The sequence below is a fragment of the Globicephala melas genome, chromosome 1 (assembly GCF_963455315.2).
Source record: "Globicephala melas chromosome 1, mGloMel1.2, whole genome shotgun sequence".
Lineage (NCBI taxonomy): Eukaryota > Metazoa > Chordata > Mammalia > Artiodactyla > Delphinidae > Globicephala > Globicephala melas.
In genome coordinates, this window is record NC_083314.1 from 167,286,342 (window position 1) to 167,356,774 (window position 70,433).

At 51.2% G+C, this 70,433-nt stretch overlaps 1 protein-coding gene across 3 annotated transcripts; it reads right to left on the reverse strand.

The window, feature by feature from the left end:
- Positions 1-6,122: 6,122 nt before the first annotated feature.
- On the reverse strand, positions 6,123-42,180 carry RPS6KA1 (ribosomal protein S6 kinase A1). Of its 3 annotated transcripts, XM_030873422.2 has the most exons (22): positions 42,022-42,180; positions 35,921-35,965; positions 27,581-27,697; positions 27,229-27,310; positions 25,264-25,344; positions 25,003-25,082; positions 23,521-23,627; positions 22,757-22,794; positions 22,268-22,410; positions 21,844-21,914; positions 21,441-21,529; positions 20,417-20,481; positions 20,059-20,161; positions 18,469-18,599; positions 17,005-17,130; positions 16,694-16,783; positions 16,182-16,340; positions 9,167-9,328; positions 8,850-8,926; positions 8,452-8,569; positions 7,403-7,540; positions 6,123-7,066 (listed from the first exon to the last, which is right to left on the reverse strand). In XM_030873422.2, exons 1-22 carry the CDS (start codon positions 42,082-42,084, stop codon positions 6,944-6,946), a joined length of 2,208 nt encoding a protein of 735 aa, XP_030729282.1. In that variant the 5' UTR covers positions 42,085-42,180; the 3' UTR covers positions 6,123-6,943. The 3 variants fall into 3 exon arrangements, with proteins under 3 accessions (XP_030729282.1, XP_030729292.1, XP_069901795.1); XM_030873432.3 differs by lacking the exons at positions 35,921-35,965; positions 42,022-42,180 and adding an exon at positions 30,465-30,594; XM_070045694.1 differs by lacking the exons at positions 35,921-35,965; positions 42,022-42,180 and adding an exon at positions 28,545-28,694.
- Positions 42,181-70,433: the final 28,253 nt, after the last annotated feature.

Genomic DNA, 70,433 nt, shown 5'->3' on the forward strand with positions numbered 1-70,433 from the left:
GAGGCAGAAAGTTTAAGTGACTTGCCCAAGGTCACACAGACAAGGGGTCCAAATTGGATTCTAACCCAGAAATGCTTATACTTCAAGAAAAAAGTTAAACAGCAAAACCAGGACAGCCCTGACCCCACAGTCTGTGCCTAACCACAGCTCTAGACTTCTTCCTATGTCCTGGTTGCCATTTGCTTATAAGCAAATGGCTCTGTAGACATACCCTCTCCTTTGATGCTCACAGCAGCCCCATTTGACAGTTGGGGAAACCTCAGGGCAGTGAAATGACTCTCCCAAGTTCACACAGCAGGTCAGCGCTGGGGCTGGGGAGTGATTGCAGGTCCGTCTGACTGCAGGTCCAGCACTGTTCCCACCACCACTCCTGCCTTCACAGAGAGCTGGGCGGGAGCGAGTAGGTGGGGTCCACTGCACAGCCCGAGGGACGGGGATGGCCCACAAAGCCCGCCTGCTCACCTCCACGTCTTTCTCTCTTGACAGCACAGCCTTAAAGGCAACCCTTGGCCTGTGGCTGCAGCTGCCTTCACTGGGGGTGGGGGTGGGAGTGTCATTTAGATTTCCCTCCTGCTACTGCTGAGTCATTTCTCCCTCGAGTCCTTGGAGTTAGCGGGAACCCCCCCCAAGAAATGGAAGCTACTCAGAAGACCTCAGTTCAAAGTGGAGGAACTTTCCAGCCGTACGGGGGACTGCCTTGTGATGTGGTGGGGTCTCTGTAGTGGTTGGCGGTATTTGAGCAGAAACCGGATAACCATCTATGGGAGATTCCTGTCATGGGCAGAGACTGGGTCTAGGCCTTTAGAACCCTTCTAACTGTGAGATTTTATGAGTCACTGTAAGGTGAAATTTAGCCCATGCAGCAAGGTGGCTTAGTATGAGCTTTGGGGCCAAATTAGACGTGGGCTCAAAACCTGGCTCAGCCACCTCGTGTGTTGCTGGAGACCCGTGGGCAAGCTTCCTCTCTTAGCTTCAGTTTCCTTGTTATAAGATGGAAATGATCATACCTACCTCATGAGATTGCTTTGAGTATTAGGGGTGATGTATATATTGTGCCCCGTAAAAAGTGGGAACTCAATCATGCCTACTATCATAGCCATTAAATGAATGGCCAAATCAAGGATTAAAGCCATGTGTTAACCAAAGTACCAAACGTTTGGATGCATAACATTTGGGGGAAACCAGATTTTTCTCTGACGGTGCCTGTCTCAGAAATAATCATCAAAAACACAAAATGTAAGTGGGTGAAAACAGGAAACAACTAGGGACTTCAATGCCTGTGCCAACAACTGAGAATTGGCGTCTCTGACTCCGACGGGGTGTGTAAAATCATCTAAAGAGTCCCCGACTGGGAACAGGAATATTCTCTAAGACCTTGACAAGTCCCATTAGTTCTCTGCATGTGCAGCCCATGTGATGGGGAACTCACTACCTTCTGAGACTGTCCATAGGAAACTCCTCAAATTCCCTAAGGTGTTTCCTGCTGTTTGCCAGCTGGTAAATGTAATTTTCTAACAACTACATCTTCTAATTGAGACCAGACCCCAATATTATAGGAACCTTTATGACCACATGGCTGGCTGAGGGGAAAAGTGATAACCAGACAGGTCTGTGGAACATGTAAGTAGATCTTGGGCATCTTGGAAGCAGAGAGGTGGGACAACACCCTGTTAAGAGTGAGTTTCAGGGACTTCCCTGGTAGTCTGTCCAGTGGTTAACACTCCGTGCTCCCAATGCAGGGGGCCCAGGTTTGATCCCTGGTCAGGGAACTATATCCTGCATGCATGCCGCAACTGAGTCTGCATGCCACAACTAAAGATCCCGCATTCTGCAACTAAGACCTGGCACAGCCAAAATAAATAGATTAAATAAACTTAAAAAAAAAAAAGGGTGAGTTTCAGAACCACACAAACCTCGATTTGAGTTCTGCTCTGCCACTTAGCTGTGTCCTTGGGCCAATCACTTAACCTCTTAGCCTCAACTTTCTCATGTGTGGAATGGAATTAATCATATCTCTGGGAATTCCTGGTGATCCAGTGGTTAGGACTCTGCTCTTCCACTGAAGGGGGCATGGGTTCGATCCCTGGTCGGGAAATTAAGATCCTGCAAGCCACGCGGTGAGCCAAAAAAAAAAAAAGCATATCTCCTTCACATGAGGATCAAATGAAATAAAGCCTGGAAAACACCTGGCATCCAGCATCTCCACATAGTATTTGTTTAATAGACTGGAACGGGGACTTCCTGGTGGCACAGTGGTTAAGAATCCGCCTGCCAATGCAGGGGACATGGGTTCGAGCCCTGGTCCAGGAAGATCCCACATGCCGCGGAGCAACTAAGCCCGTGTGCCACAATTACTGAGCCTGTGCTCTAGAGCCCGCGAGCCACAACTACTGAGCCCGTGTGCCAGAACTACTGAAGCCTGCACGCCTAGAGCCCGTGCTCTGCAACAAGAGGAGCCACCGCAATGAGAAGCCTGTGCACCTCAATGAAGAACCACCCCCGGTCCCCACAGCTAGAAAAAGCCCAGGCGCAGCAATGAAGACCCAACGCAGCCAAAAATAAATTAATTAAAAATATATATATTAAAAAAAATAGACTGGAGCGGATATTTCATGGGAAGGGGCATCCTACAGGGTGGGAGCTCAGGCATTCTTATTCAAGTGTTGAAGGGAAGAGTGACTCTGGAACTTGGGGACATCTGGACTGACAATTTGTTTCCCCAAGCCAGGTAATTTCTATTAGTGGGTTTTGCCCAAAGAGTCAGCACTCAGGAAAGTTCCTGGTTGAGATGTTGGTGGCTTGGAACTGTGTTTCTGGAGTCCACCGAGTTCCTGGGGGGCCGTCCCGACCTTATGAAAGTTAGAACAAGCTTAACTGTACAAGCCACACTTTTTACCTTCCAAAACATGTTCACACTCACTTGCTCATTTGATCTTCAGGTTATGCTGTGAGATGAGCACAGATTTTGATCCTCATTTAGCAAGTGAGAAAACTGAGGCTCAGAGAAGGGAAGTAATATTTGAGTTTTGGGGTTTAGCTGCTGAGAAAGCGGTTGTGGACTCCCACTCTACCCATCACCATTTCCTAGTTCTTGAATCTTCCCTCTGGTGCCTGGGGCAAGACACTGCTTGGTGTCTCAGAGCATCAGCTTCCTTTCCTCCTCCCTAGATGCCTTTCCAGGCTCCTGCAACTCTGTGGGTGAAGTTTCTATACTTCCTCCAGCACTACCAAGTCCACTGTTCCTGCATTCTCTCTTGCTCACCCTTTCAACAAACACTAGCTGAGGACCAATATACTGTGTGCCAGGCCTGGTGCTAGGTGCTTGGGATAGAAATGAACAAAACACAGCCCATACCTTCGAGTTCACAGACTGGGTAGGGAGAAAACACATCATCAGCTAACTCCAAAGCTGTGTGATATACAAAGAGATGGAGTGAGAGCGTCTGGGGATCCCAAAGGACGACTGCCAAACCCTGTCTGGGATGTCCTTTTTGGCTTCCTGGAGGTGTCATTTGAATTTTCCTAAAGGATGAGTAGAAGTTAGCCAGGCAGAATCCAGTGGAGGCAGGAACATGTTCAGGTCTTGTGAGCAGTATGGGGATAAGTTATGAGAGCTGATGCTGGGGCTCAGCGGGGACCAGATCAGACAGGACACTGGCTGTCAGGCTAGGATGTCTGGGCTCTCTCTGTGGGCAGAGAGGAGCCACTCTAGGATAGATGCTGGGTCAGATTTGTGATTATAATGGAGTATGCTGCGGACACAAAAGACTGAATGGGGGACTTCCCTGGTGGCGCAGTGGTTAAGAATCCACCTGCCAATGCAGGGGACATGGGTTCAATCCCTGGTCCAGGAAGATCCCACATGCCGCGGAGCAACTAAGCCCATGCGCCACAACTACTGAGCCTGCGCGCACAACTACTGAAGCCTGCGCACCTAGAGCCCGTACTCTGCAACAAGAGAAGCCACTGCAATGAGAAGCCCGCGCACCGCAACGAAGAGTAGCCCCCGCTCACCGCAACTAGAGAAAGCCTGCGCGCAGCAACAAAGACCCAACGCAGCCAAAACTAAATAATTAAAAAAAAAAAAAAAGACTGAAGGGAATTAGTAGCCTGTGGCAAAGAAAAAATGCGGTAAACAGGGAGAATGGAGAGGATGGGATGGATCCCACAAATATTTAGGGAACGATATTGATGGGACCAGGAGGAAGACTGGATGTAGGAAGTGGGGGAAGGGGTCAGGGATGGTGCTCAGGATTCCAGCTGTGATGATGGGGTCCAGGGTGGACAACCTAGGGTGGTGGGTGGGACAGAAAATGTTGGTTTCACTGCACAGAGAAGCGGAACACACCCAGGTCAGGGACTCAGTACTATGTGTGTCAGTGGTGTTCACCAGAGCTCCAGTGCAGCCTTCCCTGCTCCTGTGGGGAGGCTGCTAGCTCAGAACCTGCAAGCCGAGGCCAGCTCAGAAGCTGAGCTGCTAGTGTCACAATCTCCTTCCATCATAAGAAGACTTACCTCTTGGGCCCTTACTTTCTAATCTATAAAGTGAGGAGGTTGAGAAATACCAGAAGCAAAAGACCCTGGTTCATAAAGCTTTGAATCTTGCCGGACTGGCAGGTCCCCACTCACTGCTAAATGCTAGCAGGTGCTAGGGCTCAATCAGTCTCCTCCTCTGCTCAGTCCCTACAATAGCACTTCTCAACTCTAACGTGCACACAAATCACATGCAGATCTCACTGAAATTAGACTCTGACTGAGCAGGTCTGGGGATGGGCCCGAGATTCTGCACTTCTAACAAGCTCCCAGGTGATGCGGATGCTGCCGGTCCATGGACCACACTATGAAAGTCCAGCTTCCTGGCTCTACAAACTTTCTCCAAACTAATGACTCCCAAATTTATACTTCCAATCCAGACCTCTCTCCAGAACTCCGACTTCTAATTACAACTCTTGGTTGACACCTCCATTTGGATATCTTAAGGCATCTCCCAGAGTTCTCAAACCTGCTTCCCCCCAACTTCTCCTTCAGTACTCAACTGCTCGAGTCAAAAACCTACAAGATATCTGTGCGTCTCCTTTTTCTCTTAGCCTCTACATCCAAACTGACAGCAAGCAAGTGCGGTCTACTTTACCTCCGAAGCATATCCGGACCCTGTCTTCTCCCTCCCCATCTCCACTCCCACCACCCTAGTCCAGGCGACCTCCTCTCTCGTGTGAGCTACTGCAGAAGCCACCGACCTGGCCGCCCTGCTTCTTGCCTGCCCTCTCCCCGCATCATTTCTCTACATGTTAGAGTCGTCTTTTTAAAATATAAATCAAATCATGTCACTCTCCTGCTTAATTAAATTCTTTTAGGAGCTAGCATCTCATCTAGAATTAAATCCTAACTCCTTACTCTGGCCTACATAGCCCAGCATGCCTGGCCCTGGCCCTGACACCACAGCCCTGTCAGCTTCTCTCCAGTCCCTGAGCATGGCCAGCCTGTTTCCTCCTTGGAGCCTTTGTTCTGACTCTGCCCTCTGCTTCCTGGTCCTGGCTGGGCCCTTCTCATCATTCAGATCTCAGCTTGTGGGTCACCTCCCCTGAGAGGCCTTCCCTGATCACCTCATCTCTCATCCCAATTTAACTCCGCATGTCTCATCAGTAGCTGACCTTTGTTTACTTGTCTGCTTCCCCACTGGAAGTAAGACCCAGGAAAACAATGACCTTGTTTTCCACTTGGTTCACCAGCATCTGGAACAGGGCCAGCATAGGTACTCAGAAAAAAATTGTGTTAGGAAATGTCATTCCCCCTCTGGGCCTCAGTTTCCCCATCTATTAAACAGGGATAATAATATAATAGCATCTTCCTCACAGGGTTGTTAAGATTAAGTGAGAAATACGTGTAAGGCCCTGGCACTTGGTCACTAGTGGCTAGTAATTCCATTACTACGATCAATACCATATTGGAATCCCTGACAGGAATGTGTGGGCAGAGCCAGCGGGACTCCCACATGCTCCCCAACTGAGCTCCAAGCAGCTGGGCCAATTGGCCCTGGTCCACTACTTGTCACTGCCAAAGTCCTCAACACCCAATAGCAGAGGGAGGGCAAATCCAGGGATGACAAGCGGAGACAAGCGAGCTTCAACTCAACTGTAAGTTTATTAGAAAGGCCGTGGACAGATGAACCCTGAGTTACCAGCTGAGGAAGGAATGAAAAAAGCCCCTGCCCCTCTTGGCCTGCCCCACAGGCCTCCTGTGGACTCTGTCCTGTGGCAGACTCCAACAGAAGTCAGCCAAAAAGTGCTTTCCAGATGCTCCTTCAGGGGCTGCCCGACCTGACTGCAGAGGACCCAGTGGTACGGCCAATGTGGATGCTGGTGCCTGGAGCTGGGAGCCGCGGGGCCTTGGTCCTCTCCTCTAGCAGAAAGTGGTTCCAGAAGCCCCAGCAGAACAGAAGAGAAAAGGAGCCGATGGGGATAGAGCAAGTTCTGCCGAAGAGCCAAGGGCTCTGGAAGGCGGCGCTGGGCTGCCTTGGAGGTGGGTGCAGACGGCTACACATGGCCAGTTGTAGGGGTCCCCCCAGGGGGACCCCAAAGCTGCTCTAAGGAGTCTCAGCTACAGACAGCGCTAGTGCGACTCAGTGCCCCTCCTGGGGCTGCACCGGCTACTTCTGCTCCCAGAAAGGCAAATGGATCTTGTAAAAACCCATGGTGGTTGGTGCCATTTCTGTCTTAAAAGAAGACAAGAGTTTGTACAGTGAATCGATTTCAACCAGCAGAGCCTGAACCGAGAAGAGTGCGTCCTGGGGGAGGAGAAGGCACTTCTTACGTCCTCCCCGGGGTGATCTGGGCCCCCTCGGGGCTCCGCTCCCTCTGGCCCTGTGACTCGGGCCCGCTCCCTCTGGGAAGTACGCTGCCTCCGTCGAGCTAGCACTGCCCTGCGGCCCGGACGCTCTGGCCCCTCACAGGGTGGTCGATGGCAGCTTCCTCACCCGCCGCTGGGCCAGGATGGACGACTCGATGGGCTTCAGCTGAGGGGTGGGCTTGGAGCTGTTGAGCGCAGAGTATGTCGCTGCCATGGCTCCCTGGGGGAGGAGGTGGGAGTCAGTTCCCGGGTGGAAGGCGCATGTGCTCCAGGGCCAGGCCAGCCCCTCCCAGTGTTCCACAGCCCCCACAGGCCCCTGTTAATCCCGCCTTGGTGGTTCTTCATGGTCATCAGTCCTGCCTCATCCCTCAGACTGGAGGCTTCAGAGCTCAGGGGCTGGGCCCCCTAGAGGACCAGGGGGGCCACGAGTGCACTGTAGACACCCCTGCATGTCAGACTGGGGCTCCCTGGGAAGAGACACACATGGCATCTCCTGGCTCTGCCACCCCAAGTCCCTGCCCATGGAACCTTGACCTGGCAGCCTGGGTGTCTGTACCTTCACAGTCTGCAGGTCCTGGTGGGATAGCTGGCTCTGGGGGAGCTTGTCTTTCTGGGTGATCCACGGGTGCTGCAGGACCTGCTTAGCTGTGAGGCGCTGGTGCGGGTCCACATGCAGCATCTTGGATACCAGGTCCTGGGGGAACAGCAGGAAGGGGTTGGTGGGAAGGGCTAGCAGGGGCGCACACAGCTGTGTCTGTAAGGCAGCCATCTCCTGCCATCTCCTGCCTGGACCCTTGCAGTGGCCCCTTCGATCCACTCTCCACACCACGGCCTCCCCGAGCACATGCCCTTCTTCAGGACTTCTTCCTGGAAGGCCGTTTCCTTTCTCTTTCACCTTCTAGGAGCCATGCAGGAAGGTGGGAAGAACCTAAGGCTGGGGTTGGGCAGCTTCAAAACCTGACTCCCCTGCTCATCAACTGCATCTCCTGGGCAAGTTACTTTAACTCTCTGAGCCCCAGTTTCGCCTCTGAGAAACGGGATAACAAAAATACCTGACTCATAAGGTTAATGCAAGGTGGCACTGTTCATTAAGGGCTCAACCTCTGTCTGACACAGAGGTTCCCATGACTGGAACCCATTGCTAACAGTGAAAGCTCAAACGTCCCCTCCTCTGAGAAGGCCTCTCTGCCCGGTAGCCTGGGGCTCTCCTCGTGTCTCCACTGCCTGTACCCCTGACCAGGAGGACCTGCCTCTCCGCACCTGGCATCTCTGTTCCTTGTGCGCAAGCCTGTCTCTCACCTCACACTAAGTTTTCCCACGGCAGGGGCTGTGACGATGCAGCCCTCTGTTCCCCTACAGGGCCCAGAACACGGGAAGGGCCAGTAAATGATCACCAAGTTGTTTTCAAACAAGGTGTGGGGGGCAGTCTGCCTGGGAATCTTTCACTTGGAGAAATAGGGCAACAGAGATTTGTGGGACATTCCACTTGGAGAAATGAGGCTGCAGGTCACCTGTTCGTGAAATGCTGAAAAGCCCTGGGATGGGATCCTGCCTCCCGCCCCCCACCCCCCACAAATGAGCAGGGTCCAGGCTTTACAGCCTCACCTTGGCTGTGTCTGAAACCGTGTTCCAATTTCCCCCGCTGAGGGTGAACTTCCCACTGCCGATCCGGGTCAGGATTTCCTCTGGTGTGTCACTGGGTCCATTGGCAAATGGAGTGTATCTGGGGAAAAGTCCACCCAGTCTGGGTATAGCCTCTGGCCTCCATCCTGGGGCCAGGGGTGGGGAGGGGCGGGGGGCTGTGTCTCCCCCTTCAGATGGGGTGCTCCCAAGTGTGGGACTTCCTCCTGCAGGTGGAGCTCCCAAAGGCAGGGCCATGTCCCTGTCTTCAGCCTTCCTGAGGCAGGGCTGAGTCTCTCCCATCAGACAAGCACCACCCCAGCTACACTAGGGCTGGAGGAAGGGGCGGGGGGCTGAGGGGGGCAGGCCAGTGGGGTACTCACCCCGCCAGCATGGTGTACAGCAGAATGCCCAGGCTCCAGATGTCGCAGCCCTCGTCATAGCCCTGGCGCTTCAGTACCTGGCAGGAAGGGAGGCAGGGGAGGGTCTGTCTGAGGGGCAATGACAAGTAGCCCCATATGCTTGCCTGCTCCTCCCCAAAGGGTAGGACAAGGGTCCCAGGCCTGGGCTGATCCTCCCTTGGTCCCCGGGCCAAGGCCGCAGAGACGGGCTCTGGACAGCGTGGGGCCTCTGGAAGGGACACGAGGCTCCCCGTGCTAGGTCCCCTCACTCTTGCAGCTGAGGAGGCCAGGCCACTCACCTCCGGCGCCACGAAGTTGGCGGTGTAGCAAGGTGTCATGAGAAGCCCGTTCTCAGCCCGCAGCTGCTTGGCAAAGCCAAAGTCGCAGATGCGCAGGCACTCAGGGTTCCCAGACTCGTCCACATACAGGATGTTGCTGGGCTTGAGGTCCCTGTGCACAACCTGAGGGAAGAGGGCCCGGGTCAGTTCTCCATGTGGGCAGGCTGCCGGTGGCCCAGGTCCACTGCCAGGGATGGGAGAGTTAGAAGACGGGCCCAGAGAGGGGGCAGAAGGACCCAGAATCTGAGAGGGGAAGGGGCTACAAAGGGGCCTTAGTGCTGCTGGTATTGCCGACTTGAAACTTCTAGGTCAATGTCTGTGAGGCAGCTCTAACTTGTCCACACAGAACTCCTCAAATCCGCCATCACACAATCTTACCTAATGGCAACTCCATCCTTCCCATTGCTTGGATTGAAATCTTAAGAGCCATTCTCAATTCCTCTTTTTTTCTCGTATTCCTCAATCAATCCATTAGCAAACTCTGCTGGCTTTACCATTAAAACACACCCAGAGCCCAAGCACTTCTCAGCCCCTCTCCTGGCAGCACGCTGATCCCAGCCACTATCATCCCTCCCCCGGGGTTACTGCAGCAACCTCCTAACTGGTCTTCCTGCTTCTGACCTCACCCCCTACAGCCTGTTCTAAACAGAGCAGCCAGAGCGATCCTATTAAATGTAAGCCAGATCGTGTCCTCTCCAAGGGTTCTGCTCTCAAGAGGAAATGTCTTTACGATGGCCTGATGGCCCCACCTCATCTCTCCCCTGCCCCCTACCCACGTCGCTTGCGCTCTCTGGTCCTCTAGCACTCTCCTCCTTGCTCAGTTGGCTTTGGCCACACCAGCCTCTTTGCTCTTCCTTCAACATGCCAAGCACACTCCTGCCTCAGAGCCTTCGCACTTGCTGTTCCCTCTTTCTGGAATACTCTTCCCTTAAGCATCGGCCTGGCTCATTCTCATTTCTTTCAGGTTTCAGCTCAAATGTCACCTTATCAGTGAGGCCTTCCCTAGACCATTCCATATAAAATAGCAATCACGGACCTGCACTCCTTAGTCTCCTCACCCTGCTTTATCTTTATCCACAGCATTTACCACCATTGGATATTTACTTAATTGTCTTCTGAACCCACCCACTGGAATGTAAGCTCCACGGGTGTTTCGCTCACTGCTGCATCCCAGCATTTAGAATAGTTCCCAGCACAAGGTAGGTGTTCAATAAATAACTGCTGAATGAATGGATGAATGACACTTAACTAGTGAGGCCTTAAGCAAATGACTTTCCTCTGGCCCCATTTGCTCATCTGTAACCTGAGGGGGCTGAACCACTCCACTTACTTTTCAACCACCCCCTCTCCCTTGGCATGGTTCTATTCATAGTCATTCCTCTAACTATTACCTAATTATCGACAACTCTCAGATCTCTGACACTAACCCAGAGCTTTCCTGAGTCCAGGCTCATACAGCTGCTTACCAGACGGCAACCACTGAATGTCCCATAGGCCCTCAAACCCAACACATCCCAGACTAAACTCATTCTCACCCTCCTTCTCCTCCTCCCATGAGCTCATGGTACGCCTTGAGCACCGTCAAAGACCTTCAATGGCTCCCTACTACTTGCAAGATAAAGCCTGAAGTCCCCATCCTGGTGTGGAAGGTTCAGCTGTCCGTTCCAGCCTTTGTCCACCACATCCCTCAAGCGCCCTGAGCTCAGGCCAGTGGGGGTTCCTTCAGCCATAAATAGCCGTATCTCTCTGTGGAACACCGGCTCACCCCCAGCACCGAGCACAGGGACTCGCACAGAGCAAGTGCTACGTGAACGCTGTGCAATGAATGAATGACTCACCCCTCTGAAACACACAGAGACCTTGCAGGTTAGATCAGCTGAGTCTCGCAGGTTAGTTGGCTTCACGAGATGGTCCTTGCATATTCCCCGTAGAGCCAGGCCAACAGGCTCAAGGGGCAGCCGCTGCGCACTCCAGCTGACAGGCACCATACAGCAACTCGGGCCCCGGTTTCAAAAGCGGCCAAATTACCAAACCAAACCAAATCCCAAACAAGAAAACACCCGCCCTGTGGAGGCCAAATGCAGCCACTGAGTCAACAGGCTGTGGCTCGGGCGGAGTTGTGATTTCAGTAAGGAGGCAGATGGGCCAGAGTGTGAATCCTGGCTTTACCAGCAGTAGCTGTGTGGTCTTGATGTGTCACTTAACCTCTTTAGTCCTTGGTTTTCTCACCTGTAAAATGGGGCTGATGAGAGTGCTCGGCCCCCAGGGTTACGGGAAGGAGCATATGAGTTATGTACCAGGAATACTTAGCACAGGGCTTGGAAAGTGGCAGCTGTTGCCATAGTAACGCCAGCACTCCCTGGGGCTGAGCCCCACCATCATGCTGGACATTAAGATACAGTGAGTGCTTGTTAAGAAGCCCTTAAGAATTAGAAGACAAGAAGGGGAGGAAAATGAAGGGACAGATGCTGTCCAAAGCAGCATCCGATCACACACAAGTTAGGGGCACAGACTCTGGGGACAGCTTAGCGATGAGGCCTTTACTTAAGCTCCCAGAGCCTCAGCTCCCTCACTTATAAAATGGGCAGAATAATACTAATACTTTCTTCATAGGTTCGTTGGAACAGTTAAATGAGTTGATGTGCAAAGTGCTTAGAACCTGTCTGGCCTGTGGAAAGTGCTATGTGAAGCGGCGGCACCTCTGTCATCACCAGCACCGTCGGAGGATGTGCGTTAGGGCGCCTGTGACCAGCCACACACACACAAAAGGGTGAAGTTCTTCTACATGAATCATCTGCCTAAACAGAGAAGCCAAAGTGTGAAGCCCTGCTGAGTTCTCAGACAAGCTGTCCCCGGCATGCTGGGGCCCTTACAGAAACAATATGAGGGAAGCAAGAGACCTGAAAGGGCCCACGTATTAAACAAAGGACTCTTGCAAAATAGATGAAAAAGGCAGACAACCCAATTTCTTCAAACGGACAAAAGACTTGAACAGACATTCCATAAAAGAGGCTGTCCAAATGGCAATAACCCCACGAAGAGGTGCTCAACTTCCTCAGTCGTCAGGAAAATGCAAGTTAAAACCACTATGAGATACCATTCCTCATCTCCTAGGATGGCTGTGATTAAAAAGATGGAAAATACCAAGTGTTGGAGAGTACCAGAACTCTCACACACTTCTGGGAGGAGTGTAAGTAGGTAAAACAACTTTGAAAAACTGGCAACATCTACTAATGATGAATATACACTGCACTATGACCCAGCAATTCCACAGTTAGGTTTACACCCAGCGTTAAAATGGGCAAGTGTTCACGAAAGACAAGGGTAAGAATGTCACGGCAGCATTATTTGTCACAGTCAAAAAACTGGTAACAACTCCATGTCCATTAACGGTAGAAAGAACAGTTAAATTGTGGTCTATTCATACAGTAGAAACCACACGGCAACGAGAAGGAGTGAACTGCAGTCACACAACATCGCAGATGAATCTGAGAGTGCTGAGTGACAGAAGTGAGATATGAAAGAGTACGTTTATATAAAATTAGAAGTTCACAGGCTTCCCTGGTGGCGCAGTGGTTGAGGGTCCGCCTGCCGATGCAGGGGACACGGGTTCGTGCCCCGGTCCGGGAGGATCCCACGTGCCACGGAGCGGCTGAGCCTGCGCGTCCCGAGCCTGCGCTCCACAACGGGAGAGGCCATGACAGTGAGAGGCCCGCGTACCACACACACACACACACACAAATTAGAAGTTCACTTAGAATGGTTATCCTTGGGGAGGGTGCAGGGACTGGAAGGGGCTCGAGGGGGTTGGGGGGGAACTGGAAATCCTTCAGTTCTTGATCTGGGGGCTCAGTTACATGGGTGTATTCACTTTTTGAAGATTTATTGAATTATACATGATGATTTGTTTATGTGATATTTCAATAGGAAGGTAACGTTAAAACAAACAGGAGGTCCCAGTGGACCCTGCTCCTGGTCAGTCCCTTCCCATTCCTCGGCTGTTATGAGATTCCCAGCTTCTAGACCACAGATGCTGCCAAAGTATAATCAGCCCCGAGAATCTCCCTCCAAATACCTCCAGGAGAGCTTCCCATTTCCTCATCATCTACCCCTGGTATTTGGAAAGGGCCAGAAACTTTAGAAGCCCATAGATTCCAAAATCCCAAAGATTTTCTCTGGGCAAGAAACAACATTCTCCCATGACACCCCACCGAGCAGCTGTCTGTCCTGGAGCTCACTGCCCCTCATGGGGGGCTCACTCCTTTTGGAGGCAGCTCCCACTCTACAAAGCCCTTCCCTGCTCTGAGTTCAGGGGGCCCACTGGAAACGCACTGCTTCAGCTCTGTCTTCTAAACCTTCTGTGGGTAACATGAGCTAGTACTCACGTGAGAACAAAACAGGAAAAGGAAGCACATTTACTGTCTGACCTGACATGTTTCCATATCAGTCTGTTTGCACTGGCCTTTTCAAAAAACTAAACCACTTCAAACGTGACCATTAACAGTACATGTGGTAAGCAAACTGAAGCTCTGGTTAGGAGGTAAAGATCTTTTTCACAAAACTTTTACTTTATTTTTACAAACCCTAATGAAAGGATTGATTCAGGCCAAGGTCCTGAAAGGGTGAAACCATTGCATGAAGGGTTGGTGAGGACCTTTATGATACACCTCAGGCCCACCCACTGCCCGCCACCCACTCACGCATCCCCAGACTGTGACCACCGACACGACTGATGACTAACGGGGGCAACAAGATGTTGGCTCAGGGACGTGATGCTTTGTGAAGTACACTGTGCCTCCCATGGAGTGTTTATTGACTCCTTGATCCCAAAAAGAAGCTAAACCTAATTAACACTTTGGAGCACCTTGCAGTTTACAGGAAACATAGGCAATAGAGAAACAATTAAAATGATGCCATGAGGAAGCAAACAGACACATTCAGAATGTGGGATAGGGAACTCCCTGGCGGTCCAGTAATTAGGACTCCACGCTCTCACTGTCAAGGGCCCAGTTTCGATCCCTTGTCGGGGAACTGAGATCCCGCATGCCATGCGGCACAGCCAAAAAAAAAATCAAAAAAGATTTGGTGAATCTTGGGACTTCCCTTGCAGTCCAGTGGTTAAGACTCCGCGCTTCCACTGCAGGGGGCGCAGGTTCAATCCCTGGTCAGGGAACTAAGATCCCCATGCCGTGTGGCTCGGCCAAAAAAAAAACCCAAAAAAGATTTGGTGAATCTTAAAGGGAAACGTTTTTCCTTGTACTATTCTCTTCTTTTTTAAAAAACTTTTTATTTCATATTGGCGTATAGTTGATTAACAGTGTGTTAACTTTGGGTGTTCAGCAAAGTGATTCAGTTATACATATACATGTATCTATTCTTTTTCAAATTCTTTTCCCATTTAGGTTTTTACATTATATTGAGCAGAGTTCCCTGTGCTATACAGTAGGTCCTTGTTGGTATCCATTTTCAATATAGTGCTGTGTACATCCCTTGTAGTATTCTTTTAACTTTTATATAGGTTTGAACTTTTTCCTCAATAAAAAGTGGGGGAAAATACTCCAGCAACAACAAAAAAGAAAGTAAGAAATTGAAAGAGGGAGAAGGAGGGAGAAGGAGAGGGAAGGAAGAAAAGAGGGAGGGAGTGGGGTAAAAATCTTGACAATTCTTGAATCTGGTTACAGGGGGTTCATTATTCTATTCTTGTACAATTTGTATATGTTTGAAATTTTTCATACTAAAAAGTTAACGTTGGGCTTCCCTGGTGGCGCAGTGGTTGAGAGTCCGCCTGCCGATGCAGGGGACGTGGGTTCGTGCCCCAGTCTAGGAAGATCCCACGTGCTGTGGAGCGGCTGGGCCCGTGAGCCATGGCCGCTGAGCCTGCACGTCCGGAGCCTGTGCTCCGCAACGGGAGAGGCCACAACAGTGAGAGGCCTGCGTACCGCAAAATAAACAAACAAACAAACAAATAAATAAAAATAATAAAAAGTTAATGTTAAAAAAAAAAGGCATAGCAATGATCTAGTCCTATTTCCTCGTAATGTTTATGTGGCCTTTTCCAGGGACCTGCGCTGGACCATGGTGCTTCCCTGGCACAGCACCTCACTTCATGCCTCATCCAACCTGTGAAGGGGCAGCTCTTACTGTCATGAGTTTGCAGATGAGGAAATGGCTCAGAGAGGTGGGAGGTTTTCCCAACCTAACATGCAGAACTGGACACAGCCAGTCTCATTCCAGAGCCTGCGTCCTTAACCCCCATACTGCCTGACCAGAAGCACCCTAAAACATCATCTCGTCCAGAGAGGAACTCACGCTGACTCTGTTTTCAGCTTTGATACCCTATAAGGACCTTTTCTAGCTCTGCCTTGTGCAATGATAAGGAGAAGTCCTACGGTTCGGACACACACTCTTCTGTAGCACCTGCAGTGTCTCCAGCAGCATTTCCTCTTGCATCCACTTCCTCTGTCCTAACAGCCGAACCCATGGCCGGATTCACCACCCTGAAGCCTTGCAGCTCCCACAGTGATCCTGCTCGTTCCTAACTTAAAGCCTCACTCCCCATCTGTAGCTCTCCACCCAAATTCCTCAGTCAGACATTCTGGCTCCATTCTTCCTGGACTGTGTGACCCTGGGCAAGTGAGCTCACATCTCTGAGCCTCAGCCTTCTTACCTGTAAAGTGAGGCCAATAACAGCACCTACCTAACAGGGTTGTTGTGAAAATCAATTGAGATAATGTAAGGAAAGAAGTCAATATGACGCCTGCCTAGGTCCTGAACAAATGTTCATTTTCACAGTTTGGCCTCATCTCTCCCTCCCTCCCTTCCTTATGTCCATCCACTCGCCCCCTCACTCATCCCAAGTCTCCCCTCTGTCTGGCTGGTTGAAGATTGCCTGGGCCAGTCATGGTTCACACACTGTTTACGGTACGACCCTTGGCCGCCCCCCACGCCCACTTGGTGCCCCCGACCCAAGACTTACCCCCTGGGAGTGCAGATACTCCACGGTCTTGCCGATGGTATGCAGGACGAAGCTGGCCTCACGCTCTGAGAAGAATTTCTGCCGTAGGATCTTATCCAGCAGCTCCCCTCCCCGCATCAGCTCTGTCACCAGGTACACGTGTTTGCCATCATCGTACACCTGCCAGAGACCTCATCATCAGGCCCCTCCCCTTGATGCCAGGCCTGGGCCCCTTGGCCACCGGCTCACCAGGACAGGAAGGAAGGAATGACATGGGGCTTGGGCGTGTGTTCTGCTCTGTGCTTCAGTCACCCTGGCAGGGCCTTCACCTATCTGGGCCCCTGGACAGGGTGCTGGCTCTGTCCTGATGGGCAGGAAAGCTCTCAGAGACTGCCTGGGTCTGAAGTGGAGGGCACTTGGGTGCAGCCAGATCCGCGGCACTGAGGGGCCTCCCCATCCATAAGCACGGGAGGATCAGAAGCCCAAGGAATGGCAGCCCCGAGACGGTCCTAGAGTCGAGGACCCCCACTTACATCTTTCAGAGTGATGATGTTGGGGTGCTGCCCGTACCGCAGAAGAATCTCAATCTCTTCCGAGGGATCTCGCTTGCTCTTGTCGATGACCTGAGGAGAGGGGTGCGTGTGGTGGTGTCCGAGGGACCGACTCCAGACTCCCTTCCCGCCACAGAGCCCACGCTGCAGGGCGTGGAGTCTCAGCCGCACACCTTTCACCCGTCCACAGAGCCTCAGGCACCAACTCTCCCCCACCAACAGGCCAGGGCTACGCGGCCCCCCACCTCCACCCCGCCGAGCGGCCTCGGCCGAGACAAGGTCGAGAGGCCTACCTTGACAGCATACTCCATGGTGGTGGCCTTGTGGACACAGCGCTTGCACTCGGAGTAGGAGCCCACACCGATCGTCTCTTTTACCACATAGCCGTCGCTAAAAACCAGGTTCTTTCCATGTAGTTGCTGCAGGAGACCAACAGGTAGGACTGACCCCGAGCTCTAGGATGCAGAGGTCATCCCCCCAGAACCCGAGGCCTTGGCACCGTGGAGATGGCACTGGGCAAGAGGCTGGAGGCCCGGGGTAGAATGTTGGCTGTGTGACCTCAGGCAAGAACCTGTCCCTGTCTGGGCCTGTTTTCTACACTATATGATGGGCACACTCACTCTCTCCAGGGTGCCTGGCTGCAGTCTGTGGTTAGTGGGTGCTGGAGGGGGCAGGCAATAGGCCACAAGACACATGGAGCGGTTTGAAGCTCCGAGAAGCCCAGGCAGGACTGAGAGGGATGAAGGAGTCCTGAGCCAGGTCCCAGCTCTGCCACTTACGTGGCCTTCAGTGAGTTGCCTTCCCTTTCTGGGTGACACAGCCCACCTCAAGGGTGTCTCGAGGCTCTGAGACACTAACAGTATCAGATGCTGCTATGGTGCTGAGAGTGTGGCAGGCACTGTTCCGAGCACTTTTCACCAGGTGACCCACGGCCCGTGGACGGCCCTGGTTCACGTCTGTTGTCCTCACATCCAGTCTGGTTTAACGTTTGTCCGCAACCAAGATATCCCAGGTGGATAATAAATCACATAGTCACCTTAACTTTACACACGTCAACTCACATAATCCTCGAAACAATCCTTGGAGAAAGGTTTTATCATCAACCCCATTTATAGATGAGGAAACTGAGGCACTGGGAAGGTGAATGTCCCCTCCACAGCCCCTGACCTTGGAAGCTCTGACCCAGGCAGGGAGCTCCAAAGTCTACATTTTTTTTTTATTTTGTTTGTTTGCTGTTGTTGTTGCTGTCGTTTTGCGGCCACACGGTGCAGCATGCAGGATTCTAGCTCCCCGACCAGGGATTGAACCCACAAACCCCTGCAGTGGAAGCATGGAGTCTCAACCCCTGGACCACCAGGGAAGTTCCCGAAGTCCACCTTCTTGCCTCTCGACTCTACATTTCCTACAGAGCCGGGAAAGTGTGCAAATGGGGGACAAGTGGAAGGAGACCCGAGTGCCACGCCACCCACCCCCGTCAGGACCAGCCACTGCCCAGCAGCACCACCCTGGGCACTCCCTGGCATTTACCCAGGCCCTACAATGTCCTGGCTGTGTCAGGAACCTCATAACCGTGCTGTTATCCCTGTTTTACAAATGGGGAAACTGAGGCTCAAGGAGGCTGGAGGCCCAATGGGCTCCACAGTGGCGTCAGGGTTTGAACTCAAACCTATCCAAGTCCAGAGCCTGTGTTCTCAGCCGTCTGCTTTGTGGCTTCTAGGTGGAAAAGGACAACTGAGCAGCAGCCTCCTGCCCCTCACCTGTACCACCGAGTGCAGGGGCGCCTGCGTGGCCCGAGGCTTGCCGTCGTCCTCCATCAGGCCAGTGGCCACGAAGCTGAAGCCACGGAACAGCTGATGGGCACCAGCGCTGGGGGGGATGCCTGGGGAGTCTGCAGGGGCAGGAGAGGGATGTGAGCCAGAGGAGGTACCCTTGACCCGAGGCAGCCCAGCAAAGTGGACCACAGGGGCTTCCAGGCCTGCCTCAGCAGCTGGTCGTTGTGGCAGCCTGGGCAGGGCCCCTCATCCCCGGCCTCAGCCCATCTGCCCATGTGTGTTTAGAGCAGCCCAGCCCTTACACACAAGGAACAGAAAGACCCTCACCTCCGCCACCCGCCCAGGCCAAGGCACTTTATCCCTTTCTGGAGGCCTCCCTGCCTCTGGTCTGCCCCTTCAGGTCCATCTTCTGCGCAGCAGCCAGAGGGATAGTTCCAACCACAAGTCTACCCCCTGCCTGTACCCTTCAAATGCTCCCCTCTGCCCTCAGGAAAGCCCAGCTCCTCAGCCTGGCAATAAGGTGCTTGTGAGCTTAGCCTCCTCTCTCCCCATTCCACAGCTCAGCCACGCCAAGCTTCTCAGGTCCTTAAGGAAGACTCCGAGCCCCTGCACATGCTGTTCCTGCTAACTACAATCCACTCCTCGTCCATCCTTTGAGGCTCAGCTTACACACTGTCCTCTGAGAAACCTGGCCTCATGCCGCTCCTCCAGGCCCTCGCCTCATTAAGCTGCACTTGTCGTGCTGCCCAGAGCTGTCCTCATGTCTCTTCCCCCACTACAGCCTGAGCCATATGAAGGCAGGGCCTGGGTCTGTCCTGTTCACCATCAATGCTCCCATGGCTGGCACACAGTAGGGACTTGGTACGTATTTGTCAGATCAACAAATAAAGATGGGACAGACTGCTTGGAGAAGTGCTAAGCTCCCTGACATCAGAGATGTGCAAGCCACAGTGAGAAAAGCACCCCCTCTGCTAAACCTGCCCCTCCAGGAGACCTTCTAGAACGAACACTCTTCCCCAATATCTAGCCAAAATGTTAGGATTTACCAAGTTCCCTCCCAGAAGCCCCCTACTTGGCCTCTAGCAGTAACCCCAGAGACCGAGTGGGTCTATCACTGGGCCCACGTTTCAGATGAGTCACTGAAGCCCAGTGGTCAGAGGAGCCAAAGCCGATTCCCACGCTTGCCCCTGACCTGTGGGCACTGTCACCTCTGCTGCCAGACCGTCTCCACCTCACGTGTTTGCCGGGTCAGATACTTCAGCCCTGACGTGAGTGTGAGCCTGATGCGTCTGGTCTTCCCAGTGGGCTGAAGATGCCTGGGGCAGGAGTCCCGACTTCTCTATTGTGGCCTGAAGGCCACCCCCACCACCTCACCCAGGCACAAAGAGGCCCACAGGATCCCGGAGTGGGACGACCAGGCAGAATGAGATGGAGACAAGGAGTCAGAGACCCATCCACCTGTCTGCCCACACACCTGGGCCTGCCGCAGCCCTGAACACCCCTGTGTCCCAAGAGGCCCCTGACTCCCTGCTTCCCTCCTGTACCAGTCCAAGACAAACCGGACAAAGGGCGCACCCTTGGGCGTGCGGGATGTGAACTCAGTGTCAAAGTAGAAGGTGTCATCGGGTTGTGCCACAGCCGGCTTGAAGGGTGGCTTGATCTCGCGCCGGTACAGCTTCTGCAAGGCGGGGCAGGCACAGTGGTCACCTTGGCACCTCCACAGCCTGCCAGCGGCCCCGTGCAGGAGTCAATGGCCTGGACAGAGCACAGGCTATGCAGACAGGGCATGACCGCTTGCCCTTGGGAGGCGAGCCCATGCCTCCAAGGCCATGGTGTCACCTCTGCTTCTTATGGGAGGCCCTAGGCAGTAGAAGCCCCCTCCGACCACAGCTGAATCCCTGACTGGGGCTCTGGGGTGGACAGACACACTCACATTCCAGTCAATGGTGGAGTAGAAGACATGCCGCTTGATTTCCTCTGCCCCATCAGGGCCGGAGCCTGAAAAAGCCCAGATGAGAGGTCTGCCTTGGGACGCTCCAACCCGCAGACACCCGCCCTGTCCTCCGAGCAGCCTCGCCTCACTGTGGCCTGGGACCAGTGGCTGGGCTCACGCTGCCCCAAATCCATCCAGCCATCACCCCGAGGCCTACTGCCCACTCAGCATTTTCCACTGTCTGGAGCCCCTCTATGAACAAGCTCCAATGTACTGACAGGAGAAGGAAAGCCCAGAGAAGAGAGGCCAGGCAACGCGCCCAAGGCCAAAGTCAGGACAGGCCGAACCTGTTCCGAGATCTGCAGGGGGCCCCCACCTCCCTCCCAGCTCCGGCCTCATCTCTGCTGCTCTTATCCCATTGCCCTTGTCAGCCACCAGACAGGCTCTCACTCCATTCAAGCCCAGGGACCTGGACGGGACCTTACAAAGCTGGTCATGATCCAGGTGAACCCAGGAGCCAAGGAGTCAACACATACTGAGCAGCTGCTACAGACACATTCGCTGACTTCACTTAATCAACAGAGCTTGAGATCATTGTCCTCCATGGAGACGAGGACCTAGGGCTCTGGGGGGAGAAGTCAACTGCCTTGGGTCACTTCGCTCACAAATGGTACTCACTCGATCAACACATATTTGTGGAGGGACCACTGTGTACCAAGGCAGTGGGGTCCCGTCATGGGGCTGGGACTGGGGCCTGAGCCTCTGACGCCTGAGCTCGTGCTCCTTCAGTGCGGGGCCTCTGTCCTCATCCCCAGGGGGAGTACAGATGACTCAGTTCCTGCCTTCCCCCTACACACAGGTCACCCCACTGCCCCAAACGCCACACATGGAGCCAGAAAGCAGGGTGGCCAGAGGCATTGTCTCCCCACACAAAGGACAACGGCCCCTTTCAGCCCCAGATGTGGCCCCGTGGCCTAGGCCGCAGCTGTACCCCGCTCCCCTCCCCTGAGCTGGGGCTGCTTACCGAGCCGGTTGGCAGGATTCCGCTTGAACAGGGACCGCAGGAGGCTCTGCGCTTCCGTGCTCAGAAACTGGGGCATGCCTAGCTTTGCCCTGAAATGGCCCCCGGGTCTCGTCAGGGCTGAGCTCCGCCCCAGAGGCCCCATCTCACCTCCCACCTCTGTCCACGTCTAGTTTCCAGCTCAGTCCAGACAAGCCATCCTCAAACTCCCCTCCCAATGACGCAGGGATTCCCCTCCCACAGGCCCCTGTGGATGAAAAGGGAGCCCTGGAAAGCACAATGCCCAGCCCAGAGGAGCGTCTCATTAATGGGGAATCTGAGGCAGGTGCGGGGTGTTACTCTGGCCCCCAAACTGGGGCCAGGCGTGGAGGAGACCCTGAGGCGTCAGAGAGGGGCTGAAGCTTACTTCAGAATCAGTGTCATGGTCTCCTTCCGGTCCTTCCCCTGGAAGGGCAGGGAGCCCGTCAGCATCTCAAACTGCAGAGGACAAGGGTCTGTTCAGGCTCTGGTCCCATCTCCCATGCCCCCCACCTCCTCCCACCCCAGCCACTCAGCTCCAGGCCTAGGAGTTCCGCCTGGATCAAGAACTGCATCTGCCCCTCCCCACTCTGTCAGTCAGACCATGAGGAACAGTGCTAGGGGTCCAAAGCTGGGGAGACGCCCAGCACAGGGCTGGGGGCTGAGCCTGGAATCCTTCCAAGGAAGGAAACTGCAGCTGGGTGGAGGGTGAGGCCAGCTTAGCTGTGAGAGGACAAGAGGAGAGCCTTAGAGACCATCAACCACCCCCTTACACAGATGGGGAAACTGAGGCCCAGGGCCTGGGCACTCACCATCAGCACCCCATAGGACCACCAGTCTGCACTGTGGGTGTGGCCCTGGCGGTTGACGACCTCGGGGGCCATGTACTCCACCGTCCCACAGAAGGAATAGGCCTTCTTCTCGTGGTCAATGGCCTCCTTGCTCAAGCCGAAGTCTGTGGCAAGGAGGGCAAGAAGACACATCTTCAGGACCCCCTGCCTTCCTTGCTGCCATTCCCTGCACACCTATCCCTCCTGCCCAGAGGCCTGAGGGCATCACCCCCATCACACTCAGGAGGAAGCTGAGGCCCAGGGAGGTTAGGTGACCTGTACAAGGTTACACAGTGGGGAGCTGGGATTCAAACCCAGGCCCTTCCAGGTCTGGGGCCTGGGCTTTTGACCGCTTCCAAGTGCCTGGCACAGCCTCTCAGAAAAAGCGGATCCCCTGGCACTCAGCCCAGGCCCGTCAAGAGCCCCTCCTGCCCTCCCCTGAAACCGAGGGGTCAGGTGCCCTCCACTCACCAGTGAGTTTGATGTGGCCTTCCTCATCCAGAAGGATGCTGCAATGGAGAGATGGGAGTCAGGGCGCCCCAGCTGTGGGCCCTCGGTGGGTTCAGGGGACACCATGGGGCCTGCGGGGGTCAGGTCCAGCCCAGAGAAGGTGATCCACCCAGGGCCGCTCATCTGATGAATGGGCAGGTGGAGTGGGTGTTGGTGGTGCCCTGTAGGTGTGTTGCCTACCTTCTTGCTAATTCTTGAAACAACTGTGTGAGGTAGGTATTTTTATGGCCCCATTTTAACAATGGGGAAGCTAAGGCTCAGGGAGGTTAAATAACTCCCCCGGTTACAGAGCTAGTAGGTGGTAGAGACAAGATTTGAATTCGGGTCTGCCTGACTCTAAAGCCACATCTCATTCCACCTCAGCACCTGCCCCTGGCTCCCAAGTTACCACTTGAGGATATTCAGATGTTAAGGAAAATTCTAGAAAGGGCCATATCAAGGAATGATCTTCAATGGTGGCATCTCAGATGTCACACTGGATTAGCAAAAAAAGTAGGCAACACCCAGGCACAGAGGTACCTGGCCCTTGGTAATGGCATTACTAGAGATCAGGCAGCCCCTCGGGTGAGCCTGCTGCCTCCACCACTCTGCTCCACCCACCCGTTCATGGGGCAGCCCATCAGGCTGGCTCCGTACCCCAGCAGGCTGGTTCTGTCCTAGAAGAGGCCCCAGGGCCTGCCTCTGTACACCCTAGGGAGGCCGGGCGCGGCTGGGCCTTCACTCACTTCTCAGGCTTCAGGTCTCTGTAAATGATGCCCAGGCTGTGCAGGTGGTCCAGGCCCAAAGCCAGCTCAGCCAGGTAAAATTTCACATCCTCCTCCGTGAACATAACCTGCAACAGGCGGGAGAGGGCTTCAGCTGGGATGGCTTCTTCCTCAGGAGCTGGGTCACTGGGCAGGCAGTAGCTTCCCAGTCCTCCTTAGAGATTCCAGTGCCACACACCCTTCTCTGTATGAAGGGGTCCGAAGAATAAAATGACTAGCGTCCAAGTCACTCACGGTAGCACTGAAATGCAAACAGCGAAAGGCTGGAAACAACCCAGGGGTCAAGCAGTGGACTAGAATAAACTCTCTCCCCCACATAACGGAGTGCTGTGCAGCCATAAACTAGAACTAGGATTCCTCCATGCTCTGATATGGTCCATCTCCAAGATACACTGTTGTGAAAAAAGCAAGATAAAGAACGGTACCTACAGAACAGTACTTTGTATGTAAGAAAGCAGGGGTCAGGATTCAGAACACACAATGAATTGGTTTGTATTTCCAAAGAAACATGGGAAGCTTAGATAAAAACCAATAAAATGTTTATCTGTGGGGGGGTGGTAGAGGGGGCTGGAGTGGGAGGAAGACTTCTCAATGAATATTTTTCTTTTCAATCATGTATTATCTATTTAAACGTTAAAATAACATTTTAAAAATTTAAAAAGTTTGGTTCTCTTCTAAAGTTTAAGTTGTATTAATGGCCCCATTTTTATATTTGGCTCAAATTCTTTTTTTTTTCCCAAATAAATTTATTTATTTATTTTTGGCTGCATTGGGTCTTTGTTGCTGCGCGCGGGCTTTCTCTAAATGTGGCGAGCGGGGGCTACTCTTCGTTGCATTGCACGGGCTTACTGCGGTGGCTTCTCTTGTTGCAGAGCACGGGCTCTAGGCGCACGAGCTTCAATAGTTGTGGCATGTGGGCTCAGTAGTTGTGGCTCGCGGGCTCTAGAGCACAGGTTCAGTAGTTGTGGCGCCCGGGCTTAGTTGCTCCACGGCACGTGGGATCTTCCCAGACCAGCGCTCGAACCCGTGTCCCCTGCATTGGCAGGCGGATTTTTAACCACTGCGCCACCAGAGAAGTCCTCAAATTCTTTTATGTGAGTTCAAAATCCTTTTGGTTAACGGGACATAATGTTAAAGCATCTAGCTTTCTAGGTGGATTTGGGCTTCTCTGCATCCTTCATAGCCCTGCGCAGAGAAGCCCTGAAAGAATGGAGGTGAAAGAGGTGAGAGCCACCCTTAGCTTCTGGAATCAGGGCAGCATCAGATCCAGAGCCTGATTCTCCTCAGACCATCTTGGGGGAAACTCTCAGAGGCTTTGCCAGGGAATGGGCTCTGTCCCAGGGTGGGTCAGGGACTGCTGGGCAGGTCTGGGGAGTCTCAGGTTGAGGTCTCACTGCCGTGCCAGCTCCATCCTGGTGCCCTGGCAGTGGGGTGTCAGCTCACCTCTTTAGAGAGCCGTGTGAAGAGGTCTCCGCCACGCAGGAAGTCCAGAATAAGGTAGAGCTTGCCCTCAGTCTGGAAGGCTGGGGAGACGGGAAAAGGCCATGGTGGAACCAGCTGGGCCCTGGGCCCTGCCCCTCTGATCCCAGCTTCCTTAGCCTGCTGGGTGGCAGACAGGGCAACATACAGGGAAGGCAACAGCCCACCAGCAAGGGCAAAGGCTGGCAGGTAGGGTAGGAGCTCAAGTAGGGTCTGCGGTCTCACCGTAGTGCAGCTTCACCACAAACGGATGGTTTACATCAGCCAGGATGTCTCTCTCCATCTTGGTCCGAACGCGGTCACGCACTGGTCAGAGGAAGAAGGCGGTTACCAAGGGTCTGGCCACCCAACACAGCTACGCCCAGCCCTGGCTAAGAAGGACTCTCTTTTCTACTTGTTCCTCACATCTCTCGGCAGTGCCCAGGGCTGGCCCTTGGCCCTGCCCATCTCTCTAGCCCTGTCTCTTGCCATGCCCCAAGGAGGCCATTCAATCCAGCCAGTCTAAGCATCCTGTTCCTTGTGTGCCCTTAGCCTCTGCCCCCGTGGCTCCCCCTGGGATGCCTTCATCAGCCCCCTCTCCATCTGGCATAAAAATCCCTAATTCCAGTCTAGGGCAGATTCTCTGGGCCTGAAATTCAGACTCATGGGTCTCAGCAGACATCCCACAAACACTTTTTTTTTTTTTTTTTTTGCGGTCTGTGGGCCTCTCACTGTTGTGGCCTCTCCCATTGTGGAGCACAGACTCCGATGCGCAGGCTCAGCGGCCATGGCTCACGGGCCCAGCCGCGCTGCGGCATGTGGGATCCTCCCGGACCGGGGCACGAACCCGTGTCCCCTGCATCGGCAGGTGGACTCTCAACCACTGCGCCACCAGGGAAGCCCCCCCTTTTTTTTTTAAGGAGTAAAAGTCCCGGGACTTCCCTGGCGTTCCAGTGGTTAAGAATCGGCCTGCCAATGCAGGGGGCACGGGTTCAAGCCCTGGTCCGGGAAGATCCCACATGCCATGGAACAACTAAGCCCGTGCGCCACAACTACTGAGCCTGTGCTCTAGAGTCCTCAAGCCACAACTACTGAGTCCACACGTCGCAACTACTGAAGCCCACGCGCCTAGAGCCCGTGCTCTGCAACAAGCGAAGCCACTGCAATGAGAAGCCCGTGCACCACAGTGAAGAGCAGCCCCCGCTCGCCGCAACTAGAGAAAGCCCGCGCGAGCAACAAAGACCCAACACAGCGAAAAATAAATAAATAAAATAAATAAATTAAAAAAAAAAAAAGGCTACTCCCATGTGAGCCCACACCCTTTGAGGCTACAACCCACGCTCTCCCGGGCTCCCTGGTCACAGCACCAACTGCACCGCGCTGCATAGTCTGCTCAGCCTCTCCTGCCCCAGCCTGGGAGCCCTTCGCAGCATTCTCCTCCTCCCACCACCCTTCCTGGGGAAGGACTCCCATCCCTACCAGGATGGCCTTGGGGCACCACAGCTGCATCACCCCACAGACAGCCCTTTGTGGCTCCATGACCCCAAGGCCAATACCTCCTATTATCTGCCGCCCCCCAGCCCAGCTGGGGCCCGCTTCACTTGGTCAGTGGCCACACTGGTTCCCAGGCTGGTCAAAGAGACACTACTGGGCCCAAAGCCCACTTCCAACCACCCTCACGCCCTCTGCAGGTCCAGAGATTCTAGACCTGGGCTCAGCTCCCTTCTCTGAGCCCATCCATCTCTGCGGCCTTGCCTTGACCCACCCTCTCCTACCCACCCAGCTCCCTCCTTTCCCGGGTTCCCTCCTCTCCTCTCACGCCCTTCTCCACCCCGAGACGTCTCCCGCTGACTCTCCTAACATTGCAAAGCAGCTCTGCTGACAGCACAAGGCCCCCCGCAAACACAGTGCACTCACCCCCTGCCTCCTTCCAGGCACCTTCAGCCACAGTCAGCACTTGGCTTAAGGGGAGCAGGAAGGGGTGGGGTTAATCCCCGGAAGTCTGTGCTTCTGAATGGACCCTGTCTCTGCTATCAGCTGAGGTGGGGGATAAGGAGCGGCTGAGAATAGGCCTGTTTCTCTACCTTCAGACCAGGTACTCCTGGTGACAGAGCTATCTCCTGCATCAGACCCAAGGCCCTTGAGAGCTGGGCTGTCTCCTTCCATCTGTGCCCAGCCTGGGCTCTGCATGGGGAGGTACCCCCCACTCACCTTTCAGTGTCGCCTTCTTTAGTACCTTCATGGCATACAGGTGCCCACTGTCAGGCCGGGTGACCTTCCGCACCAGGAAGACCTGAGAAGGCAGCGGGGGGGAAACCAGGGGAGGAGCTGGGCAGGGGTCGAACACATCAGCTCCCACACGCTCCAGGTCCCAGGCTGACCTCCAACTTCCCTAAGCACCAAGTTGACCTTGTGTCCCCACTGGGTACCACGGTGACCTCTCTCCTCCTCCCCTTAGACCCATCAACCCTTGCCCTCTGATCTTTTAAGTTCCAAGGCGACCCTCCCACCTGCCCTCTGATATGACCAGCGCTGCCCTTCCAGCTGTGGGCTCAGAACTCACTTTGCCAAAGGACCCCTGGCCCAGAACCTTGAGGAGCTCAAAGTGGGATGGGTCGGCCTTCTCGGAGCCAGCCTTGACATGGTGCGTGATGGAGATCTCCTTGAGGACGTCTTCATCCTGATGGAGGAACAGAGCGGGTGAGCACGGTGGGCCCCATTCAGGTCAGCACAGGGCATGTCCCCCCATCCAAGTCTACTCCCACCGGATCTCAGCAGACAGGGTCCTACAGGCCCAACCAGCCAGCTACCCTGACAGGGCCTCCCAGTTCATCAATAGCAAAAGCCGGGGAGGGGAAAATTACCAAGGTGCCAGGTCAGGTGAGCTCCTGTACCTCCTGCTGCTCCAGCCTGTTCAGGCCCAGAGGGATGCCCAGGCACGGCCAGGTGGAGGCAAGCCCAGGCTCTGGCTGAGGCCCACGAACCTGCCCCAGGTCCTCCCTGTGCGGCTCCCCTCCCCCTGCTGCAAAGGTTTTGGTTTTGCCACAATAGGAAGTAGGGTTTGTTCTCATACTGGGAAGGCACAACTGGGCTTTTGTTCCTGGTCAAGATGGAACATGGGCTGTCTCTGGCTAGAAGGACAGGGCTGAGATACACAAGAACCCATGAGTCACCTCAGACTCCCCCACCAACCGGGTAAGTGCCAGTCTGGGGTGGGTAGGAGCTAAGGCCAGAGACTCTATGCTCCACCCTCTGAAACTTCCTTCATACAAGTCTACTAGAAAGCCCTTGCCACGTCCCAGTTGTTCTAGGACCCCTCTGCCCTCCCTCCAATCTGTCCATATGGCCCTGGAGCCCTGAAGTGCCTCCTCACTTCCCCAGGAAGAAACTCTGGGCAGGGTCCAATCACCCAGCAGGGACAGGCGTGGGCAAGGAGAGCCCACAGCCAGCTGAGGCTAAACTGGCTTCCAAGGCACCTGCTCCAAGGGCCACAGTCAGGCCAGGCCCAGACATCTGGGCACACTCACCGAATCCCGCCTGGGGCCAGGGCCAGGGCCAGGGGCAGGCAGAGAAGTCTGGCTGATCCTGGGCCGCTGCTTCCTGGGCAGCCAGGGGAGCAGGGCCCAGAGCCGCAGACGGGGCAGCTTGGGATCCCGCTCCATCCGCCTGGGCTGGGCAGAGGCACCATGGCAGGAGCAGGCAGCGTCCGGGGCTGCTGCGGAGGTGGCCAGGCCCAAGGCGGATGTGCAGGGTGAAGGCGGGGGTTGGGCCGAGCCCAGGACCGCCAATCACTCAGGGCCTGTGGTTTCCCAGCTCCCTTACCGCTCCCTTCCTCTCTCTTCCCCCTCCCCACTGCCTGAGGGCTGCCCTCGGGCCCTCCTCCCCATCCTCCCTGTGGGCCTTCAAAGGGAAAGCCCCATGCCAACCCAGCTACTGAGGAGTAGATAGGTACCCAACAGGGAGAGACAGGCAACTAACATGTAGAGGCAAATAAAGAGGGACACCCAACAGGCAGAGGCAGGCATCCTACAGGTGAAGACAGATGAAGGTGGGCATCCAACAGATGGGTAGGAGAGTCCACATGCCCAACAGGCAGGGATGGATAGGGGCATGTGCCCAACAGGCAGACGTAGGAAGAACACACATCCAATAGGCAGAGACAGATGGGGACATGTACCCAACAAGCGGAGGCAGGAAGGGACTCATACCTAATAGGCAGAAGTGGACAGAGACTCATACCTAACATGCAGAGGCAGATGGGGACACATATCCAACAGGCAAAGATAGATGGGGACATGTACCCAACAGGCAGAGACAGATGGGGATCCAACAGGCAGAGGCAGATGGGGGCCTGCACCCAACAGGTGGAGACAGATGGGGACATGTACTCAACAGGCAGAGACAGAAGGGGACACGACCCAACAGGCACCCAATACGTGACATGTACCCAACAGGTGAAGACAGACACTCATGAAGTGGAGACAGAGACAGGAGCTCAACAACAGAGGCAGGTGGGCAGCAGTCAGCATCAGTGAGGCCCAAAGAGACTGACAGATACCCAGGGCACACATACAGGCAGGAAAGACACAAAGACACCCCGAGAGTCAGACTCTGGACTTAAGGGAAAACCTCCAGGTTCCTGCTGGTCTGCCTGGGGGCAGGAAAGCGATGGGACATCACCTGCAAACTCCCAGCACTTGGGAGAGCAGTCTGGTATTTGTGGCAGACTCATCTCTGAGGAATTCCATTTCTCTGGAGTTTCCTTCCCATGCTATGGCCTGAAGGGCCCAGGATCAAGACGCTGGAGACCGAGATGGATGCCTCCTGAGTGCACACTGATGGCTTTGATCCAAATATCCCAAAGCTGTCATCCCCCACTTCAGGAACAAGAAACTGAGGCCCACAGGACAGTGACTCACCCAGGCTCAATGTGCACAGGTGGCAGAGCCAGCTCAAACCCAAGTTCTTCCCCTGGTTACTGCCTGGCCTGGGGTCAGCAGACCTCAAGTACCAGGAAAGCGTGGGCAGGTAAGTCAGCCAGAGCCACGTCCTGCCTTTCCAATCCTGCCCCCTCCCTTAGCACCAGGACAGTCTGGGGACTTCCCATTCTAGATGCTGACCCTCAGAGACACAGCCCCATCTTCAGGGGCTCCTGAACAGCCACAAAAGCTGCAGGCTAATCAGGCCCCTGAGTGTAACCCAGTGGGTGGGACAGGCAGAAAGCCCAGCTCAGAGAGGGGCTGGGGAGGGCCAAGACCACACAGCAACCCCTACCCACCCCATCCTGAGGTCTGAATCTCCACCTGTCTGTCTGCCTCTGACTGAGAACACTCCCTGGGGACACAGGCAGTCACCCGGAAACCCCAGGGGACACAGCCACCCCCAAACCCATTCCTTGCCCAGAGTCATGACAGACCCCGCTGGAGGCAGGCCAACCCTCTGCTCACCTTTCTGGGACAGGGGAGTGAGTCTCTCTCAACTCTGGGGAAATCTGCCGGGGTCTGCATGGTGGGGCCCAAGCTGGCGGTCAGAGGGCCCAGTTACTCCCCTTACTTCTGCTTTTTCAGCTTTCCTGGCCGAGCAGGCAGGGTCCCTGACCCCCTCCTTCTCACTTCCCCCTCTGCAGGGAGGAGGGACAGAAGACGGCTTAGGCTCCCCTGCTAAGGAGGGGACAATGCAGACCCCAAACCCAGGGCTCCAGGGTGGGCCCAGAGAGACACCCCTCATCTCCTCTGATCCTAAGGAAAGGAGACTAGAACACAGACAGAAGTTACAAGGAGATGAGGCAGTGACACAGTGGGTACCCCACACCTGCAAACATCCCCTGGAGAGAATGGGGGGCAGAGGTCACCAAGGCCACCATCTCTGACTGTCCCGGTCCAGAGCATGGGAAATCCTTCCCCCGTAATGACCTTCCCATGGCTGGGCCCGCCCAAAATGGCAGCCTACAGAGCGGACACCACCCTGCCCTAAGAAGCCTGCCAGCCCAGGGCCCTGGCACGGGCAAGGGGGCAGAAGGCCCTAGCATGGACCTCACAGAGGCCTGAGAGGAGGAGCAGGTAGCCATGGGGCAGGGGTTGACCAGGCCCAGCCCTTTGCCACATGGCCTCACCACATCCCTGACACCAGTACACCCACAGAAAGTGACACACGCAAATGCACACAGTCCGATGATCGGAAACCATGTCCACAGACATCCCCTATGTGGAAACGCTCCCACGTACACCGAACTTCCCCTTCCAGTCTCCACAGGGCCTCCGATAACTGCCTGATGACGGCCTGCTGGGTGTTGTGAAAGACGCTTCCTTAGACCGAGGCCTCTCATTGTACTCCAGCTTCTTCTGGAGCGTCTGGGGTCTGGAGGCTGGGGCAGTCCTGAGAGCCCCAAAGCTCTCTGGTCCAGTGCCGGCTGGGGCCCCCCAACCCTTGCATCCCTCGGAAGCAAAGGAAGACTCGCCATGGCTAGCAGGCTACGGGAAGGGGCAACAGGAAGGAAACGGTCTCGGAACTGCCTTCACTGAAGGGAATGTGCAGGGCCTGTGAGGTCGCTGGTGGCAGGAGTAGGGAGGACAGCACCAGACCCCACCCCCTGGTCCCTGCCCCATTCCCCCTAGAGATACTTCCTCTTATTTACTTCCTCCCACAAGGCAGCTGGAGAGAAGCCCAGATCCCCCCCACCTGATCCCTGGCCCATAGGGTCCCCACACTGGGCCTCCCTCCAGCAGCTGCAACCCAAGCCCACCTGCTAATCTCTGGCCCTAATGGACGCCAACAGCCCCTCCCCCAGCTGGCATCATCTGCAGGGCCTCCCAGGACTGCCCCCTCTGGTGGGACAGATGTCCCCAGACGCCTCTCCCAGCATGCCTCTGGGCAGGTGAGGAGGGATCTACATTTCCCAGGCATCCTTGATAGGGGAGGTGGCTTTGGGCCCGAGGCCAGGACTGGCATGGAATGACAATGAGAATTGTGCCTATTAATTGAACATTTATTGCATGAAGTCATTCTTTCCCTCAACTTTTGTTGGTGTGGATTCTGCCAGGCCCTGTGTCCTAGCTCCAAGGAAGTACTGATCCCATTTCAGAAAGGAGAAAACTAGACTCAGATAGAAAGTGACTTGCCCAAGGCCACATGGCCAGAAAGGGGGAGAGCTCAGGGCAAAATCAACCTGTTTACTTCCAAAGCCTACACTCTAAGCATTTCATTATCACCTTCCTTGAAAGCCCTGCCAGCCTGCCTCCCCTCTGGAAATCACTCACAGCTACTGGCCCGCTGCTCTGTCCTCAGGCCAGGAACCAGACACTAGGAGGCGCACATGTTAAGGCAGACCTGTCCCCAAAATAAATACACACTAACAAAACACAACTATCCTGGGACACAGTGCAGTCAAGGTGCTGTAGGTGCCCAGAGGCTCTAACTATCTGCCTGGGGTGAGGTCCAGGAAGACAGGGCAGTCCAGCTGGACCCTGAAGATGAACAGAAGTTGGCCAGGCAGAAAGGAGGAAAAATATAGACACTCCATGTAGGAAGAAACCAGCGTGGAAAAGAGGCTTGAGGCCAGGAGTACAGCATGGGAAGTTAAGAACCATCTACTCACTAGCTGAGTGTTCCCAGGCAAATCTCTTTCCCTGTCTGAGCCTCAGTTTCTTTTTCTATAAAATAGAGGTCAAAACTAGATTGTTCCACCCCCAAAAGGTTGTTTCTAGAAGCAAAATGGGCCACAGAAACAAAGGGATGTGGTAAACAGAACTCCCTGGATTACATGGGCACTCTTACTGCCGCAGGGTCTCCTCTGGGCAGGCTGAAGGGACAGAGCCCAGCAGGTCTCAGGTGCTGGGAAGGTGGGCTAGCCTGCCCTGGCTAGTCCCAGGGAAGTTCCCCTCAACACCTGAAGCTCCCAAGGCTCCCCGAAGTCCACAGTCACATCCTGCCTGAGCTCCAGCCAGGGGGAGCATGAGGGATCCGGGAGGGATCAGGGTTTCATAAACAGGAAGAGAGGAGGGGAGGGGGGAGACGCTCAGCTCTCAAAATAGACCTGCAGGAGCTTCAAAGGGGTCCAGCTCCGGAGATAGCCGGGGGAGGGGGCCTGGGGCACCCAGTCCACCCCCAGGAAGGGAGGGAGGGTGAATGGAGCCCCAGCATGCCTGAGGGCACCAGGTGCACTCCAGGAGCTCTCACCCTAGACTGCAGTCCTCACTATAGCTGCTAAAACCCCAATCTCCCCTTCTGCCTGAAATGGATAAAATAAACAAGCATTAAACACCAATAGTATGCCTCAAACCCTGTTGGATTCTTCACTTTATACACATCACATTCCCTCCTCTGGGTGGCCCTGTGGGGTGGACCCTATTCTTTTACAGAAAAGACATCTGAGCCTCAGAGGGGCAATCACTTGCCCAAGGTTACACAGCAAACAAGAAAGAGGGGCAGGATTCTGAACTCAGAGCCCCTGCCTCCCAAGTCCCCCTCCAAGTCAGGCCTCTCCTCCACCTGGAAGGCCCACTTTTCTCTCCAGCTGCCCAAATCCTGCCTTTCGAGGCCCAGCCAAATGCCAGCTCTGCAGGGAAGGTGACCTGGTGCCCCACGGTCCATCCCAACTCTTCCTCTTCTGCCACACACAGCAGTGACTGTCCTTCTGGTCCACGCTCAGCCCTGAGTTCAGATGCCACTGGCTGGGTCCCCCGGGATGCGCTCATCTCATCATGCCCCCAAGAGACATGTAGGAAGGTGGTATATTTCACTGCCCACTATGAGGCCTGGCGCAGAATGGAGGTCTTAGGTGCCCACAGCCTGTTCTTCCCCATCACAGCGCCCTCCACACAGCTTTCCTGTTACTACCGTTCCCCCAACACTGGGAACTCCCTGAGGGTGGGTGTTGAATTCATTTTGGGGTCCCCAGTGCTACAGCAGGGTGCACTGAAAGTCTGATGTTGCAAAACATAAACCAGCTTGCTGCCAGTTTGTTCCACTAAACAAAGGGATGAGGTCCTGACCACAGGCTGAGCGCTCCCTGGTGTGCTGAGCCCAGAAGTGGGCACTGGGGATGCTAGGAGGTTCTGGAGCAATGGAGAAGGTGAATGAGCAGGTGCCGAGGAATGATGGAACTTGGGGTCACGGGGACCCAATGCTCCTCCTCTTCAGCACTCAGTGTGTTTCCTGGGCTGGGAGGAGGGTGGGCTCTCTGGTCAAGCAAGACCTGACCCTATCGCCCACCAGCTATTTGACCTTGGGCCTCAATTTTCTCATCTGTAAAATGGGGAGAGTTAACCTCCAGGGGTGTTATGAGAACCAAATGCAAAGCTCCTGATATGGCGCTTTCTCTCCCTTAACGTGGCATTGGAGGTTCTCCCTGACCCATCGTGTCCAGCCACATCTCCCTTCCCAGCCCAGGATCTGCTCTTGCTTCTAGAGCAAGAAGGAGTCCCAGGCTTGGGATCAAATATAGGGCGCCCGCCTGGGTAAGTTCCTGCCCTTTCCCAACCAGCCTCTCCAGCACTGAGGTGAGAAGCTGCACTCACCACCAGCTCCCTCAAAGCTGCAAGCACTTCTGCAACTCCCAGAACCACAGCCCCAAGATCTGAACATTCTGGGTCTGCACTGGAGACCTACAGCCCTTCATTCTGTTCCTAGGCAACCAGTGGCAGCTCCTTTGTGGGAAGAGATTCTCCAGACATGGGGCTGAGATAAGCCAAGGGGCCCAGTCCACACCACGTGGATTGCTTTTGGTGGTCCAAGGTTGCCACAGTACCAAAAAAAGGAGGGGGTGGGAGCCTACTTCTGTCAGCCTGCCCCACCCCGGGTAGCTCAGCTCCCTTATCCTAGGAGGCTGAGTCAAGGCAAACATCAGGACCAGCTCTGGGTCTATCTCAAAGGTCGAGCTCGTGGTCTGGTGCCCAGGCAGACCCAAGCCAGGAGGGTGTGGCCACTAACAGGCAGTGGCGCTGAGCGATACAGCAGGGCGTCCACGCTGCTGCTGCTGAAGGCACTGTGTGGCAGGCGGTTGCTACCTCACTTGTCCTTCACGTCACTCCTGAGAAGTAGGTTACTATTATTCCCAAGGTACAGCTGAGGAAACTTTTGAGAAGTTTCTGGTCAAATGGTGATGGTGGAGCCAGGACTCGAACTCAGGTTGGCTCTGCTGCCAGAACCCATACTTTGTCCTGCCTGGTGGCTTCCAAAGCCCCTCCACAGCCAGCAGCTCTGTGACCTCACAGCTCCTCGAGAATTGGAGGAGCTCAACGTGGAGATGAGAAAGCCCAGGCCCAGAGGAAACAAACGACCCACCCAAGGTCACACAACTGTCACCCAGCCCTGGCACTTCTGTCAACACACAAAACCAGCAACAGGAGCTGAGGGGCTGAAGGGAGGAACCCAGGGGAAGCAGATAGAGCAGAGGAGAGGGAGCCAGCCTGGGGCTGAGGGGTGGGGTCCCTGAGAAATGGCCTGTGCGCCACATGCCAGGCACTGGGCCCTGGTTAGATTTGAGGCCACCAGGTTCCCTCCAGCGCCAGGTGCCCAGATGATTCCAGGCCCACGTCAGGCCCAGCAGACCTGAGCCTCTCTCAGCACCCCTTCACCTTCTCAATACAGTCGGCCAAGCTGCCACGAGTAAATAAACTGAGGAAGTGTCCTGGTCTGGGTGATGGGTAACCAGAGTTCTAGCCTGGATTCTGACCCTGTCTGGGCCACAGTCCCCTCACCTGAGAAATAGGAAGGTTGGAGCAAGTAATCCTGACACACAGGGCTGCCTCGAGGATTAGGTGGGACCAGAGAAGGAAGGCTGAGCTGGGCCAAAGGGCCTCACGCCCGGGGGGGACGAGGGCAGGCCTCCCTCCTCTTCCACTCCATGCAAACGGTCCCCCAACCCCTGACAGTCCCTAGCTCTGGTGCTAGCCCTGGTCCTTACCTTGGACGGCTGAAGTCCAGCTTCTTCCCCTGAGGCTTGTCCATTCTGGAAAAGAGAAGGGAGATGAGGAAACACTGTCAAAACTTACCAGAGTGGCACAAAGCAAAGAGAGACCCCATGGGGCACCCCCACCCTCGGCTGCTCCCAGTAGCTAGGGGGCCAAGGAGGTGAGGGTGGGAGTTCTGGCTGTGTCCTCTCTACCTCCACAGGCATCAAGGCTCCTGCAACAGCCCCTCACAACTCAGGCGGACCATTTCCCGGCATCTCTCCCTCGGGCTCTCTGCCTGGCAAATACCTCATCTTTGAAGGCTCAGCTCAAATGTCACCTTCTCCCAGTGAGAAGGAAAGGACTCCCAGCTTTGCCACAGACAAACTGTGCATGCCAGCTAACCAACTCAAGAGGCCTCAGTTTCCTGATCTGTAGCAGGAGGGTATTTATATCACCTCCCAGGGTTGATGCAAGGGCTGAAGGCAACAAAGTCTGGAAGAGTGTCCAGCCCAGTGATGGTGGCTACCCTGGCCCTGCCAGCTCTGGGACCCCTCCCTATCCTTGCAGAATCACTGCTGCTCCACTACGGTCCTGCGATCCTTCATTTTACCACTTATCACAACGCAGGGACTATTTACACACGGGCCTGCCCCTCCTAAAAAACGGGGAGCCCTGGGAGGGCAGAGATTAGGGCTTGGTGCTAACAGCTTTTCTCTTCCGAGCCCCTGCCACATGCCCGGCACTGGGCTCAGTGCCTCACACCTGTGGCACCATTAAACCCTCCTGACCTGGGAGGCAGGCCCTGGTCCCACTTGGCAAAGGAAGAAACTGAGGCGCAGAGGGGCCTAGTGATGGCGCATAAGGTTACACCGCTGGTAAGTGGGGATTCAAAATCCGGTCTCTGACACCAGGAGGTGCTCAAAAGAGGACTGAGGAAAAGCAGCCCACTGCCCAGCTAGGGGAACTACCTGCAGAGAGGCAGGCACTGGAGCCCGCCCCTGGGCAGTCCTCCAGCCCCCAGACCTCACCCTCAGGTGGGTGCTACTCACCCTGGGGTACACCGTCCCTTTCCTGTGTGATATTAGGTGAGTAACCTACCCCATCTGGGCCTTGGGAAGCTGAAAGAAGCTGTCCCCACCCCTCCCGCACAGCGAGAGTGTGCAGAGGCCAGGAAGACCCAGGACTTTGGAGCCAGGGGCCGGGTCCACAGGGCAGCTGCGGCTTTGCCCGGCCGCAGCAGGCATAGTTGTGCTCTGCCCATTACATAATCTCCCTGCCCCTGGAGCAGCCCTCCCCTTGTCGCTCCCCGGACATCCTGCCCCCTGAGCCCCTTTAATGCCCCTAATCCTCCCCAGGGGCCAATGTTCTACAGGCCCCACCACGCACGCATACACATACCTGTCATCTCTCAGAAGCCTGGGGAGAAGGACCAGGTCGACCAGGGCTGGGGGGAGGGGGAGGCACGGTGCATTTGTAGATGGAGTTCCACTTCACCCAGCATTCTAGACTCTTGACATAATTCCCCCAGATGGTAACAACGGCCTATACACCAGCCTCCCCCATTCCAAATCCTCACCCTTCCTAAAACTCAACTGTAATCGTTACACTTGAGTGATCGACTCCCTTGGTCACTCACTCACTCCTTATTGAGAACCTCCTACGTACCAGGCCCCAAACCCTTCCATGGCTTCCCACTGCCTGCAGGATAAAGTCCCAGCTCCTTGGCATGGCGTTCAAAGCCGTCATCACCAACTGCCCAACACAGGTGATTAATGTGGGTTCTGGAACCTGACCATGTGGGTTCAAATTCTGGCTTCTACCACCTGCATGACCCTGAGGTTACTTCATTTCTCAAGGTCTCAGTTTCCTCATCTGTGAAATGGGGATAAAAGTGATGTACCTCATTGGGTGGCTGTAAGAAGCAAGCAAAATAGTGTCTGTAAAGTACATATGCCTAGCACGTAACTGGTCCACAAACAGTCCCCATTATTACTATCAGGCCCTATTACGGAGCTAAACTGAACAACCTGAGACCCTGAACAGACCAGCTTGTTTCACATCCCCATGCATCTGCACGGTGGCTCCTCCTACCAAGAAAACCTTTCCTGCCTGGTCACTTTGGCAAACCCCTGGTCTTCTTTCAGGACTCAGCTCTAATGTCATCTCCTCTGTCCACACAGTCTCAAGCCCTTTCCTCCCTCCCCTGGGCCTCAAAGCACCGAGCAAACTGCAGATTAACTCAGGGAGGAGCCATGACTTGTCCAGCATCATCTCCTTGGCACCCAGATCAGGGTCCAGCATGTAGCCTGTCAAATGAAAGCTCAACCCAGCAAAGAGAGCAAGGAGGCCAGAGCAAGTTCTGTTTATTTGTTTGCCATGCCATGCGGCATGCGGTATCTTAGTTCCCCGACCAGGGATCAAACCCATGCCCCCGGCAGTGGAAGTGCAGAGTCCTAACCACTGGACCGCCAGGGAATTCCCCAGAGAAAGTTCTATTACTCCCATTTTTCAGACAAGGTTCAGAGGGTTGAGGGACTTACCTGTGGTCCCTAAGACATCGGGCCATGACCCAGAGTCATGTGGCTGCAAGCCTGAATCCCTGATGAGGGAGGGGAGGAGGTGGTGGGTGTACCCAGAGGTGTGTGCTTACAGAGCAGTATCTTGGAGGATTCAGGGGGCTCCACAGGCCCTATTTGGTTGCCTCCAGTCCAGGGGTCTCTAGCTTGGATGCCATCCTCATGGAGCCCCATGCCTGTAAGAGCTGTTGCACAAGGTCTCTAGAGGGGAGTGGGCAGCCCTGGAGAAAGAACTGTAAGTGCAAAGAGGACCACAGGTGAGCTTCCCCGCTTAGAGCCAGGGTCCTGGGAAGACAGGGCTCATTTGCCCCTCTGGTCTGACTGCTGCACAGATGGTGGAAAGAACACAGGTTTGCAGCCACAAAGACACAGCCGCTAATGCTAGGTCTGCCAGCCTCTCATTCTGACCTTGTGTCTGTCACATTACTTCTCTGAGCCTCGGTTTCCTCATCTGTACTACGAGGGCAGGTCCATCTTGTTCACAGCTGTACCCTGCTGCTTGGGTTAGTACTTGTCACGTGATAAGTGCTCAATAAATATTTGCTGAATGAACGAATGAATGAACGAACGAGGACAATGATACTGACCTTGCAGAATACTGAATGGAAGACCTTGTCTAAAAAGTCTGGTATAGGAAAGGGCTTTTGGCCTCTTGGAGGATGGAGACCCACTCTCCTCCCTCTTCCTCAGAGAGCACTACTCATGGGGACAGCTGCAGAGGGCCTCCAGACCACTGTCCCCCCTCCCCAGAGGTCAGAGATGGGTTTCACCAAGCATCCTTCCTTCCCACCCAACCAGCTCTGTCTCGGGAAGAGGGGCCAGGGCAGCGTCTGGAGAGGCCGGGCAGCAGATGGACAAAGACAGCACGTGCCCCACAGGCAGGAAGCAGCCCCAGGAGTTGGGTTCAGAGCCCAGCACTGGCAGTCCTGCGCGCTGCTGGAAGCTGGGGGCCAGGTGCCAGGGCCGGCTGGTACCACCAGCCCTCAGCAAAGGCTGGACAGGAGAGTCTGCCAACATCCGGAGCCTCTCTTGGAGTACCTTCCACCTGGGCCAGTTTGATCCCAGCTCTTCCCTGTCCTTAAGCCTCCCCCAACTAGGCTGGAGACAACAAGAGATCTGGGTTCCAATTCTGACTCTGACATTAATTCACAGGCCAGTTCTCCTCTCTGAGTTCAGCTGTTCCATATGAAAATGGGGGTAATAATCCCTACCTTGAGAAGTTGTTTTGAGAGTTGTTTTATTTTAATAAGGTAACAGTGGTGAAGTGGGGTGGGTGGCACATAATGAAGCTCTGTACACAGCGAGGCTGGGCCTGGGGTCAAGGTTACTGCTTTCAGCAAGGCCAGGGAAGGCCCAGGCAGAATCGTCAACCACACTTCCAATGGGTTTACTCCACCTGGGCCACACCCCAGACAAGGCCCCGCCTCCCAGCAGCCCATTTTCGGCAGCGTCATGGGAGGGCAGGGCAGTCCAGATCCCAGGCCTCTGCCAAATGCCCCCACCAGCCCCTCTGCCTGCCTCCTTCCTGGCCAGGAGCCAGCAGCAGCGCCTATACCTGCAGGTCAGGCTGCTGTATCACTTACATGTCACCTGGGCTAAGAACAGCGAGGCCCTGTTCTCCAGTGAAAACAGCCCAACCCGCGCCCTGGCTGCCCCATGGCTCCTGTTACCCAAACAATAACACCCAGTCGCCTGGCACCTCCATGGAGTGGGGAGGAGGAAAATGGGCAGTGGTACTCGGGACTCTGTACCCTCTCAGGCCCAGAAAGCAGAGGCCAGAACCCAGCCCTGGCCATTGGAGAAACAGAGGCCCAGAGAGGCTAAAGACTGATTGGGGGTCACACAGTGTTTCCAAGGTGAAGCTCCTAGAGAAATCACAGCCCCCTTAATCCTAGGAAATAAGCCAGTCTCTTCCTCTCAGAGTTCAGCTGCAGCAGTACTAAAACTGAGTTGAGTTTCCTGTTTAAACCTGGCCCCTGCCCCAGGATTCCCCAAAGAGAAACAGGAAGTAGTGCCCTGGACCGGGAATTGAGCTCCTGGGTGTCTTTCTTCCCTACTAGTATAACCCATGGTAAGTCCTCAGATTAAGTCTCTCCCTGGCCCCTCCCAGTCCACCTTCCTCTAGGGAGGCCTAGGTCTCAACGGTATGCCAAGGCAAAGGAATCCACCTCTGAGCACCTCCCCAACCCCCTGTGCCCCAGTCCTTGGGGGGTGGGCTGTGGTGGATAGGGGCTGCAGAGGGCAGTGTTCCTCACCTCAGAGGGTGAGTCAGCGAGAGAACTTCTGAACTGAGCAGGGCCTGTAAAAACCCCATGGCAGGGATCCCAAAGCAATTTACTCCAAATTGCGCCTTCAGGTTGGCTACCTAATCCTGCCATGCGCCCACCCTCCAATAGCCAGTGTCAGCCATGACCATCCCTTTAAAGGGGCAGCACACCCTGGGTTCTGGGGACCAGGGATCCTCACTCTGATCTCAACCTGTGACCCTGAGAGGCAGGGCACTTGGTGGTTGCCCCAGTTAAGAGAGGGCAGAGGAGGGGATCTAAGCAGGGGCTCTGAGCCCAAGCCAGAAGAAAATCACCTTGGCTCCCAGGCTCACTGAGGTTTCCATACCCTCCCTGCATATCCCCACATCCCCTCTGGAAAGGCAGTATCACCTACCTCCTTCCCAGAATGAGGCTAAGGGAAAAGTTTTTTTTCTCCATCTGCTGGCAGATGGGCTTGACCTTGACCCTGGGGGTCAAAGGGCACAGGAAGAGCTGGCCTTCTGCAAGCTTAGGGCCTAGCACCATAGAAACCTCAGAGGGCAGGAGGTGCTTCTGGGAGAGGCTAGGCAGGCAGAGGCCAAACTCCCCAGGGGCCCAGTCCTTCCTATGGGAGGGGGCAGGAACCAACGTTCTCCTCATCTCCAGGAATAATTTTCACAATGTCTAAGGGCTTTCCCCCATTCTCTTCCCCCCAGCCTGGAGCAGGTGACACAGGTGTCCTCTGACCCTAGGCTGGGGCAAAGAAAACCAAGAGTTTCAGCCCCAGACGGACGGTGTCACCCCAAATTCCACAACTGCTAGGGTCAAGAGGGACAATCCTTCTAGGGTCAGCAGCCGAGTAGCGGGAGCTCTTGGGGTAGGGCGCTGGGAGACATCAAGGAGAAGTGAGGGGGGGTCCCATGATCCTTGTCTCTTGTAGAATCCGAGACATCTGACACCCCAGCCCTGGCCGTCTGCCCTAACGAAGGAAACTCCGACAGCTCCCGGTACAGGTCCTAGGTGTGTGGGGTGAGGCGGGGGTCAGATCTCAGCGCACCACGGCATACCCTCTCCGGGCTAAGGGGTTTCTCGGCGCTGTGGCGGAACTGTCCCTCGCGCACACACACCCGGGGCAGAAGGGGGTGGAGCCGGAGAGGGGGCAAGAGATCGGAGGGCACTCGCGTCCGCGCGGGCGCCCGCCAGGCTACAGAGGCGCCGCGGGCCGCCCCGCCCCTGTGGGGACTCGGGCTCGCCGACCGCCAGCGCCCGTCCCCCGCCCAGCTCACTCACCTCCGGGTCCAGCGGCACCAGCTCCATGAGCGGCCAGGGCTCCTTGAGCTGGGCGAGCGGCATCGCGCCGCCGCTGGGCGGCCCGCGCTCCACCGGCGGTCCGGGCCGCCTCGCCTCCCAGGTCCTGAGGTCCCAGGATCCGCGCTCCCGCGTCCCCTCGTCCCCGCGCCCCCTAATCCCCTCGCGCCCGCCGAGACCCTCTCGCTCTCGCTGGGCCGTCCGCGCCGCCGCCGCCGCCGCGGCACTCGCACTTTGGCTCCCTCCGTCACCCGGCGCCGCCGCGCCCATTGGCTACCTGCGCGAAGGGCGGGGCCAATGAAGCCCCGCCCCGGCCCCCGCGGCGCGGCATTCCCAGCACAGACCCCCAGCCCCCGCCGCGAAGAGAGTGCGGGCCCCGCCTTCACCGCGAGCCCTGGGCCCGCGCTCTGCTCAGCCCAGAAGAGGCCCTCTTGGCTCCTCCCTCCCAAACCTGGTCCCCGGAGGGGACCATGCCAGGGCTACCCATCTCCCCCACTCACCTCGTTTGGAATAGCTCCCCAGATGTTCTTTCTACCCCCCCAGCGGGGGCTGTTTCCCCCTGCCCCCCACACACACTCTGAATGTCCTGGGCCTGACCCCGGCAAAGGCTAGAAAGGAGCCTGGGCCCTACTCCCCCCATTACAAGGCTCTAGGACCCCCTAACCCCGCCCCGGAAGGCGACAGTGGAATCTCCTGCGCCCTGGCTCCAGGTAGGGTACAAGTCTTTCACCACCATCAGGACCCACAGTGCCTCCAAAGTGATGTCTTAATACGCATGTTTTGCTCTTTTCAAGCCGTCTCCCCGAATTTCTCCCAACTGCAGGCCCAGCTCTGGGCTCATTTGGGCTTGTGCCCCCTCTGAGGAGACCAGGGACCACGTTCCAGGATTGACCGACACTTGGGCTGTGCTTGGGGTGCAGGGAGGCCAAGGAGAGAGATTTCCCCCGGAGAGATTCAGCCTCCGTCTAAAGAGGTGTTAGGGGTTCAGGTGTGATGAGATTTATTCACACGTGGGGGAGTGGAGAGATGGGCTTGCGTGTTTCATGGGTGGGGAAGAATGTCCATTTGCAAAGCCGTTCTAAAGCAGGATTGTTTATCAGAAGCCTTCTTCCAGTCAGGCTTCACCAATATATGATCTCCTTGGATCCTCACCACCACCTAGTTTACACATCATAAAACAGCCTCAAAAAGATGAGGTGACTTACCCAAGGGTACACAGCAGATGGGGAACAGATTAGGACTTTAAAAAATCAAAGTCCATGAGGATTTCTCCTAAATCCAGATGCTCCTGTTATTCCATCACTTTCCAAGGGTAGTACCTCAGCTGTTAAAGTGAATTGAGTTTTGAGTGGAAAAGACTTTGGAACCGAACAAATCTGGATTTGAATCCTAGCTCTGCCACCTCCTTAACATTGGAAAACTCATTTCATGCCTCTAAACCTGTTTCCTTATTTGTGAAAGGGGAATCATTAATATAATTCCAATCTTTCAGGTAGATCCTGAGGACTAGATTTAATTCAATAAATATTTATGGCTATATATTACAAGCCAGGCCCTCTTCTCGAGCATGCATTATAAACCAGCCCTGCTCCTCATTCCTGTGGATATAGCAATGAACAAAAGAAAGTCCCTGTTCTCATGGAGTTTACATTCGGTCTGGTGTGATTAGATAAATTATTAGAGCTAACATTAACATAGCACTTACTATGGACCAGGCACTATTCTAAGCACTTTACCTGTAAACTCATTTAATCCTCACAACAACCTTATGAGTTAGGTGCTGTTATTATCTCCAGTGTATAGATGAGGAAACCAAGGACAGAGAAGTTAAGCGTTTCATTTTCTGGGTCCCTCCAAGGTCACACAGCTGGAAAATGGCAGAGCTGAAAGACAAGCCTGGTAGTCTAGGCCCAGTGTTCATTCCTTTTATTTTTTATTTTTGGCTGCGTTGGGTCTTCATTGCTGCGCACGGGCTTTGCGGACGGGCTTTGCGCACGGGCTTTCTCTAGTTATGGCGAGTGGAAGCTACTCTTCATTGCGATGCGCCAGCTTCTCATTGCGGTGGCGTCTCTTGTGGAGCACGGACTCTAGGTGTGCAGGCTTCAGTACTTGCAGGGCTCAGTAGTTGCAGTGCACGGGCTTCAGTAGTTGTGGTGCACGGGCTCTAGAGCACAGGTTCAGTAGTTGTGGCGCATGGGCTTAGTTGCTCCACGGCCCATGGTTGCTCCATGGCATGTGAGATCTTCCCAGGTCAGGGATCGAACCTGTGTCCCCTGCACTGGCAGGTGGATTCTTAACCAGTGCACCACCAGGGAAGTCCCTAGAGTTCATTCTTTTGTTCACTCACTCTATTACCTCCTTAATGAGGGCTAAACTGGAGGCAACCTGCGCCAAAGTTGGCAGCTGTTATAGACATCAGTGTTAGTATCAGTTGCCTGGAGCCAGTTTCCGATGCCCCAACCCCTGCTGCTCAGGGCTAGTGTTGTAATGTTTAGACTCAAAATTGAAAAAATGCTTGCTGTTTATCTGAATTCAAATTTAACTGGGTGTCCTGTTGATTTGCTAAATCTAGTCATCCTACTCAGGGCTCAGAACAGATTGCACCCAGGTGCCAAATATCTGGCTGCAAGCCGGTTTAAGTTAAACTTGGGAAGAGACATTGAGATCTAGAGAATGAGGGCAAAGGACTGCTGGGCGAGGAAAATGAGGTGGATGCGTGGGAGGGGCATGGGTGAGGGGAAAACTGGAGTGATTCTACCTTCAATCTGCCCCCTTCCTGGGGCTCCTGGCCTCTTCCTTCCCCTTTTTACAGGAAAGGATTCCATATCAAGTGCATCATCTCAATTTAAGGACCCAGTAGTGACTCTGCTTTCCTATGAATGTTTCACTTCCTGTGTCCTCTCTCCCAAGAGTATTGGGTTATGCTGGAAAAGGGGGGTGCCCAGAGGACACCTGGGCCCTGCCTGGGAGCTTGGGCAGGTCAGCTTGCCCATGATTGTTGAAGGGATGTTACAGTCACTCAGCAGAGAGCTATAGAGACCAATCCATAGCCTACAATGTGCTGATCCTGCTGCAGCCTCAGCTCACAGTTTTCTGTTTCTCTCTAGGCTGCAGCCACACTGACTTTCCTTCAGTTCTGCTGCCCCAGGGCCTTGCTCCTTGTTCTTGAAACTGTCTGTCTTCCTCAAGCCAGTTTATCTCCACAATCACTTCCTCCAGGACATCTTCCCTTACCTGCCTGTTATATACACTCGTGGCAATGGATACTTCTCCTTAGTGCTCCTCAAGGTGTACTTTTACATTTGTTTTTGTGATTACCTGATTAACATCTAGCTCTCCAATTAGACAGGAAGCTGTGAGAGGGCAGTAATCGGGTCTTCTAGGCTCTTGTCTTCCTGGCACCTGACACACTACCTGGCACATAGATGCTCAAAGAGGCTAAGTGATATGTACAACATCATCTAGCTACAGTACAGTACATCTAGGACTCATGCTCTGAAATGCTACACTCTGAGTCGTGGATAAATGATAGCTATTATTATTATTCATAATGGGGTGAGAACAGGCTGTTCGGGGCAGTCACTTGCGGTGTTTGTTAAGTGAATGACTCATAAGTGTGAAAGGGCTCTGCTGGACACAGTGAGGTTCTTATTCTGTACCTTATGGAAGAGGTTATTCTAGCATGAAGCAGGGGGCTGAGCTGACAGGCTGAGCGCTGGGTTTTAGGTCCTTCTACTGCAACCTGGGCATGTGCTTGCTATAATGTTCAAGAGCACAGGTTCTGGATGGGCCCTGCCCCACAGGAAGAGAGCCTGTCATTATTCTTTCTTGGCCATTCAGTAGAGGAGGGTCTTGGCACACGTGTCTCCTGGCAGCAGGTGGAACAGCATAAGGGGAACAATCATAATGGTAGTTCCCTTTAACAAGTGATTACAAAATGCCAGAACTTGGCTCAGCATTTAAATAGTAATCATCATCATCAACTATGACAGCTGATTGAGAGAGAACTATGTGACCTGCCTGGCACTGTGAGTGTTTTAGAGGCAAGAGCTCATCCAGTCACCCCAACGACACCATGAGACAGAAATTATTGTCTCCATTTTCCAGATGAGAAAACTGAGGCTCAGGAGTGATGCAATCGCCCATGGTCCAACAGCTAGTAAGTATTACAGCTAGGCTGGGAACCCAATTCTCTCAGACTCAAAATCCAGTGCTCTTATTCACTTCACTACACTGTCAGCCCAGAAGGGGCTTCACGGGTACTCAGTATGCAGAGGTGCGTAGTGGTGAACAAGTAAGGGGGTGGATTCTCTTGTCTGCCCCATCCAGGTCTGAGGGATGGAGGTGCTTGAAACCCTCCTGTAGCTCCCCCATCACACTTCAAACAAAATCCAAGGACTTTGCTGGGCCTGCAAAGTCCCGCAGGACCTGGCCCCCTACTCCCCCTGCCCCCCCACCACCACTCACTCACTGCCCCCCTGCCACCAGTCTTGCTGCCTGCTCACTGACATGCCACATACACTCCCACCTCAGGCTTTGCTCCTGCTGTGCCCTCCACCTGGAACATTTCTTTCTTTAGCTCTCAGAGTTTGCTCCCTCACTTCATTCGCACCTCTGCTCAAATGTCACCTCTTCGGAGAGGACTGACCCTACCTAAGATAGCTCCCCATCGACGGTATCATCTTATGTTATCTTTTTTTCATGGCATGCCTCTCTACCAGGGATCATATTGTATATTTACCTGTTTGTTTATTGTTTCTCCCACTAGAACAAAGCTCCATGAGGTAGGACTTTATTTTGTTTACTGCTGTCTCGCTGGCTACAGCTGACATGTGGCAAGCCTTCAAAATATGCTTGTGTGGGGACTTCCCTGGTGGTCCAGTGGTAAAAAATCCGCCTTCCAATGCAGGGAACGCGGGTTCGATGCCTGATCGGGGAATTAAGATCCCACATGCCACAGGGCAACTAGGCCCACGTGCTGCAACCACTGAGCCCACGGCACAACAACTGGAGAGTCCACGTGCCACAACTGCGAAGCCTGCGTGCTCTGGAGCCTGCACGCCACAACTAGAGAGACCGCCCACTGCAACTACTGAGCCCGCGTGCTCTGGAGCCTGCTTGCTCACCAAAACTAGAGAGAATCCTGTGCGCCAGAATGAAAGATCCCACATGCTGCAACTAAGACCCGACTCAGCCAAAAACAAATAAATGATAAATAAATAAATACTAGAAAAAAAAATCCCTACTCAAAAAAAAAAAAACAAAATGAGGCCAAGGGAATTCCTTAGTGGTCCAGTGGTTAGGACTCCGTGCTTCCACTGCGGGGGGTATGGGTTCGATCCCTGGTCAGGGACTAAGATCCTGCAAGCTGTGTGGCATGGCCCAAAAATAAAAATAAAAAAAGAATGAGGCCAAGAGCTAGGACAGCTACCTAAGGCTGTTGGTCAAGCTGTACAGGTTTCTGGCCAGACCAACCAACTCCTTCAGTCAAGTTGTGCTGAAGAGGCTGTTCGTGAGTTGCACCAACTGGTGGCCTCTATCCCTTTCCCAGATGATCCGGAAGGTGAAGCTTCCTGGAGGGGAAGGCAAAACAGGTGTGGTTATAGGAACTAAAACTGATCATGTGTATGCCCAGTAGGTGCCCGAACTGAAGGTGTGGGCACTGCCCTGGAGCCACATCCCCAAGGCCTGGGGCAAGATCCTCACCTTTGACCAACTGGCCCTGGACACTCCCAAGGGCTGTGGCGCTGGCCTCCTCTCTGGTAAAGACCAAGAGGTGTACAGGCATCTCGGCAAGACCTCAGGAACACCAAACCCAAGGGCTGGAAGTTCAAGCGCACCAGAGGCTGACAGGCCCGTCAGCCTTGTTTAATAACAGGCCTTGTTATTAAAAAGATTTTGGGTGCTGAAAAAAAAAAAGAAGAATGAGGCCAAAGATAGGGTAGTCAGAGAAGAAGAGGAAAAATGGGAGCATCCAGATGGGACAGTCCCAGGGCTACTGGAGAACTAGCTAGTGGGCTCCTCCACTGACCTGGAGACCGGGACCGGGTGGGGGCAACAGAGGCTTGTTGCTGCTGGTTACAGAGAATGGGAGCTGAAGTAGAGGTGGATATAGTAGCAGCAAGAGATGGGAATGGAATTGGAGGTAGAGGGGCAGAAGAAGAAAGCAGTTGGTCATCAACAGATCCTTATGGACAGCTATGTGCCAGGCACTGTTCTGGGCACTGTGGACACAGCAAAGGAATACACAGAGAGGGTCTCTGCCCTCTAGAATAAGGGTGGGTAAACTATGAACGGCCTGTGGGCCAAATCTGGCCTCTTTTTATGTGCCTATGAGCTAAGAGTGGCTTTTACATCTTTAAATAATTGAAGAATATTTCATAATGTGCAAAAATTATATGAAATTCAGATTTCAGTATCCATAAATAAAGTTTTATTGGAGCACAGCCACGCTCCGTTTACGTATGGTCTAGGGCTGCTTTCACACTACAACAGCAGAGTCGAGTAGTTGCAACAGAGACCATATGGCTGAGAAAGCCTAAAATGTTTACTAGCTGGCTCTTCAGAAAAAAAATTTGTTAACCCCTGCTCTAGGAACTTACATTCTCTTTGGTTAAACAAGCAGGTAAACTAATTTCAGAGTACTTCTGAGGACAAGAGCCAGCTGGCATCAGTAGTTTCTCACACCCTGCTTCTGCCTCAGCCACCTTCCCCTGGAAGGGAAGTGCTCCATCCAGCTGGGTTGTAATACAGCAGCAGAGGAACTGGGGTCATTGTGATCAGCCCCCTGCTTCTGGGCCAAGAGGATCAAGACTTTTCCTGGAAGAAAAAAGTCACTGTCAGTGATTTGCAAAGTCCAGCACCCGCTGGTTCCCCTTCCCCTAACTCAGATCCTCAATCTAGGAACAACTTATTTATGACTTCAGAGGAACATCATCACCTTTGTCATCAAGGCCTGCCAGCTGTGTTCCTGCCACTTGTATGCAGTGCCTCCTTCTTTACAAAAAGTCTTCTCCCACACTACCTCATGGAGCCCTTATGGGGTAAGGCATGGCTTGGGGTTATTGTTCCCATTTCACAGATGAGGAAACTGAGACTTGGAGAAATAACCTGACTTACCCAGGGTCACATGGCTTGAAATAGCTTGCAAAGCCACAATTAGAAAGTAGTGCAATGTCATCTTTGGAAGGACCTTTGGGACTGTCTCATCCAGAGATAGGAAACTGATGGCCTGGGGCAGAGGTGAATCAGTTAAGGGTGGTAGCCAGTCCTCCATGTGCAAGAAATAAGGCATGCATTGTCTGTAGAGAAGTTTAAAACATTAATGAAACTGGGTGGGTCTGCTTTTTTTATCACTGTGCCCTGGCAATTCTAAACAATGTCGTTGGTGATAAAATCCTCCCTCCTGAAGAGATCTTTCTTGGTCTAAGTTCTAAATAATTGCCGCGATTACTATGAGATATATATATTACTTCAAATTAGTACATTTTATCACCTAACCTTTAATAAATAACATATTCTACATGGAAGCTAATTTGAAGAACTCCCAGTTACACAACTGGCGCCAACATATACCTTCAGTTTGAGAGCTCATAGCAGGTCAGCATCATTGGAGCTCACATCAGGAGCATTCATGTCCCCATGTCCCTGCATTTAAACAGCAGATTTGAAATCAACGGTGATAGCACAGTGATTGTAAAACGGTTACTGTAGTTCTGTCATTCTCTATGCAAGTCATTCTCTGAACCTGCCAAGTTGCCTCTTTTAGAGGCATTTCTTCATGTGTGTGTGTATGTACCTTTTTGTTTAAAAAATACATTAATATAACCATAAACTATTAGTCCTTTACTTTTTTCCCATTTGTACTATAATTTTTATTTTATTTAAAAAATTTTATTGGTCTGAGTATATATATGAAGTTCAATAAAAGCAAGTTTTTACTGTCTCTGTTGCTTTTCTGCCATTATTATTATTTGTTTTATTTCATGATTATTATTGAAGATAATTCTTGTCATGTTGGGATTAAAAAATGATCTTTTCTACACACACTACTATATATAAGATAGGTAACTAACAAGAACCTACTGTATAGCAGTAGGGAACTCTACTCAATATTCTGTGATAACCTATATGAGAAAAGAATCTAAAAAAGAAGTAATATATGTATATGTATAACTGAACCACTTTGCTGTACACCTGAAACTAACACAACATTTTAAATCAACTATACTCCAATAAAAATAAAAATTTAAAAACTTTTTTTTACATTACCAGAAAATCTAAGAAGAAATTCAAGAAAAATAAAATTTGATAACTTGGAAAAAAAAACACATTTTGGGTGTCAAACATACTAGGTTCACCATTGGCTTACAGACAGAAGAGGGGGGCTTCCCTGGTGGCGCATTGGTTGAGAGTCCTCCTGCCGATGCAGGGGACACGGGTTCGTGCCCCGGTCCGGGAAGATCCCACATGCCGCGGAGCGGCTGGGCCAGTGAGCCATGGCCGCTGAGCCTGTGCGTCCAGAGCCTGTGCTCCGCAACGGGAGAGGCCATAACAGTGAGAGGCCCGCGTACTTCAAAAAAAAAAAAAAAAGACAGAATAGGACCCACAATGACATCATTATCTTCTCAATCTTAATCATCATTATTTTTTTATTGAGCACCTACTTGGTGCCAGGCACTGTTCTAAGGTTGGACATGTATCATCCCAACTTTTTCCCCATTCAACAAATATTTATTAAGATCCTACCATGTGTGAGGCACCATTGTAGGTGCTGGTGATATGGCAGTGAACAAAGTCAAATGCTTTCTCTCTCTTACCCGTGAACCACTGGGCCTGGAGGTAGGATGGGTGTTCTCCTTGTGTACCATCCTATTTTAAGAATAAAGCCAGGACCCCACAGACCCAGGATTAGGGTGAGGTGAGTTAAGGCCAAGTCACACAAGTGCAAGGTCATATCCTGTCTTCACTTAAAATGTTGCTATTTTGGTCATCATGGATTTTTTTTTTTTTTGCATTACTTTTAACTTTTGAAAATATATCTTGATTGTTGAGTTTTTGGCACCCCCTTAAATTTTGCACCCAAGATGATTCCTCATTAACCTCATTCTGTTAACCTCACCCTAGTCCTGTCCTTGCTTATGTGATCCTCACAACAATCACGTGAAGTAGGTGCAATAATTACCCCCATTTTACAGATAAGAAAAGTGAGGCACAGAGAAGCTAAATGACTTGCTCAAGGACATACAGTTAATTAAGTGGTAAAGCTGGTGCATGAACTTCTCTTACTTTAGAATCCATGCTCTTAACCCTACTTTACATTTTGTTTAGTCCATACAGGCTGCTAAATATCTCAAGTAACTTGCCATCACTTTAATTTAAAATTAAAAATACAGCACAGTGCATTCCGCAGCCCCTCAGGACCGGGGTTGGGTTGGAAGACCCCTTGGTCCTGGGACACAAGGCGCGGCCAGAAAGGCAGCAGCCCCTTCACCTGTCACACAGCACACGTTGGTGGGGAACCTGGTGCTAAACCATTCATAGATGACCTGCTTCTGGATCAGGGTTTCCTACATAACAGAGCAGCTCCCTCGCTGGGATCTATTGAAAGTCAGCCCTGGACAGACGTTTTGTAAAAAGAAGGTATTAAAAAAAAAAAAAAAAGGAAGAAGAAAATTTAAAATACAGCTTTCCAGCCTCTTTAAAAGTCAGGCAAGGGACTTCCCTGGTGGCGCAGTGGTTAAGAATCTGCCTGCCAATGCAGGGGACACAGGTTTGATCTCTGGTCCGGGAAGATCCCACATGCCGCGGAGCAACCAAGCCCGTGCGCCACAACTACTGAGCTCGCATGCCGCAACTACTGAAGCCCGCACGCCTAGAGCCCATGTTCCTCAACAAGAGAAGTCACCACAATGAGAAGCCCACGCACCGCAATGAAGAGTAGCCCCCGCTCACCACAACTAGAGAAAGCCCGCGTGCAGCAAGGAAGACCCAACGCAGCCAAAAATAAAGAAATAACTTTATTTTTTTTTAAAAAAAGGCCACCTGCGCTCACATTCCAGTTTTGTGGCCATCAGCAGAATGGAGTGGCAGCCTCTCTCAGATAAAGCAAGCTCATCAGGTCACCACAGTCTCCACCACCCACTACTATCTCACTGCCTCCCCCACTTCATTCACTTGCTACCTGTCTGCTCCTGGGGGCATTTAGATTTGGACCCCTAATCTGGTCATCTCACAGATGGAAGAATCCAAGCCCCAGAGAGGAAGAGGTTTACCCAATTCACACAGCACTTGGAGCCTGGGCTCCAAGCCAGCCCTTACACAGCCCTTCAGTGATAAGAGACACTTGTAACTTTACACTTGATGGGAGCTCAGAAAGGGAGTTCCCAGACAGATCAAGCTAACCCCTATTTGCTGAGCACTGCCCAATTTTTGCCTCCAAGGTGGGCATCTCCACATCAACATCTCAGGTGGCCCTCCCAACGACTCTGGCAGGTCAGCCTTGACAACCTCTATCTTACACGTGAGAAACTGTTGCTTGGGAGGTTAAGTGACTCTCCCAAGATCTCACTGCAAGCTTGTGGTAGGTCTAACTTCAGTTCACTAGCTCTTGACATAAGACCTCCTGCTCTCTCCCCAAAACACCCTCTCTGACTCTTACTAGGATTTTCTTGGACTGAGGCTGGAGTCTCTGCTGGCTAAACTTACTCTCTTCCAGAAGGATTCTAACACAGGGCAGCCCGAGAGCCAAGCTGGAGTTGTCAGAAATACTGACTATAGGCCAAGCATATGCTAGATGCTTTTCACAAAGCTTCTATATTCTTTGTGTTTATCTGCATCTGAATTTTCCACAGTGACTGTATTTTACTTCCTGTACGAGGAATTGCTTGATCTAGGCCTGGAAATGATTCTACTGAAAGTTTGGAGAAGTTGAGGATATTGGTCCCCAACTTGCAGTTAAGGAAACTGAGGCTCAGATGGATGGCCCAAGGTTACACAGGTAAGAAGTGATGGAATCAGGATTCTGTCTGAGTCCGAGGCCTGTGCTCTTTCCATTCCACTACTCTGCTTGCCCTTTTTTTTTTTAACACCTTGTTCCACAAAGGAGTTCAGGCAACTTATAAAAATACATTAAAGGAATCAAGCATTTATCCTGTCTTTCTTTGTACAAACTATTTCAGGAAAATCAAATAATGAATGAGGAAAAGTTATTCTTTTATTTTTTCATTTAAGTTTTTTTTTTTTTTTTGCGGTACGTGGGCCTCTCACTGTTGTGGCCGCTCCCACCGTGGAGCACAGGCTCCAGATTCTCAGGCCCAGCGGCCATGGCTCACGGGCCCAGCCACTCCGCGGCACGTGGGATCTTCCCAGACCGGGGCACGAACCCATGTACCCTGCATCGGCAGGCGGACTCTCAACCACTGCGCCACCAGGGAAGCACTCATTTAAGTTTTATTTTTAAATTATTTTTGTAATTTAATTTTATTTTTAAAAATAATTTTTATTGAAACGTTGTTCTTTATGGAAGAATTCCAGCTAATGAATGCAAAAAGAATGCCAGAGGGACTTCCCTGGTGGTCCAATGGTTATGACCCCGTGCTTCCACTGCAGGGGGCTCGGGTTCTATCCCTGGTCAGGGAACTAAGATCCCACATGCTGCTGGGCGTGGCCAAAAAAAAAAAAAAAAGAATGACAAAATTAGAAAGTCATGGGGGATTCCCTGGCAGTCCAGGACTTGGCGCTTTCACTGCCAGGGCCCGGTTCCCATTTTGCAACACCTAATGAAATAACGGATCATCAGCAGATGCTAAAACCAACAGATAACAGGTTGATGGGGAATTCTATAATGAAAAGAGCAGGCCAAGAGCCCTGAAACCATGGGTCAATCAATAAAAATATTTAAACTAAATAGGTGCCGCTAGATGAGACATAATAATAAGTAGACAGCACCATTGCCAATAAGGTATTCTTGCTAAAGACATTAAACCCGAATCTAATCAAGCTCTAGATCTAACTTTCAGTTTAATGGAAATACAAGAGACAGAAGAACAAGTTAAACTACACCATCAGGAAGCAATCAGCCAAATCTTCTGGGATGTGGGAACCTTTACAGGGCAAACGCTCTGGTTTCCTTTACAAATAAATAGCATGAAAAAAGAAGAAAAGAAAAGTGAAACTGTTATAGATGAAAAGTTACTTATGACGCATATCAACCAAATGAAATGTGTGAGCCTTATTTGAGTTCTTATTGGAAAAAACCAACTATTAAAGAAATTTGAACATGAACTAGGTATTAAATGATTTTAGGGAATTTGTATTAATTTTGTTAGGTATGATAGTGGCATTGTAGTTATATTTGAAAAAGCCCTATCTTTTAAAGATATATGCTGAAATAATTCCAGTGAAATGATATGATATCTGGGATTTGCTTTATAATACTTCAGAGGGAGGGAAAAGTGGGGAGGTAAATGAAACAAGATTGGCAAAATGTTGGTAATTATTGAGGATGGGTTACAGGTGCATAACAGTTTATTACATTCTCTCTACTTTCATGTGTTTGAAATATTCCATAATAAAACATTTTTTAAGCCTTAAAGTAAATAATTAAGAAAATTGGGACAAAGAGAAAATACAGATCCAGAAATAGAATAGTTCTGAGCTTCTTAGCAGCCAAAACAAAGAGGGAAACGAGTCACGATGGCCAACTGTTGAGAAAGACAGTCTCATGCCTGCAGTTTTTTGACCCTTACTCAATTATGTAAGAATGGGCCCTGAGCCTGGAACACTTCCTGACCAAGAGATAAAGAGCCCACACAGCCAGCTGGATTTATCACCTTGTGTGGGAGTATCTTTCCTTGTTTCAGGTGTCATGAGTACTCTTTTGTCTCTGCTTAAAGCATGTCGGTCGTATGGCATCTAGCCAACCCCATGGTTATTATCTGTCCTCCTCTTGGAGGGGATAGGGTCCTTCCACTATGGCACAAGAAGGGTGAGCATAGGTGAAGTGCCCTGTGTTGATCACTGGGAGAGATCCCCCGGCAATGAGGGACCAACACCCACTACTGAAGCTGATCCTGCTGTCTCTTCTCTATGTGAGCAAAGCGTGGTTCCATCCGGTGCTTGACTGCATTGTGTCTTCCTTGACTACTCAGATACCAAGAGGAAATGGGTAGAAGTGTTTAGAGTCTTCCCCGGGGAATGATAACTGGTGCAAGGGTACTCCACTTGACACAAGGAGATTTCTAAAACCAACAAACCAGCACAGTTTCTTGTAATCAAAGAGATTCCGGTGCTGGCAAAATTCCTACTCAATATGGCCTATCAGTAGGGGGCCAGTCATCTGCCCTGATTTGGGGTATAATGAAGGACTTGCAAAGAGCTAGGGCCAACAGAAGGAGGGGAAAGAGGTGGAGAGAGGTGGACCTTGGAGGATGAGGGAAATGGAGAAGGACATGGGAAAGGCAGGGCATTCTAGGGGGAGGGTACTGAGTGAGCAAAGGCAGGCTATTTCATTTTCATAAAAGAAGAAATACAAAAAATGCATGTGAACCTGAAGAAAGCTGGTCTTTTATTTGCTCCCTCTTTGCCAAAAGAAATCGATCCAACTCCAAAAAGCACTGACAGGAAACAAAAGTCTTTACCAAAGGTCTCTGGAGGACACTGCAAAGGGATTACACGGCACAGCTCAGGGCAAGACATCCTTTCAGAATCCTCCTAAATCTCTCTTCCTCAAAGTTCCACACCATTACAACAGCTCCCCAAACCTCTTCCTTCTTTCTCTTTTTCCAAATTCCTGACCACCCAAACTCTGCCAGCTCCCTCACTCCCCTCCCTTCTCTCAGAAGCAGCTTTTCCTGATTGGGACTGGGCGGAAATTCCTCCAGGTCTCTCCACTCTTTTGCTTATAGGTCTATTTCTCTCCCTCTGCCCTCCTTACAAAGGCTCCTAAGCCTGGGAAGGAGGAAAAGCAGTGCATATTTACATGTGAGTATTTTTGTCCCGTGGCCTGGAAATAAAAAAAAAAAGATTGGAAGGAAAGACACCCGCATGTTAACAGGAAGATGCCAGCAAAGCTTTGGAATCAGATAAAGTTGGGTCCAGGTCCTGGCTCTGCCACTTTCTAGCTGTGTGACCTTGGGCAAGCCTCACTGGAGACATTTCTCCAAACCTCAGATTGCTGTTCCGTGAATGACTTAGCATGGTATCTGGCATATAGCAAGCGTTCCATAAAGTGTAGCTTACAAAATAAAGGAGTTAGTTACCTGTAGACAGGAGGAATATGGTGAACTTTGTCTTTATCCATATTTTTTGCCTTTATCAGTATTTAAAAATTTTACAGTAAGTACATACTTGTAAAAATAAAACAACATAAAGATCATTATAAACACAGGCGTAGGATTAAATGTTTATCAGTAGAAGATCAAATGAATTATGGGGTACCCATATTCTGGAATATTATGAACTCCTTAAAAATGGGGTATCTCTATAAATAATGACACGAAAAATGTCCACAGTATACAGCAAGTTGCAAAACAATATGTGGTGTGACCCCCTTTATATATATTTATATATAGTATGCTACAAATAAGAAAAACCGCAGCTATCTCACCAGTGAAGATGAGTGTTTTTCATTTTTCAAATCCATATTTTTGTAAGGTTTTAATTTTAAAAAAAAGACTCATGAATTACTTTTACATAAAAGAAAAACACTGAAAGGGGGGAAAAACAGACAGGTAGGGTTTCCCGTGTGTTTCCCAGGCCCACGGGGGAACAGAGCACCAGACAAACGAAGGACCCCAAGATTCTGCGCACCGAAGTCCTATCGCTGAGCCGGTTGAGCTCCTGCCAGCCACTAGGCTGGGCAGGAAGGGTAAACAGGGCACCCCATCTTCAGCCCTCGAAGGCTCCCCCCTGCCCCCACGTCCTGTTTTGCAGACTGCAATAGAAGGGAGCCAGTAGAAATTGCTCCCTTTCTCCCCATGGGGACCCTTCTAATACCTCTGCTAAGGAGAGTAAGGTTTGCTGGAGCAGAGAAGAGGGCAGGGGCAAGAAAAGGTCCTGGGGCCTAAAGATCTTTCTAGATGTATGTGGCCTGTGGCACCCAAGACTTCCCCGCTCCCCCAATCTTGTTGAAACTGAAGATGGGGGGGCTCTGGAGGGACCAAAGAGCCTTGCCGGGCTCTCAGGGTGGGACCCGCCCCGCAGCGTGTGGAGGGAGGAAGCTGCTGAGCCCCCAAACTCTTGGGGGACAAGCCTGAGCAGTTCCCGGAATGTGGGGAAAACGGGTGCCCTATCAGCGCTCTCTATAAAAACCATCGCCTACAGAAGATCAAGCCCCAAGATTGAGTCCCAGGATTTCCTGACTAGTTCCAAGAACCCAACCTAGAAAGTGGGCGGGGTTCCTGCCTCCTCTTCCCCTCCCAACTCAGGCCCTTCTCGCTTTTGGGTCCCCAGTCCAGGCCCAACCCCACGGCCAGCCCATTCAGCTCCCAAGTCTAGTCGGCCCTGCGCTCCCTCAAACCACCCCCAGTGCCCGCCCCGCCCCCAGCTCTGCGTCTCCCCCCGCCCCATTTCCGCTTAGTTTGCACTCCCGGCACCCCGCGCGCGCCTGGGTTACCTCCTCGGCCCGCAGCAACTCAAGCGCCGAGGCCCCGCCCTTCTGATGCCCCGCCCCAAAGCCCCGCCCTGGCACGTGCCCGCGCTTAGCTTGTTTACCTCTCAGTGCCTGTAAGGGGACCCCTCTACAGGTCAAACCCTGACTATATTATCAGCCCTTGGGACCTGCATTCCAAGTGTGGGAAGGGGGTTCGCGGCGTTCAGAGAAGTTTGGAGAAGATGCAGGCCCGGAAGCGGAAGCAGAGAATGGAGAGGGCCGGAGGTCGGGGCAGTGAGGACCACAAAGCTCGAGCGCACGCCCACCTCCTTCCCTGCGGGCCGGCGCACTTGGTAGTGGGACGAGACGCTCGGTCTGGGTCCGGCGGGCTCGAGCCTGAATCTGAGCAAGGGCTGGCCCGGTACCCGCCAGGTGTGCTGCGCGGGACTGGCGGCAGGGCGGGGTGGCCCCGGGAACGATTGTCGGGGGTGGAGGGCGAGTCAAGTGAGCTGGGAGTGCCCGGCCTAGTATCGGGAATCGAGGGTCCAGTTGGAGGTATTGAGGTGAGGTGAGATTAGGCCCAACGGCTCTCTCGCCTGGATACCGTGACCTGTCCTGGCAAGGGTGGGGAGCAGGAGACCCAACCTTTGGGGCTGTGCCTCATTAGCGCTTCCCAGGTGGGGCGCGGAGCTCGACTCTACGCCGCCACCGTGTGGCCGCAGGGAGCAGCGCCTGCCTGGACCCGGAGACTCCTCGGCGCTGGGGCGGGGGACCAGGCCCTGGCGACCTTGGGAGAGCCGCCCTTGGGGAGACTGACTTTCGATACCCTGCTCCTCCCGAGCTGGGTTCCAGGAATGGGGCTGAAGTTGCCATGGCGGCGGCGGAGCAGTCGCCGGGCCTTCCTCCAGCCGCTCTGAATCCTCCTCAGGACAGCGTGGGATTGTGGTGTGGACACCCATTATCCGCCAGCATCTTGTTGCTCACTGAATAAGGAGGTGTGGAGATGTGGATGAGAATAATCCCTCCCAAAGGCAGCAAGGCCTCCAACAACCAACCAGCTTTTCCTAAGCATCTACTATGTGAAAGGCGTACAAAGATGAATAATTAAAATAAGTAGGGAAAGCCCTCTCATATTTGTGGCTCCCCACTTTCATGAAAATAACAGGTAACTTTTAGGAAGGCTTACTGTATGCCAGACATATACTGAGTACTTTTATATGCATGATAACATTAAATTCTCACCACAGTCCTCTAAGGGTAGGCACTATTATTCCTATCCAACAGATGAGGAAGTTTAGGTTCAGAGAAGTTAAGTAACTTGCCTAAAGTCACACAGCTAGATCGAATTTCTAAGCCTTGGTTTGACTTTTTTTTTTTTTGGCCGAGCCTTGGGGCTTGCAGTATCTCAGTTCCCCAACCAGGGATTGAACCCAGTCCCTGCAGTGAAAGCCCAGAATCCTAACCAGTAGGCCACCGGGGAACCCCCTTGCCTTTTTTTTTTTTTAATAGACTTTATTTTTTAGAGCATTTTTAAGTTCACAGCAAAATCGAGCAAAGATGCAGTGTTTCCATATGCCTCCTGTGCCAACACACAGCTTCCTCTATCAACATCTAACACCAGAGTGGTGCATTTGTTACAATTAGTGAACCTACATTGATACATCATTATCACCCAAAGCCCAAAATTTACGTTTGATAAGCCTTAGTTTTTAACCACCATGTCAATCTCCTACCCTAATTATAAGGCCACTTTGCTGAGCGGGGATTCAACTGGGACTTTGAAGGGTATGTAGAATTTTCCAAAGCAGGGGGTAAGAAGGACATTTCAGGCAGGAGAGTTGTATAGAGAAAGATGTAGAGGGATTTTCAGGGTACTTGGCAAGTTTGACTTGAGCAAGAGGCCCCAAGCTTTAGTTAGTCAATTGAGTATCGACCTCATGAAGTTTGTCCTAAACAATAACAGCCATGAAATCATGGGTTTAGAATGCAGGTTATATTTTTGAATCCCCATTGAAATAAATATGTTAATCTTTGAAAAATATGTGGTTATATGCCACTAAAATTATCCCTAGAGCCCCCGGTGATAGTCATGCCCCATTCTGGAAAACACTACCATAGGGAATTACTGGAGGTACCCTGGGGAGGTAGGATGAGGCCACTGTTTGTTGAGCAAAGGTCATCTGTGTCCCAGGTAAGCTGCCTGCTGCTGTTCACAATTCTCTGAGCCCCAGACCTACCAGCATATTTGATCTTATCTTTCCTGGCTGGCAACACTTTGGTGGCTCCTTATTCTCTTCTAGATAGAAGAGTAAATGCCTTAACATAACCTACAAGGTCCTTGGGGATCCTGGGGTAGGCCCACCATGGCCCCATCAGGCTGGTGAAGAGGGAGATAGGAGACAGGATCTCCTGGAGGAAGTGACATCTGAGCTGAAGTCTAACGGATTTATGGGAGAGAACTAGGTGATGGTGGTGAAGAGCTTTTTTAGGTAGAAGGAACAGCAAGTGCAAATTTCCCGAGGCAGGAAGGAACAATGTGCATGTGAGCACCTGAAAGAGGCACTAGAGGAGGAGTCGGGGAGAGGAGTTTGCAGGGGCCAGACCCTGCCTGCAGTCCCTGGAGGCATCACACGCATCCTGATCTTAATGCTGTGCCTTACAAGGAGCCGTTTAGGGCCTCAAGAACGGTGACTTCAGTTACTTGAATAACAAATACTTTTTGAACACCTGCTTCAGGTGGAGCACTGGGGATTTTAATAGAAGACTCTCATGGTCCCTGCCATCAGGAAACTTACATTCTTTCACAAACAAAAGTTATACATATGCATGGTTTAAAGAAATAACAAGTATTATAAGGTTTTCTATGAAAACAGAAGGCAGTCCACTACCTTTTCCCTCATTTCCACTTTTGCAGAGGCATCTATTTTCAACTTTTTTAGCTGACTGTATTTTAGATTTATCTCCATTATCTCTAAATAATCTTGGTTTGTTTGTTTTTTGTTTTTGTTTTTTTTTTTTGTTTTTTGGCGGTACGCGGGCTTCTCACTACTGTGGCCTCTCCCACTGCCAGCGGCCATGGCCCACGGGCCCAGCTGCTCCGCGGCACGTGGGATCTTCCCGGACCGGGGCACGAACCTGTGTCCCCTGCATCGGCAGGCGGACCCTCAACCACTGCGCCACCAGGGAAGCCCTGATTTTTGAATTTTATTTAATTTATTTTTTTATACAGCAGGTATGTATGTCAATCCCAATCTCCCAGTTCATCCCACCACCACTACCCCACCCCCCTGCCACTTTCCCCCCTTGGTGTCCATACGTTTGTTCTCTACATCTGTGTCTCTAGTTCTGCCCTGCAAACCGGTTCATCTGTACCATTTTTCTAGGTTCCATATATATGCGTTAATATATGATATTTGTTTTTCTCTTTCTGACTTACTTCACTCTGTGTGACAGTCTCTAGATCCATCCATGTCTCTACAAATAACCCAATTTCGTTCCTTTTTATGGCTAAGTTAATATTCCATTGTATATATGTACCACATCTTCTTTATCCATTCGTCTGTCGATGGGCATTTAGGTTGCTTCCATGACCTGGCTATTGTAAATAGTGCTGCAGTGAACATTGGGGTGCATGTGTCTTTTTGAATTATGGTTTTCTCTGGGTATATGCCCAGTAGTGAGATTGCTGGGTCATATGGTAATTCTATTTTTAGTTTTCTAAGGAACCTCCATACTGTTCTGCATAGTGGCTGTATCAATTTACATTCCCACCAACAGTGCAAGAGGGTTCCCTTTTCTCCACACCCACTCCAGCATTTGTTGTTCGTAGATTATCTGATGATGCCCATTCTAAATGGTGTGAGGTGATACTCATTGTAGTTTTGATTTGCAGTTCTCTAATAATTAGTGATGTTGAGCAGCTTTTCATGTGCTTCTTGGCCATCTGTATGTCTTCTTTGGAGAAATGTCTGTTTAGGTCTTCTGCCCATTTTTTGATTGGTTTTTTCTTTTTTAATATTGAGCTGCATGAGCTGCTTATATATTTTGCAGATCAATCCTTTGTCCATTGATTCATTTGCAAATATATTCTCCCATTCTGAGGGTTGTCTTTTCGTCTTGTTTGTAGTTTGCTTTGCAAAAGCTTTTAAGTTGCATTAGGTCCCATTTGTTTATTTTTGTTTTTATTTCCATTACTCTAGGAGGTGGATCAAAAAAGATCTTGCTGTGATTTATGTCAAAGTGTGTTCCTCCTGTTTTCCTCTAAGAGTTTTCTAGTATCCAGTCTTACATTTAGGTCTCTAATCCATTTTGAGTTTATTTTTGTATATGGTGTTAGGGAGTGTTCTAATTTCATTCTTTTACATGTAGCTGTCCAGTTTTCCCAGCACCACTTATTGAAGAGACTGTCTTTTCTCCATTGTATATCCTTGCCTCCTTTGTCATAGATTAGTTGACCATAGGAGCGTGGGTTTATCTCTGGACTTTCTATCCTGTTCCATTGATCTATATTTCTGGTTTTGTGCCAGTACCATATTGTCTTGATTACTGTAGCTTTGTAGTATAGTCTGGAGTCAGGGAGTCTGATTCCTCAGGCTCCTTTTTTTCCCCTCAAGACGACTTTGGCTATTTGGGGTCTTTTTTGTCTCCATACAAATTTTAAGATTTTTTGTTCTAGTTCTGTAAAAAATGGCACTGGTAATTTGATAGGGATTGCATTGAATCTGTAGATTGCTTTGGGTAGTATAGTCATTTTCACAATATTGATTCTTCCAATCCAAGAACATGGTATATCTCTCCATCTGTTTGTGTCATCTTTGATTTCTTTCATCAGTGTCATACTTTTCTGAGTACAGGTCTTTTACCTCCTTAGGTAGGTTTATTCCTAGGTATTTTATTCTTTTTGTTGCAATGGTGAATGGGATTATTTCCTTAATTTCTCTTTCTGATCTTTCGTTGTTAGTGTATAGGAATGCAAGAGATTTCTGTGCATTAATTTTGTATCCTGCAACTTTACTAAATTCATTGATGAGCTCTAGTAATTTTTTAGTGGTATCTTTAGGATTCTCTAGTATAGTATCATGTCATCTGCAAACAGTGACAGTTTTACTTCTTCTTTTCCAATTTGTATTCCCTTCATATTTTTTTTCTTCTCTGATTGCTGTGGCTAGGACTTCCAAAACTATGTTGAATAATAGTGGTGAGAGTGAACATCCTTGTCTTGTTCTTGATCTTAGAGGAAATACTTTCAGTTTTTCACCATTGAGAATGATGTTTGCTATCAGTTTGTCGTATATGGCCTTTATTATGTTGAGGTAGGTTCCCTCTGTGCCCACTTTCTGGAGAGTTTTTATCATAAATAGGTGTTGAATTTTGTCATAAGCTTTTTCTACATCTCTTGAGATGATTATATGGTTTTTATTCTTCAGTGTGTTAATATGGTGTATCACATTGATTGATTTGTGTATATTGAAGAATCCTTGCACCCCTGGGATAAATCCCACTTGATCATGGTGTATTATCCTTTTAATGTGTTGTTGGATTCTGTTTGCTAGTATTTTGTTGAGGATTTTTGCATCTATATTCATCAGTGATATTGGTCTGTAATTTTCTTTTTTTGTAGTATCTTTGTCTGGTTTTGGTATCAGGGTGATGGTGGCCTCATAGAATGAGTTTGGGAGTGTTCATTCCTCTGCAATTTTTTGGTAGAGTTTGAGAACGATGGGTGTCAGCTCTTCTCTAAATGTTGATAGAATTCACCTGTGAAGCCATTTGGTCCTGGACTTTTTGTTTGTTGGAAGATTTTTAATCACAGTTTCAATTTCATTACTTGTGATTGGTCTGTTCATATTTTCTATTTCTTCCTGGTTCAGTCTTGGAAGGTTATACCTTCCTAAGAATTTGTCCATTTCTTCCAGGTTGTCCATTTTATTGGCATAGAGTTGCTTGTAATAGTCTTTCTTTTTTTAAAAAAAATTATTTATTTATTTATTTTTGGTTCCATTGGGTCAGTTGCTGTGCGTGGGCATTCTCCAGCTGTGGCGAGCAGGGGCTACTCTTCTTTGCGGTGTGTGCGCTTCTCATTGTGGTGGCCTCTCCCATTGCGGAGCACGGGTTCCAGGCACACGGGCTTCAGTAGTTGTGGCTTGCGGGATCTAGAGCGCAGGCTCAGTAGTTGTGGCTCATGGGCTTAGTTGCTCTGTGGCATTTGGGATCCTCCCGGACCAGGGCTCGAACCCGTGTCCCCTGCATTAGCAGGCGGGTTCCTAACCACTGCGCCACCAGGGAAGCCAATGTAGTACTCTCTTATGATGCTTTGTATTTCTGCAGTGTCTGTGGTAACTTCTCCTTTTTCATTTCTAATTTTATTGATTTGAGTCCTCTCCCTCTTTTTCTTGATGAGTCTGGCTAAAGGTTTATCAATTTTGTTTGCCTTCTCAAAGAACCAGCTTTTAGTTTTATTGATCTTTGCTATTGTTTTCTTTGTTTCTATTTCATTTATTTCTTCTCTGATCTTTATGATTTCTTCCTTCTACTTACTTCGGGTTTTGTTTGTTCTTCTTTCTTTAGTTCCTTTAGGTGTAAGGTTAGATTGTTTATTTGAGATTTCTCTTCTTTCTTTATTTTTTTTTAAAAATAAATTTATTTATTTATTTTTGGCTGTGTTGAGTCTTCATTGCTGTGCACGGGCTTTCTCTAGTTGCGGTGAGCAGGGGCTACCCTTCGTTGTGGTGTGTGGGCTTCTCATTGTCGTGGCTTCTCTTGTTGCAGAGCATGGGCTCTAGGCGTGCAGGCTTCAGTAGTTGTGGCATGTGGGCTCAGCAGTTGTGGCTCACGGGCTCCAGAGCTCAGGCTCAGTAGTTGTGGCACATGGGCTTAGTTGCTCCGCGGCATGTGGGATCTTCCCAGGCCAGGGCTTGGACCCCTGCCCCTGCATTGGCAGGTGGATTCTTAACCACTGTGCTACCAGGGAAGCCCAAGATTTTTCTTCTTTCTTGAGGCAGGCTTGTATTGCTATAAACTTCCCTCTTAGAACTGCTTTTGCTACATCCCGTAGGTTTTGGATCGTTGTGTTTTCATTGTAATTTGTCTCTAGGTATTTTTTGATTTCCTCTTTGAATTCTTCAGTGATCTCTTGGTTATTTAGTAACGTATTGTTCAGCCTCCAAGTGTTTGTGTTTTTTACGTTTTTTTCCCTGTAATTGATTTCTAATCTCACAGTGTTGTGGTCGGAAAAGATGCTTGATATGATTTCAGTTTTCTTAAATTTACCGAGGCTTGATTTGTGACCCAAGATGTGATCTATCCTGGAGAATGTTCCATGTGCACTTGAGAAGAAAGTGTAATCTGCTGTTTTTGGATGGAATGTCCTATAAATATCAATTAAATCTATCTGGTCTATTGTATCATTTAAAGCTTGTGTTTCCTTATTTTCTGTTTGGATGATCTGTCCATTGGTGTAAGTGAGGTGTTAAAGTCCCCCACTATTATTGTGTTACTGTCGATTTCCTCTTTTGTAGCTGTTAGCAGTTGCCTTATGTATTGAGGTGCTCCTATGTTGGGTGCATATATATTTATAATTGTTATATCTTCTTCTGGGATTGATCCCTTGATCATTATGTAGTGTCCTTCCTTGTCTCTTGTAACATTCTTTATTTTAAAGTCTATTTTATCTGATATGAGTATTGCTACTCCAGCTTTCTTTTGATATCCATTTGCATGGAATATCTTTTTCCATGCCCTAACTTTCAGTCTGTATGTGCCCCTAGGTCTGAAGTGGGTCTCTTGTAGACAGCATATATATGGGTCTTGTTTTTGTATCCATTCAGCAAGCCTGTGTCTTTTGTTTGGAACGTTTAATCCATTTACATTTAAGGTGATTATCAATATGTATATACCTATTACCATTTTCTTAATTGTTATGGGTTTATTTTGTAGGTCCTTTTCTTCTCTTGTGTTTCCCGCTTAGAGAAGTTCCTTTAGCATTTGTTGTAGAGCTGGTTTGGTGGTGCTGAATTCTCTTAGCTTTTGCTTGTCTGTAAAGCTTTTGATTTCTCCACTGAAACTGAATGAGATCCTTGCCGGGTAGAGTAATCTTGGTTGTAGGTTCTTCCCTTTCATCACTTTAAGTATATCATGCCACTCCCTTCTGGCTTGTAGAGTTTCTGCTGAGAAATCGGCTGTTAACCTTATGGGAGTTCCCTTGTATGTTATTTGTCATTTTTCCCTTGTTGCTTTCAATAATTTTTCTTTGTCTTTAATTTTTGTCAGTTTGATTACTATGTGTCTCGGCATGTTTCTCTTTGGGTTTATCCTGTGTGGGACTGTCTGCGCTTTCTGGACTTGGGTGACTATTTCCTTTCCCCTGTTAGGGAAGTTTTCGACTATAATGTCTTCAGATATTTTCTCGGGTCCTTTCTCTCTCTCGTCGCCTTCTAGGACCCCTTAATGCAAACGTTGTTGCGTTTAATGTTGTCCCAGAGGTCTCTTAGGCTGTCTTCATTTCTTTTTATTCTTTTTTCTTTATTCTGTTCCGTGGCAGTGAATTCCACCATTCTGTCTTCCACTTATCTGTTCTTCTGCCTCAGTTATTCTGCTATTGATTCCTTCAAGTGTATTTTTTATTTCAGTTATTGTATTGTTCATCTCTGTTTGTTCTTTAATTCTTCTAGGTGTTTTTTTTTAATTTATTTAATTAATTTATTTATTTTTGGCTGCATTGGGTCTTCGTTCTGTGCATGGGCTTTCTCTAGTTGTGGCAAGTGGGGGCTACTCTTCGTTCTGGCACACGGGCTTCAGTAGTTGTAGCACGTGGGCTCAGTAGTTATGGCTCGCGTGCTCTAGAGCGCAGGCTCAGTAGTTGTGGCGCATGGGCTTAGTTGCTCCGCAGCATGTGGGATCTTCCCGGACCAGGGCTCGAACCCGTGTCCCCTGCACTGGCAGGCGGATTCTTAACCACTGTGCCACCAGGGAAGCCCCTAGATGTTTGTTCTTTAATTCTTCTAGGTCTTTGTTAAACATTTCTTGCATCTTCTTGATCTTTGCCTCCATTCTTTTTCTGAGGTCCTGGATCATCTTCACTATCATTATTCTGAATTCTTTTTCTGGAAGGTTGCCTATCTCCACTTCATTTAGTTGTTTTTCTGAGGTTTTATCTTGTTCCTTCATCTGGTACAAAGTCCTCTGCCTTTTCATTTTGTCTGTCTTTCTGTGAATGTGGTTTTTGTTCCACAGGCTGCAGAACTGTAGTTCTCCTTGCTTCTGCTGTCTGCCCTCTGGTGGATGAGGCTATCTAAGAGGCTTGTGCAGGCTTCCTGATGGGAGGGACTGGTGGTGGGTAGAGCTGGGTGTTGCTCTGTTGTCAGAGCTCAGTAAAACTTTTATCCGCTTGTCTGCTGTTGGGTGGGCCTGGGTTCCCTCCCTGTTGGTTGTTTGGCCTGAGGCGACCTAGCACTGAAGCCTACCTGGCTCTTTGATGGGGCTAATGGCAGACTCTGGGAGGGCTCACACCAAGCAGTACTTCCCAGATCTTTTGCTGCCAGTGTCCTTGTCCCCATGGTGAGCCACAGACACCCCCCGCCTCTGCAGGAGACCCTCCAACACTAGCAGGTAGGTCTGGTTCAGCCTCCTATGGGGTCACTGCTCCTTTCCCTGGGTCCCGATGCACACACTACTTTGTGTGCGCTCTCCAAGAGTGGAATCTCTGTTTCCGCTAGTCCTGTCTAAGTCCTGCAATCAAATCCCGCTAGCCTTCGAAGTATGATTCTCTAGGAATTCCTCCTCCCATTGCCGGACCCCCAGGTTGGGAAGCCTGACGTGGGGCTCAGAACCTTCACTCCAGTGGGTGGACTTCTGTGGTATAATTGTTCTCCAGTTTGTGAGTCACCCACCCCGCAGTTATGGGATTTGATTTTATTGTGATTGCGCCCCTCCTACCGTCTCATTGCGGCTTCTCCTTTGTCTTTGGATGTGGAGTATCTTTTTTGGTGAGTTCCAGTGTCTTCCTGTCGATGATCGTTCAGCAGTTAGTTGTGATTCTGGTGCTGTCGCAAGAGAGAGTGAGAGCACGTCTTTCTACTCCGCCATCTTGAACCAGTCTCCTAGTAATCTTGTTTCGCCATTTCTAGACATTTCAGTTTTAAACACTCTCTCTTGACTTTCTACTATGGAAGATAAAGTTTTGTCTTTCCCCATCACCTGCGCCACCATACACATAATCCCCACATCCTCAAATTGCCAACATAATTTTGGTTCGTTCAGTAGTCTTTGTTTACATTATTATATGTAAGCTATGATTACTTTTCCTTTCCTGTACAACTTTTTGTTTTTCCCAGAGTCAACAATTGTCCTGTTGTGTCACTTGCTTAGTTTCTGTGTATTCCACCCTCCACCAGTTATCTAAATCTCTTCTCAAGAGGTTCCTACATATCAGGTGTCTCAGATTGGTGTCTCTGGAAGCGGAGGTGGAGATAAGACAGGTTTACTAGGGATCAACACCTGTGAGAGGAAGTGGGCGGAAGCAGGATTGGGCGGAGGCAGAGGAACTGCACTGAGGCCTGGAAAGCCTCCGCCCACCTGGCAGGAAGCCTTGGAGCAAGTATGGCCCATCCTATGAGTGTCCTGAGCCCTGCTGAAATGGCCAGGGCTTTATACCCTGCCTGGCTCAGTCCTGCCTATGGGCTGCCCCAGGAAGGATCTGATCTTCGGCGAGGTAGCTCTCTGCATCGGAGAGCGAACCTGAAGGAGCTGACAGCTGGAGGTGGTCTGATGCTCGAACTCCCCACAGCTGGGCCACAAGCCCTTCCTTGAAGGGGACTCTGGGAGGCAGACTCCATGACTACCACATCATGTGTTCTGTCAATTCCATCTTTTTTTTTTTTAGTGTGGACCATTTTTTTTTTTTTAATTTATTTATTTATGGCTGTGTTGGGCCTTCCCTGCTGCATGCGGGCTTTCTCTAGCTGTGGCGAGCAGAAGCTACTGTTCGTTGCCAGGGCATGTGGGATCTTCCCAGGCCAGGGCTTAGAACCTGTGTCCCCTGCATCGGCAGGCAGATTCTTAACCACCATGCCACCAGGGAAGTCCCTAGTGTGGACCATTTTTAAAGTTTTTATTGAATTTACAATATTGCTTCTGTTTTATGTTTTGGTTTTTTGGCCGTGAGGCATGTGGGATCTTAGCTCCCTCTGCACTGGAAGGCGAAGTCCCAACCACTGGACCACCAGGGAAATCCCTATCAATTCCATCTTCTTGAAGAAACTTTTCTTCTGCTCCAGTCTGGAGCGTTTGACCTTTATATCTGGTGAACGGCTATTATTCTGGGCAGGGAAAGATCCAGACTTTGTAGGGTTTAAAGTTTATACAATCTGGGGGCCCTTTAAAAAAAGGAATACAAAGTTAGCTGTAATTTATTTGGATTGATAAATCAATAAATTCCTGGAGCTTGAGATCCCTTAGAGACTCAGGACCTTTTCTTCTGAGCTCTCGTTGAGCAATCTAGCAACAGTGCTCTCTGATTGGTTTCTCCCATCTGCCTAGAGAACCCTCTACAACTCCCAGCACTCGCAGCGGCCCACGGAATGTGCAGGAAGCAGAAGCTTAGGCTTCTAGGTGAGCCCGCCTCTGATCCTGCGGTCTTCATGAGCATGTCACCTCGCTTCTGTGTTGGATTTCCCTGGGACTGCTGCTCTCTTTACTCTCTCCTTTTGGTGGAGCACCTACTCCAACATTTTCTTGGGAAAGAGGGTGTGTGAGGTGACATTTTTGAGACCTTGCAAGTCTGCAAATACCTTCATTCTACCTTCCCCTTAATAATGTGGTTCGGTACAGGATATATGAAGACTCTTAGAACAGTGCCTGGCACGTAAGAAGTTCTATAGGTGTTTTGCCATCATTATTATAAAAAACTCTCATTGGAGGGACTTCCCCGGTGGTCCAGTGGGTAAGACTCCGTGCTCCCAATGCAGGTGGCCTGGGTTTGATCCCTAGTCAGGGAACTAGATCCTGCACGCATGTCACAACGAAGGATCCCACGTGCCGCAACTAAGAGCCGGCACAGCCTGAATTAAAAAGAAGAAAAAAAACCAACTATCTTTGGAGATTGTTTTCTTTTAGTGTTACTATTGAGAAGTCCAAAGCATCCTGATTCCTGGTGCTTTGTGTGTAGTTCCTTTTCTACTTTGGAAGCTACAGGGTCTTCTCTTTGTGTCCCCTCCACACCTCCCTGACCACCATGGTTCTGATGTCTCACGATGGTACCTCAGGTCTGTTGCTACCCATGGCACTGAGCACTTGGAGGTGCCTTTCAACATGGAACCGTATGTCCTTCAGTTCTGGGAATTTTCTTCCATTTTTAATTGATGACTCCTCTCTGTTCTGCTTTCTCTTTCTGTAAAATCTATTATTCAGATGTTGAGTATCCCGGACCAGTACTCTAATTTTCTTTTTTTCTCTCTGCTTTTCTCTCTCTTTTTCTCTTTGTTTTACTTTCTGGAAGATTTCCTCAAATTTATCTTCAATCCCTTCCATTGAATTTTTAATTGCAAGGTCTTTTTGTTGTTGATGTTTGTTTTTTTTTTCTTCTTTCTTTTTTTATTTTTTTAGCTGTGCTGGGTCTTAGTTGCGGCACGCAGGATCTTCCTTGAGGCGTGTGGGATTTTTAGCTGTGGCATGCAGCCTCTTAGTTGTGGCATGCAGGATCCAGTTCCCTGACCAGGGATTGAACCCAGGCCCCCTGCATTTGGAGCGTGGAGTCTTAACCTCTGGACCACCAGGGAAGTCCCTTGTTAGTTTCTTTTTAAAATAA

Bases quoted from the DNA above. Each gene is read 5' to 3' on its own strand.
- RPS6KA1 (XM_070045694.1), bottom strand. From the start codon at position 28,679: ATGGAGCGGGATCCCAAGCTGCCCCGTCTGCGGCTCTGGGCCCTGCTC. The intron at 16,784-17,004 runs GTAGGCCTCTCG...CCCTCTCCTCAG, and splicing joins CCATGGAGTATGCTGTCAAG to GTCATCGACAAGAGCAAGCG. The intron at 7,541-8,451 runs GTGAGGCTGTAA...CTGTTCCCCCAG, and splicing joins CGGTTTCAGACACAGCCAAG to GACCTGGTATCCAAGATGCT.